Genomic DNA, 72089 nt, shown 5'->3' with positions numbered 1-72089 from the left:
ACACCACCCGGGAAACAACAGTGGCTTCGTAAGAGGAATTTCAAGGTCCTGGAGTGGCCTAGCCAGTCTCCAGATCTCAACCCTATAGAAAATCTTTGGAGGAAGTTGAAAGTCCGTGTTGCCCAGCAACAGCCCCAAAACATCACTGCTCTAGAGGAGATCTGCATGGAGGAATGGGCCAAAATACCAGCAACAGTGTGTGAAAACCTTGTGAAGACTTACAGAAAACGTTTGACCTCTGTCATTGCCAACAAAGGGTATATACAACAAAGTATTGAGATAAACTTTTGTTCTTGACCAAATACTTACAATGTGATTTTCTGGATTTTTTTCCTTCTCATTTTGTCTGTCATAGTTGAAGTGTACCTATGATGACAATTACTGTAATGGTTTTCTTCCGTCGAAGGAGAGGAGGACCAAAATGCAGCGTAGTTCGTGTTCAACATTTTAATAAAAGACGATAATGTGAACACTACACAAATACAAAATAACAAACGTGGCAAAACCCGAAAGAGTCCTATCTGGTGCAGAGAACACAAAGACAGGAAACAACCACCCACAAACCCCAACACAAAACAAGCTACCTAAATATGGTGCCCAATCAGAGACAATGACTAACACCTGCCTCTGATTGAGAACCATATCAGGCCATACATAGAAATGGACAAACTAGACACACAACATAGAATGCCCACCCAGCTCACATGCTGACCAACACTAAAACAAGGAAAACACAAAAGAACTATGGTCAGAACGTGACAGTACCACCCCCCCCCCCCAAGGTGCGGACTCCGACCGCACAACCTAAACCTATAGGGGAGGGTCTGGGTGGGCATCTGTCCGCGGTGGCGTCTCTGACGCTGGACGTGGACCCCACTCCACCATTGTCTTTGTCCACCTCCTTAGCGTCATTTTGAGTGGCGACCCTCGCCACGACCTTGGCCTAGGAACCCTAACAAAGGGCCCCACTGGACTGAGGAGCGCCTCTGGACTGAGGGGTGCTTCCTGACTGAGGAAACTCCTCTGGACTGAGGGACAGCTCCGGACTGAGGGGCAACTCATGACCGAGGGGTAGCTCAGGACTGAGGGGTAGCTCAGGACTGAGAGGTAGCTCAGGACTGAGAGATAGCTCAGGCTGGTTGACGGCTCTGGCAGCTTCTGGCTGACTGACGGCTCTGGCAGCTCCTGGCTGACTGGCGGCTCTGGCAGATCCTGGCTGAAAGGCAGCTCTGGCAGATCCTGGCTGAATGGCGGCTCTGGCAGATCCTGGCTGAATGGCGGCTCTGGCAGATCCTGGCTGAATGGCGGCTCCTTGCAGACGGGAGACTCTAGCAGCTCTGGACAGACGGGAGACTCTAGCAGCTCTGAACAGGCGGGAGACTCTAGCAGCTCTGGACAGACGGGAGAATCTAGCAGCTCTGGACAGACGGGAGACTCTAGCAGCTCGGGACAAACGGGAGACTCTAGCAGCTCTGGACAGACGGGAGACTCTAGCAGCTCTGGACAGACGGGAGACTCTAGCAGCTCTGGACAGACGGGAGACTCTGGCAGGGCTGGAGAGGAGGAAGGCTCTGACAGCGCTGGACAGGTGGGAGCACCTGTAGGGCTGAGACGGAGAGACAGCCTGGTGCAGGGAGCTGCCACCGGAGGGCTGGTGCGTGGAGGTGGCACTGGATAGACCGGACCATGCAGGCGCACTGGAGCTCTTGAGCACCGAGCCTGCCCAAACTTACCTGGTTGAATGCTCCCGGTCACCCTGCCAGTGAGGCGAGGTGGAATAGCCCGCACTGGGCTGTGCAGGCGAACCGGGGACACCATACGTAAGGCTGGTGCCATGTACGCCAGCCCAAGGAGATGCACTGGAGACCAGATGCGTAGAGCCGGCTTCATGGCACCTGGCTCGATGCCCACTCTAGTCCGGCCGATACGAGGAGCTGGTATATACCGCACCGGGCTATGCACCCGCACTGGGGACACCGTCTCTCGCCCTCCGATAAGCACAGAAAGTTGGTGCAGGTCTCCTACCTGGCTTCGCCACACTTCCTGTGTGCCCCCCCCAATACATTTTTGGGGCTGACTCTCGGGCTTCCATCCGCGCCGCCGTGCTGTCTTCTCATACCAGCGCCTCTCTGCCTTCGCTGCGTCCAGCTCTTCTTTGGGGCGACGATATTCTCCTGGCTGTGCCCAGGGTCCTTTCCCGTCTAGGATCTCCTCCCAAGTCCATTTCTCCAAATAGTGCTGCCTCTCCTGCTGCTGCCTCTCCTGCTGCTGCTTGTTACCACGCCGCTTGGTCCTGTTGTGGTGGGTGGTTCTGTAACGTTTTTCTTCCGTCGAAGGAGAGGAGGACCAAAATGCAGCGTAGTTCGTGGTCAACATGTTTTTTTTGGGGGGGGGGTTGAATTCTTCCCCCTTTTTCTCCCCAATTTCGTGGTATCCAATTGTTGTAGTAGCTACTATCTTGTCTCATCGCTACAACTCCCGTACGGGCTCGGGAGAGACGAAGGTTGAAAGTCATGCGTCCTCCGATAAACAACCCAACCAGCCGCACTGCTTCTTAACACAGCGCGCATCCAACCCTGAAGCCAGCCGCACCAATGTGTCGGAGGGTACACCGTGCACCTGGCAACCTTGGTTAGCGAGCACTGCGCCCGGCCCGCCACAGGAGTCGCTGGTGTGCGATGAGACAAGGACATCCCTACCGACCAAGCCCTCCCTAACCCGGACGACGCTAGGCCAATTGTGCGTCGCCCCACGGACCTCCCGGTCGCGGCCGGTTACGACAGAGCCTGGGCGCGAACCCAGGGACTCTGATGGCACAGCTGGTGCTTCAGTACAGCACCCTTAACCACTGCGCCACCCGGGAGGCCCGTGTTCAACATGTTTAATAAAAGATGATAACGTGAACACTACACAAATACAAAATAACAAACGTGGCAAAACCCGACACAGTCCTATCTGGTGCAGCGAACACAAAGACAGGAAACAACCACCCACAAACCCCAACACAAAACAAGCTACCTAAATATGGTTCCCAATCAGAGACAATGACTAACACCTGCCTCTGATTGAGAACCATATCAGGCCATACATAGAAACGGACAAACTAGACACACAACATAAAATGCCCACCCAGCTCACGTCCTGACCAACACTAAAACAAGGAAAACACAAAAGAACTATGGTCAGAACGTGACAATTACAGGCCTCTCTCATCTTTTTAAGTGGGAGAACTTGCACAATCGGTGGCTGACTAAATACTTTTTTGCCCCACTGTATATATGCTGCTAAGTAACACTAAGTGGGACCACCATTCACAGCAGTAAATGATTAGGAATGTAAAAATGTCAACGCAACAGGGGACTCAGATGCAGTACAGGCTACAGAGTTGATTGTACACAGAGAATAAGTGTGTCACTGCCACCACATGTTCACTCCATGTCCCTGGAATGAAGGCATTTTCTGCAACTGTATAATTACAAGACTGTATCCAACACATTCACTTCAGTTCATATGAGATACTACTCAATCAATCATTAAAAAATATTTTAAAAACATGGAGACAGAGTTCAGTTTAAAAATAACGGAGGAACCAGGGTTTATTTGATTAAAGATGCATCACAGAGATCTGAGATGAGCAGTACGTTGTGAGAGACAGAAGACGAACCCATGCCTTGGCAGTAACAGTGCACTTTGCGTACAGACAAAAGTCAAAAGAAAAGTGAAACAAAAATACAACATTTGAGAATTTCATAGATATGGCCCTTGCTACCCCCCCATACTATTCCTGTAGTAAGCGGTTTTGACAGTGTAAACAAATAGGATACAGTAACTTACGTTCAGTAACTTTAGTTCCGTATCCCTTATTCCAATCAAAATCCCAAGACACATTTCAGACAATGACAAAAGGAAAGCCCATCTCATGTCAACAAGACAGGCACATTTTGTCTTTGTTTGATTGTGTGTGACAGTGTGTGAGTGAATGAGTGTTTTTTCTGTTTGCTTTTCATTTTCTCCCTGTCACATTGAACTCTGACGGCTAGAACTGAGCTTGCAGAAAAAGTGTGACAGTTTGGTGTACAGAAAATAATCTATAGAAATACAGCTGTGTTGTTAAAATAGATGAAGGCTTCTTGAGGTTGGTATTGGCAGGTGAGTCCTGAATATTATTAACCATTGCCTGACCAGGTAGCCTTCTCAAACACACATTCATTGAGGTAACAATACTGATTCCAGAGAGTTGTGTGGATTCTATTGACCAGCCATTTCCCTTGGAGAGACAAACAATATGTTTATTGCACCTCAACATCAGAAATGCCTTCCCATTTGTCACGATGCAGACTGAACGTGTCCATTATCCTCTGTGAGTGTGGTGGCTGTCATTGCTGCTTACATTCACACTGTAATATAGAATAACATTACAGTTAACATTACAGTTATTAGACAGGTCAATGGCAATGTTCTTCACTAAAGGTCTTAGAGCCGACTACGCAAATCAGAAAAACATTTCATATACTATTGCCCACAACAACCTTTAGTGAGGAACATTGCTCTACCAATGAGAGAAGATATTGATACCCTAAATGGTCTGTTGTCATACTTTGAAAGTGGAGTCAATAACACTTCACATTATATGGAGTACAGGTTACATTAATTGCATTTTGCTCCTATACCTGTGTAATAACACTGCAATTAGACTAGTAACAACATTGTATTAAGAGCTCCTCACTTGAAACAACAATTTCTGTAAGGTCAGGCCAAAAGAGGTCACAGATAAATTGTAAAAGCCTTGAAATAAAGATGAATAACCTGTGCACATAACATCAGCCTGGTGAAGGGCTGATGAGGACTTTGCGTTGAAACGATGCACAATAACAATGCGGGAGCATTCATCGGTGTGCAGGGATCCATCTTTATTTCTTCATTTGTACCCTGCACCTTGCAGTAACTGGAGATTTGTACTCTAGTTTGAAATAGATTTTAAGACAGACTTACATTCCTCCTCAGTAGAGGCCTCATCTTCTTCCAGTTGTTCCTCCTCTTCCTCCACGGCCTGCTCCTCCTCTTGCTCATCTTCTGCTTCATAATCCTCTTCTTCTGCCTGCTCTTCTACATTCTCTACTGCCTGCACCTCCTCCACCACCTCCTCTGGTGCTGCCTCTGCCAAGTCCTCCTGCTCCTCCTCCACCCCCTCCTCCTCTGCAGAAGCAGTCTGTTCCTCTGTGACAGCCGAATCCTCATGTACAACAGACTTCCCATCTAAGTGAGCCACCTCCTTCTCTCCCACATCCTCAGCAGGAGCAGCCTGCTCCTCTTCCGCAGAAGCAGCCTCTTCCTCCACCTCCTCTGAGGGCTCATCTGCTTGACCCCCTCCTTCAAGCTGAAACAGACATAATTATAGTTAGTACTTAGGGGAAGTACAGGGCCTATGGTTACTTTGTAATCACATTGATGTCATTTATTTGGCCTACATTACAGTATATGAATGGGAATACAACATTTACCCAGAATTCATCAGAGAATCCACAGCAGGCAATTAGCCTCTACACCCTAATGGGTTAGCAGCAATCTCATAAAAGTTCCCCATGGGCACATACTAGGCAAAAATAGTTACGAGAATGTGCATGCTTCTCTGTACAAAATACACCTCTGTACAAATACATGTTAGGAACACTAATGCTTAGATGAGAAACTGTGAAGAAAAGGTTTTAAAAGGCATTATAAACTGGGTGGTTCAAGCTCTAAATGTTGATTGGCTAACAGCTGTGGTATATCAGACCGTATACCACAGGTATGACAAAACATTTATTTTTACTGCTCTAATTATGTTGGTAACCAGTTTATAATAGCAATAAGGCACCTCGGGGAGTTTGTGGTATATGGCCAATATACCACGGCTAAGGGCTGTATCCAGGCACTCCGCGTTGCGTCGTGCAAGGGAACAGCCCTTATTCGTGGTATATTGGCCATATACCATACCCCCCCGGGCCTTACTGCTGAAATAACCTGCGACCAGTCCTAACGTACCACTATATGAGACAATTCATAAACTGAAGTATATTTGAGGGTGACCCAGTCCCCTTCTACCACAATATTCTAAACCCTGGCATGTGTGAGACTTCCTGTAGTCGTTACCCGGGCGACCTGTTTCTGCACGACCTCCAGCTGAGCGTGAAGCTCATAGTGCAAACTGTGAGCCGGTGAGTTCTGCTCCTGCAGGCTTTGTTGTACTGTCACCAGCTGCCCCTCTCTGGCCTGCTGGGCACTCTGAGACTGCACTGTCTCAATCAGTTCTCTGAAACGCAGGTATGCATACACAGTGAAACCAACCAATACATTGGAAGATACAACAACACCAAACATTTCAAACCTCTTTCCAATTCCCAGTACACTACATACTTGACACTTGTGATCTCCGCTGTACTGGCCTCCAGTTGAGCCTTGTTGGCAGACAGCTGTTCCTTCAACCCCAGGAGGTCTGATGCCTGGCCCTCCATGGTGGCACTCAGGGTGCCCAGCAGCCCTGCCCTCTCGGCCAGGCTCCCTGTCAGGCCCTCCACGCTCTGGGCCAGCTCTGTGCTCAACCCCGCCAGGCCCTCCACCTGCAGCCGGACAGCCTCAAACTCCTCGCTCTTCCCCTTCAGCATGGCCTGCAGCTGAGTCAGCTGCTCCGTGGACACAGTGGCCTGCTGTATCTCAGCCAGCTGGGCGTTCATCTCTGTGTGGAGGGAGAGGACCTGGGCGGGCAGGTCTAAGGTCTTTAGCTGCTCAGCCATGGCCAGGGCCATGACTACTTGCTTCTGGGCCAGCGTGTAAGACTCTTCCAGGGTGTTGAGGCGAAGCTCTAAGTTACTGGTACTGTGCTGCTGCAAGGACATGAAACAGAAATAGCTCAGAGTCAGCGCATAGTGCAGCCAATAGCAAGTAAGTGAGCAATCTTTATCAAGTATTTGACCTCTCATGCTATTCATCCTGACAGAAAACGATCTATTGGTTGAGACAGTTACAGTAAGTGAGTGTAAAGAAATGAGAACAAGATATTGACCAGGTTGACCTGTAGAATAATCCTATGATTTAAGTAGGCCAATTTAATTCTGTCAGCAGTTAAGTGAATCCACATCCTGGCCCCATCAGTGACGAAGTCCCACTGTGTGAAGGCTAACCTGTGATCTTATAAGTTAAGGATGGTCTCCCTTCCTGTGCCGGGGAAATACCACTTTAATGACTCTCCCCACAGTATGAGGACAGAACACTGTGGCTGCTTTCTAGCAATACTGACACTATTCATAGGATACTAGCTCAAGCATTTACATTTTACACATTAGTAATTTAGCAGATGCACTTATCCAGAGCAATTTACAGTTAATGCATTCATCTTAAGATAGACAACCACATATCACAGTCATAGTAAATACATTTTTACTCAATAAAGTAGCTATCATAAAAGTCAAAGTTAGTAAGGGGGAAAAGAGTGACGTACGAGTGTTAGTTCACCAAAAGCTTACTTGTTCTGAATTCCTGCCTCTCAACAATAGGGGTTCACCTTACTCTGCATGCAGAAAGTCTCTGACTCTGGCCCCTCAAGTGTTGCACAATCCCTAGCCTGAAATGGAATTTCCTGAACTGGGGGCAAACAAACGTTCACTCATGGGTGTAACAGCTACATAGGTTACTCACTTTCTATATTTGCTGTGACCCACAAGGTGAAATTGTGGCATAGTGTGTGTATGGTGCGGTCAATGTGCAAACATGTTAACATGTTAAGGATTTTTATGTGGAAAATCACATGCCTGTATTTAGCCCTGCAACCAGGTGTTGACAGCCAACTTTTTGCCTTGTAAAAGAACTTCAACAAACTTGTGAATGCTGGTTTCCTATCTCTCAACAGTGTGTATGAAGTACCTGTAATACCTGTATGTGGGGCCATGGTTTAATACTACATAATGACTTCTCATTGACGCAGGGTATTTTGGTATGTATAACACATGTTCCAAAGTAACTTAGAACATGCATTAAGCATGTGCAGATACTAGCGCATATACCTCCTCATCCTAATTGGGAAGTAAATTGAGCCCATAAACCGGGTTCAATTAGTCTACAAATTCCCCTCTGCACTAATTGTTTTGGAAACACTCACCCGGGTGGCCACATCTGAATCGGTATAATCTTTAGAACATGTTTCTATGTATGATAAAAGACCAGCCAGGGAACCAGAAGCTGGAAAACTAATAGGAGTGCATGTTACAGGGACTCACCACAAGTAAGGTCAATATCGAGTGTTGTAGCAGGCTATTTTTATCCCCATATAGACAACTGGCTTCTTTATTTGAGCCACTGCACAGTGCACACTGAAATCAGTACCATGACTATGTGAAGCATGGTTTCAAGCAGGGTCAACTGCTGTAAGACTGGAGTCGAATTGAAAGTAGAATGTGTTTATTTCAAAACGCTTATACAGTTCATCTTTTATTGAAATATGTCTATATTCTAGGGACATTCAGTGGCTTATGTTATGTACCCTAACAAACTATTGGTGCAGTCAGTGTTCCCACATTGTAGGTCAAATTGAATCCCCATTACAAATGGCAACAGCTGCATGATGTGCACCTCAACCTAGTCTCAGAGCATTTCGTCTTATTCTGTACATAAAACTGAGACACTCCATTTAGTATGATGTTACATTTCATATGGTACAGTATGTATTAATTTGTGGATGTCCACCACCATTTTCCTATAATATGTTACGAATTACAATTAGTATCATAAATTATGAATTTGCAAAACGTACATGTTTCGAATTTGCAGAACATATATGTTATGAATTGTAGCAAGGTGGCTAGTTGGCTAACATTAGCTAAGCTAGGGGTTAGGGTTCAAGGTTAGGGTTAAGTTTAGGAGTTAGGGTAAATGGTTACGGTTAGGAAAAGGGTTAGCTAAAAGGGTTAAGGTTAGAGTTGGGGGAAGGGTTAGCTAACATGCCAGGTCGTTGCAAAGTAGCTAAAAAGTAAGAAGTAGTTGAAAAGTTGCTAATTAGCTACAATGCTAAAGTTATTCGAACTCACAAGCTTTGGGTTGCTAGACGTTCGTATTATAAGTGTTATACGTACAACCAACCACCCTCATATATTTTTTTGCCATAAGTAACTATCTGTGTTATGTAAACATTGCAAACTTAACATATCATACTAAATGGTGTGTCTCTGATTTACGTACAGAATAAAACGATATGCTCTGAGACCGGGTTGCGCACCTTGACAGGGGTTAGAAATAGAATAATTTGCGACTCACTTCGGTTCAGTGTCTTGGCAATATTACATCAGAACTATCATATCCTATCCTGAAATGTTGCTGAAAACTGCAGGCAGGCTATAGGAAGGCATATACATACCGACTGCTAGAGATTTCCAACTGAATGCAAAATAAATTAGGACGGTCAGAATAGTATTGCAATGGGTCTAAACACAGAAGGATTTTGATCACAAAAAACGTTGCACAGAATGTTATTTTGACAATTTGCTGACGCATGGAAACTTCAGAGCCTTTGTAATGCGCCTATTATTTTTGCCCATGGTCTTATTACGCATGGTTAACTATTTACCTTTTCATTTGTCTGTCGAATTTCTTCCTGGAAGGACTGAAGCGTCACCATCTTCATCTGCATGCCCATGAAGTTGTCTGCTAAGTAGGTTATACTTTGGTGCTGCTGGAAACAGAACCATGTCCCGGTGGCACCTCCGATCACAATCATAAGGAATGAAATGAACAATATCACATTCTGGTTTCCACCTCGCGCCTCCGGTTCTGAAGATTCATGAATCAAATGGTTAAAGTCTTCGTGGTTGTGTTTGTTCTTCTTCCCTCGGTGCTTTGCTGTCATTTTAACACAGTAGCGTAGTAGTTCCAACTGTATAATGGCCAGAGGTGGTGAAGGAGCGGTGGTGGAAAGATGGATGTTTGCTCCGGTGCTGCGGTGACTTCTCCAGACACGTTTCTTGTATTCATTAATTGATATTACAACGCGTAAATTGGTCCTCATTCAATACCAGTAAACAAAGTAGCAAAAAGAGAGAGTTCTTAGTGAAGGGGTGGTTTGGGCTGCAAATAAGAAAATAAAGAAGCGTGTGGTACCCCGTTCCAGAAAGAGAAGAGTGCGCGAGAGGCGTTTAGTGCCCGAGAGTGGCTCGTCTCCCTGTAACGTGTGCTGCTCAGTCTTACCTATTCAGTCCCTCCAGGATTCCACGATTATTGTGTTCAAATTAGTCGCAAAATGCGAAATGCAGTGACGAGAGAACAAGTTTGTTGACTTCTGGCTTCATTTAACGATATTATGCTGTACATGTGCGTTGATTGGTTGAAATTGCCAGCCCTCTTTTTGTAATGCGGCGTTGGGTCAGTTTTGTGAGAAAATGTTGCTACGAATTGACTGTTTAATGCCGAAATAGTGCAGTGATTGGTCAAATTTGCAAGTCCTTGCTTGCATAATATGCGGGGAATCGTTGATTTTGCAACTAAAACATTTTGATAGCAGAATCCTGAAGGGACTGAATAATACAAAGTCCAAACTTGTGGTAATGATGTACAGTGCACTCGGAAAGTATTCAGACACCTTGACTTTTTCCACATTTTGGTTAAGTCACAGCCTTGTTCTAAAATAAATGCATTTTTCCCTCATCAATCTACACATAATACCCCATACTGACAAAGTGAAAACAAGTTTTTAGAAATGTTATTACAAATAAAATGTATTACAAATAAAAAACTGAAATACCTTATTTACATAAGTATTCAGACCCTTTGCTATGAGACTCGAAATTGAGCTCAGGTGCATCCTGTTTCCATTGATCATGTCACATTCTGACCTTTATTTCCTTTGTTTTGCCATTATTTAGTATGGTCAGGGCGTGAATTGGGTGGGCAGTCTATGTTTGTTTTTCTATGTTTTGGGGTATTTCTATGTTTCGGCCTAGTATGGTTCTCAATCAGAGGCAGGTGTCATTAGTTGTCTCTGATTGAGAATCATACTTAGGTAGCCTGGGTTTCACTGTGTGTTTGTGGGTGATTGCTCCTGTCTCTGTCTTTGCACCAGATAGGACTGTTTAGGTTTTCCATGTTTATTGTTTTGTAGTGTTCATGTGTACATTTACGTATTAAAAGAACCATGGACACTTACCACGCCGCATATTGGTCCTCTGATCCTTTTCGCCTCTCCTCTTCGGAAGAAGAGGAGGAAATCCCTGACAGATCATCTTTGAGATGTTTCTACAACTTGATTGGAGTCCACCTGTGGTAAATTCAATTGATTGGACATTACTTGGAAAGGCACACACCTGTCTATATAAGGTCCCACAGTTGACAGTGGATGTCAGAATAAAAACCAAGCCATGAGGTCGAAGGAATTGTCTGATCTGGGGAAGGGTACAAAAACATTTCTGCAGCATTGAAGGTCTCCAAGAACAGTGGCCTCCGTCATTCTTAAATGGAGGAAGTTTGGAACCACCAAGACTCTTCCTAGAGCTGGACCCCCGGCCAAACTGAGCAATTGGGAGAGAAGGGCTTTGGTCAGGGAGGTGACCAACACCCCGATGGTCTGACCGAGCTTCAGAGTTCCTCTGTGGAGATGGAAGAACCTTACAGAAAGACAATCATCTCTGCAGAACTCCACCAATCAGTCGCGACACTTGGCATTCAGGCCAAAGAGTTCAATCTTGGTTTCATCAGAACAGAGAATCTTGTTTCTCATCAGAGTCCTTTAGGTGCTTTTTTTGCAAACTCCAAGTGGGCTGTCATGTGCCTTTTACTGAGGAGTGGCTTCCGTCTGGTCATGCTACCATAAAGGCCTGATTGGTGGAGTTCTGCAGAGATGATTGTCTTTCTGTAAGGTTCTTCCATCTCCACAGAGGAACTCTGAAGCTCGGTCAGACCATCGGGGTGTTGGTCACCTCCCTGACCAAAGCCCTTCTCTCCCAATTGCTCAGTTTGGCCGCGTCTGGAGAAAACCTGGCACCATCTCTACAGTGAAGCACAGTGGTGGCAGCATCATGCTGTGGGGATGTTTTTCAGCGGCAGGGACTGGGAGACTGGTCAGGATCGAGGGAAAGATGAACGGAGCAAAGTACAGAGAAATCCTTGATGAAAACCTGCTCCTGAGTGCTCAGGACCCCAGACTGAGGCCAAGGTTCACCTTCTAACAGGACAACAACCCTAAGCACACAGCCCAGACAATGCAGGAGTGGATTCGGGACAAGTCTCTGAAGGTCCTTAAGTGGCCCAACCAGTGCCCAGACTTGAACCCGATCAAACATCTCTGGGGATACCTGAAAATAGCTGTGCAGCGACGTTCCCATCCAACCTGGCAGAGCTTGAGAGGATCTGCAGAGAAGAATGAGAGAAACTCCCTAAATACAGGTGTGCCAAGTTTGTAGCGTCATACCCAAGAAGACTCGAGGCTGTAATCGCAGCCAAAGGCGCTTCAACAAAGTACTGAGTAAAGGGTCTGAATACTTATGTAAATTTGATATGACTGTTTTTATGTTTAATATGTTTGCAAAAATGTCTAAAAAACAGTTTTTGCTTTTCAATTATGGGGTATTGTGTGTAGATTGATGAGTATCACGACTCAGGATATGACCCAAATGCAGACACAGAAGGCAGATAGTACAGTTCTCAATATTTTATTATAACATAGGGCAAAGGGCAGGTCGAGGACAGGCAGAGGTTCGTAATCAGGTCAGATTCAGACAGGTACAGGACGGAAGGCAGGCTCGGGGTCAGAGCAGGCAGAAAGGTCAGAACTGGGAAAACTAGGAAACAAACACTTGAGAAACAGGAAAACGGGAAAGAATGCTGGTAAGACCTGACAAGACAAGACGAACTGGCAAACAGACAAACAGAGAACACAGGTATAAATGTTCAGGGGATAATGGGGAAGATGGGTGATACCTGGAGGGGGTGGAGACAAGCACAAAGACAGGTGAAACCGATCAGGCGGAAAAAACAATTTAATCAAGTTTAGAATAAGGCTGTAACCTAACAAAATGTGGAAAAAGTTAAGGGGTATATGAATACTTTCCGAATGCACTGTATATAATTTTCTATGCATGCCTTAGTTCGGCACCACCATGTTGTCGTGTCTTTGGCTATGCCAGATTAAGTGATATGACATGCTATTCTATAAAATAATTTATCCGTAATTAATATTACCTGATTGAGCTAATCATGTAAATGTAACTCACTAGAGAGTCGGGGCACCACAAAATAATATTTATAGAGCTGTTATCTTCCGAATAAACTCTTAAAGACCTAGTAATATTTTACATCAATAGCAGTCAATATTAATCGTCACCTTAATTCAGTCTCATCTGAAAGTTGTAAATTCTTGGTTATCTTCACGAACCCTGGCTAACAAGTTGAATCAGCAATACAAAATTGGGTTTAATTATTTATTTACTAAATACCTAACTAATCACACAGAATTACACAAACACATAATTAATCATAACTTGATTACAAATTACGTCATAAAGGAAAACGTCCCTAGCTGGCGGAACAGATATGACAGCTGGTTACACAAAAGAAAAGGGACTGGGTTTGAGTGAACGAGTGGGAAGACTGAGGGACACCGGGAGAAGCTGTGCTATCGTAAATAGAGTATCTTATGCATTCTAAATTACCGCCCATTTGGAAAAGGAAAATGTAATAAATATTTACTCTGAGTTGCGCTTCAGTAGGTTGGTGGTAGATGGAAGGCCGTGTTGTCCAACCGAGTCCTTTGTCCTTTGAAGAATGTCTCTGCTGGTAAATTGGATACGTTGTAGTTACATTGTTGTGTGGTAGACGGGATACTCTGTCTGTTCCTTCCTAACCTGCGTTTGCAGCTGCTGTTGCTAACTCAATAGCTAGGGGGTATCAATTCTTAAGTGAATAAGTGTTCAAAGTTCATACCATTCGCAACCAAAGCTCATGCTGATGTTGGCTTCGTTCTGTAGTTATTATCTGACCGTCGTCCTCACATCCTCGGAACAGGAGGTTACATTGTCGTCAAGGCTTTACATAGGAAGGGAGAGGAGGGCGTGTTTGAAAAGTTTTATAGCCCATGTCCCTTCACAGGGGTGGGCCACTGATTGAGCATAGCCCTAACCTTATGAAATCCCAAATCTCACATTTTAGAAGCTAAAATCACATTTCATCCCATTACGAATAATTTCATGTTCAAACATTTAAATTGAACAACAGTTCCATGTGAATCCGATAACTCTGATGTGTAGACTTTCCACTGTAGAGTTTATGTAATCTTATCATTGATGAGAATGTCTCAGATGACAACCGAACTGACATCATATTCATTAAGTACCACCGCATATGCTCAATTGGTCGGATTACCAGAATATAGTTCATTTCCCCCCACCTTCTGATGTTCCCAGAATCTCTATGTTAACCAAAGGGGTTTGCAAATGTAACATCAGTAGGGTAGAGAGGAAAAAGGGGGGAAGAGGTATTTATGACCTTCATAAACCTACCCCCAGGCCAACGTCATGACAATGTCATGTAGCTTCTTAGTGACTGAGTACGCAATTATCAGTATGTAGCCTAAATTATGAATAGGCTCTATAGAGGTGGGGGGGGGATGTGTGTTTAAATCTAATTTTTTTTGTCTTTCAAAAAGCCTTAAAAAACATTTCACAATTACAACAACTTTGCCAAACCCTTTATTCGCATTGCATGTTACAAGTGACATAGTTGAGTTCTCAAAAGAATTGACAGCACAGCTCAGTTATTTTCTGTGGTCATATTTAGTATTTCATGGGACCTACAGTAATCTGTCCACTGCATTCATGTCTATTGCCATCCCTTCCATAGTCTTTACACAACACTTTCTGTATGTGTGTGTGTGTGTGTACACTTTCGGTCATTTTCTAGTATGTTTTTATTCGGAATGTCAACATTATTCAGCATGAAATTAGTATGTTTAACATTGCAACAAAATTGGAGAGGGTTTTGGTAATAAAGTGATTTAGGATCAGAATTCATTTAAGTCTAGGAAACCCCAACTCCCAGGATGGGTCAATGCCATCTCGATTCGGGTCCTTTTAGGTCGTGAAATATCCACATCAAACATAATGGTCAAAAACGATCACCCTTGTCATTTTTACTTACTAGCCTTAACAAACACAGTGCATGTCTTACAAGCAGTATAGTCATGCATTTAGGAAAATAACTTAATTCAATCATATAACAAAATTGACATTTTCCACCTTGATACATAATAACGCCTCTACATACTGAAGCACTGTAAAATGTTTCTTCATTCTGTGAGCAAGGGAGAGAGAGAAACAATATTACCCTATTTTATAATTACATTAAATAATATTCTAACTCACACCGAGGTACTAAACATGTTTATCAGAGCAGGTCAGTGGAGTTCTCACCTCTGACTGTGAGTTTGGTGGAGGACTCGGCCCTCCCCAGGGCACTTTCTATTTGGATGTTGTACTCTCCCCAGTCTTTGGGGGTCACACGGAGTATCAGCAAGGAGCAGACACCACAGATATTCGTGATCAAGTAGTTGGTGTTAGTGTTGAGGCTGATGTTGTTGCGGTACCAAGTGACGCGAGGCTTGGGATTTCCCTTTATGGCACAGCTCATATAGCACTCGTAGCCTTTGGGTGCTGTGTGCTGTCTCAGTGGCACAAGGAAGGCTGGAGCGGTCCGCAAATCACACGTTTTGTAGGCTGGCATGTTTACCACAAATGTGTCTAGAGAAAAACATGGCAGAAAGGTAATGTCATGTAATGCTTAAGTTAAAATAGCAGCATTTTATAAAGGGTTCATAGATTGTTCATACATTTGTAATAAACCGTTATAATAGCACATTAGTACTTGTCAAATGTTGAGCTTAATGACTGCTATTGATTATACTGTTATTAGTACCTGTCTATCCATAAAAGCTGATTTATATGACTTATTTATATGGCAAAGTATCTCTCTCTGCCTGGCTTCTAATACCTTTCCTCCTCTCGCTTCCCCAAGTGGGGGACTCAGACGGAGCAGACATGCCCATGTCATTCTTGGCGTAGACCCTGAAGTGGTATTCCCTGCCAGGCATAATGTTACAAGCCGTGAACTTGTTGTTGAAGAGCCGGTCGGCCACCGTGCTCCATGAGCCTTTGGTGGAGTCCCGTTTAGACACAGAGTAGTGAAGGTGGTCGTCACGCTTCTCATCAGGGGATGGCTCCCAAATCACAGTCACAGTGCCTGGGACGTTCTCCTCAAGTTCTACTGGTCCTGGAGGCTTGGGATCATCTACAGCCAGAGTCAGAGATGATAGTCAGTATGATGTTACACTTCGCGAGGACATTCTATCATTAGGTGGTAATTGTTGTTGATTCACTTATGGCCGATGTTCATTGTGACTGCTGATATTTAAAATACTTTCTTTGTGAGTGCGGGCCTTGGCTGTCTTTTTCATCTTGTGCAAGTTCCAATCCCTTCTCAGTCTGAAACACACTAGGAGAGCTTTACTGTATGTTACTGTACCTGTAACCCTGACCTCCACGCTGAAGCTCTCCTGGCCCACTAGATTTTTGACCACTATGGTGTAGATCCCTGAATCAGAGCGCTCAGAGGAAGTGATCAGAAGTTGAGATGACGATTCAGAGTTGGAGATATTGACCCGCTTCAGCAAAGGAACATCATCCTTCAGCCATGTGACTTCTGGCCATGGGGATGCCTGTTAATAACAAGATGATTAAAACATAATCAGGATTTAAAACATCAAGATAGCATGCATTGCACATGCTCTTAAAGCATATGCCAATTACCAGTTTCACCTCTTACCCTCTTACCTCAAAGTTTAAGAGGATCCTGACAGAATTTCCAGCTCTCACCACCATGAAACTCTTCATCTTATTATCGGTGAAGCATGGTCTCACTGAAAAACAGTGACAAAAATAAATGAGGACATTTGAAACTCATCTTATGTAACTCTTACTTACGTAGGCTTCTTGTGTGATTATCCCCAATGTAGGCTAAAACAGACAAACAATACAACATATTCCCAATGAACGCATCATCGTCACCCACCAGGTGGAGGCATGGCCAGGATGTAGTTGTCCAGATCCTGGGGCACTCCTTCTCCTCCGTCATTGATCGCGATCACCCTGATCCAGTACATGGCCATGGCCTTCAGGCTTTTCACAGTGAAGGTAGTCAAGATGATGGGGGTGACGTTACAGCGGGTCCAGTCTATGCACTCAGCCTGCCTGACCTCTATAAAATACCCTTTGGCCTCATCCTGGACCCCCACTTCCTCTGTGGGTTTGTTCCAGGACAGGGAGATGGCGGTGTAGGATGTGTCTGCCACCTTCAGATCTTCCACTTTCCCTGGGGGATCTAAAACAAACACAAAGTCATAAATCTAATGGCCATACATCATTGACTTCAAACAAATTAACATTATAAACAAGCATCTAAATAAACAATTATTTCAGAAAATATGGTGTTTTATTATAGTTGTACATGTTGTTCGCACTTTGAAAGGATGTATGACTTACTCTTTGGGTCTTTTGCGAAAATAAACTCTGAAGGGGAACTGGGCTCGCTGAGTCCAGAGACATTGATAGCATAAACTCTGAACTCGTATTCGTTCCCCGCTACAACATCTGTCACTGCACGTTTCTTTTCTAGTAGTGAGGAGAAACAGAATCAGTCATAGAAAGTCCAATACAATTGAATTCATTAAACCAAAGAAGCTGTGGTATACTAACGCCCCTAATTCACTAAAAGAAGAGACCTTGGATAGGCTCATCTGTAGGGTTAACAGGACTCCAAAGATTACTCCCCTTCTTGCGTTTTTCCAAGTTGTAGCCCAGGATGCGAGACTCGCCAGTGTCGGTCGGGGTAGACCATGTCAGGTTGATGCAGTTGTTAAAAGCACTAGCCACTTTTGGTGGGGCAGGGCTGCTAGGAAAGGCTGAGATATTTCAGAGAAATTACATAACATTTCATGTTTGGGTAACACTTTTCAAAATGTTCTGTTATAATACCCAAATAAGGTTATCGTAAGCACAACTTTTGAAGTAGATTCTAATGACAACATATAACCACTTACGTGACATTGTTGACATCCACTATAAACCTACTAAACCTACAACTAGCTCACCCAAGGTGCCAGCCGTGAGGTCATCAGTCTCCATCATCTCACTGACGCCCTCCTCTGTGACCGCCCTGATACGATAGCAATACTTCCTGCCGTGTTCCACGTCGTTATCCTTGTATTCGGGCACGCCAGGGATGTCCCCCAGCTTCTTCCAAGTGTTGCGGCCAACTTGCTGGCGCTCCAGGTTGTAGTTTATTACTGGGCAGCCACCGTCATCCTTTGGAGCTCTCCATTTGATATGAATACAAGAGGCTGTGCTTTCGAGGACCTCCACAGGGCCCTGGGGCGCAGTGGGTTTGTCTACCAGATCAGACAGAGAGAGAGAGAGGTCACATTACCCTAGCCAAAACAGTCTGCAGTCATGTCTCTGCATTGGAATTTAAGAGAGAGAACTGACTGTCCACAGCACAGATACACCTGAATATCTCTGAACAATGATTGAACTGAGACAGTTCTTACCTTGAATTCTTGAATTGAACTAATTCAAACATTGGTTCCATCTCTCAACTCACCGAGGACAATGAGTCTTGAGATAGCCTCCATGGTACCATGTTCGTTCTTGAGCTTGATCTTGATCTCTCCAGTGTCTTTGCGCTGGCACTTGCTGAGGAGCAGGCGGCTTTGGGTGAAGGACTTCTCTATCTTGGTGGTGTTATCGTCCAGGAGCTCCTCTCCTTTTCTGTACCACTGGATCTTCATGGGCTCGCGGCCCACAAAGGGCAGTTTGAAAGTGGTGCTATTCCCCACTTTGACTATGACCGGCTGAGAGAACGCAGACAGATCATCAGGGTCAAACCTGGGAGGGTCTGAATAGGACACAGATCATGCAATGTAACTGACATTTGACTCAACTGCAATTTTTATTTTTTTTATCTGAATACTAAAAGTGGATAACTTTTTTTTAAGTGCATAATGATTTTATAATTTGAGTATTGTGAAATGGCTACTCAAATTATGTTGAGACAGTGTAGACATTGTATTGTACATATAACCAAAATGAATGCCTTTCGTTTTCTAACCTTCCACATTCAGCATTGCCTCAGTTTTACGCCCATCTGCCTCAAAGCGGTATTTTCCAGAGTCTTCCTCCTGACAACGGTTGATGACCAGCTTGTGGTTTGCACCATCTCTGGACATTATGTGTCCATCATCTGCTGTCAACTGTCAGGAAAGATATATATTATAATTTATCTTAAGATATTATCAAATAAAAATATATTGGGGGGTGAGAATGACAAAGATAATCCAGTCTAACCTTCTTGCTATCTCTGTACCAGGTCCCTTCACAATTATCATTGCTCAGCTTACACATCAGTTCTGCAGGCTGGCCAATGAGGGCATGGACATTTGACAACCCGCTTACGAACTGAACTCCTGGATCTGGCATACACAACAGCAAACAATTAGGGACTTAAGACTGGTTTTATTACATTTGGATCAGACATACTTACCAGATGTGATGTTAACATCTAATGCCATTTTGTAGTGCTCTGAAGAAATTATTATTTGGGCTGTGGAGAGACCTGAAAATAGTTCTGCAGCAATGCTCCACATCCAACCAGAGTTTGGATCTGCAGAGAAGAATGGGGGAAACTCCACAAAAATACAGTTGTGCCAAGTTTGTAGCTTCATACCCAACAACCCTTTAATTGCTCACAAAGCAGCTTCAACTAAGTACTGAGTAAAGGGTCTGAATAGTTATGTAAATGTGACATTTCAGTTTTTATTTTTAATTAAGATCAAGGGGTCTGAATACTTTCTAAATGCACTGTGATTTATATATATATATATATATACAGTATATACACTGAACAAAAATATAAACGCAACATGCAAAAATGTCAACGATTTTAATGAGTTATAGTTCATATAAGTAAATCAGTCAAATTAAATAAATTCATTATGCCAGAATCTATGGATTTCACATGACTGGGCAGTGGTGCAGCCATAGGCCCACCCACTAGGCAGCCAGGGCCATCCACTGGGGAGCCAATCAGAATTAGTTTTTCCCTACAAAAGTGCTTTATTACAGACAGAAATACTCCTCAGTTTCATCAGCTGTCTGGATGGCTGGTCTCAGACGATGCCCCAGGTGAAGAAGCCGGGTGTGGAGGTCCTGGGCTGGTGTGGTTACACGTGATCTGACTGACATAAAACTGTGGCTAGTAGTATTACAGAGAAACAATGACAAAAAAGATTATACGGTGCATTCTGAAAGTATTCAGACCCTTTGACTTCTCCACATTGTGATACTTTTGTTACAGCCTTATCCTAAAATAGATTAAATACATTTTTTCCCTCATTAATCAACACACAATACCCCATAATCACAAAGCAAAAACAGGTGTTTAGATTTTTTTGCAAAAATATAAGATCCTATTGTTGACAGTGCATGTCAGAGCAAAAACCAAGCCATGATGTCGAAGGAATGTCCGTACAGCTCCAAGACATGATTGTGTCGAGGCACAGATGTGGAGAAGGTTACCAAAAAAAATCTGCAGCATTAAAGGGCCCCAAGAACACAGTGGCCTCCATCATTCTTAAATGGAAGAAGTTTGGAACCTTCCTAGAGATGTCCGCCTGTCCAAGCTTAGCAATCGCGTGAGAAGTGCCTTGGTCAGAGACATTACCAAAAACCCATTGGTCACTCTGACAGAGCTCCAGAGTTCCTCTGTAGAGATGAGAGACCCTTCCAGAAGGACAACCATCTCTGCAACACTCCACCAATCAGGCCTTTGTGGTAGAGTGGCAAGACGGAAGCCACTCCTCAGTAAAAGGCACATGACAGCTCGCTTGGAGTTTGTCAAAAGGCACCTAAAGGACTCTGACCATGAGAAAGAAGATTCTCTGACCTGATGAAACCAAGATCAAACTCTTTGGGCTGAATGCCAAGTGTCACGTCTGGAGGAAACCTGGCACCATCCCTACGGTGAAGCATGGTGGTGGTAGCATCATGTTGTGGGGATGTTTTTGAGCGGCAAGGACTGGGAGACTAGTCAGGATTGAGGCAAAGATGAGCAGAGTAAAGTACAGAGAGATCCTTGATGAGAACCTGCTCCAGAGCGCTCAGGACCTCAGACTGGGGAAAAGGTTCACCTTCCAACAGGACAATGACCCTAAGCACACAGCAAAGACAACACAGGAGTGGCTTCGGGACAAGTCTCTGAATGTCCTTGAGTGGCCCAGCCAGAGCCCGGAATTTAACCTGATCAAGTAGGATAATGGTTAGACCAGAAAATGTACAGTTGAAGTCGGAAGTTTACATACACTTAGGTTGGAGTCATTAAAACTCATTTTTCAACCACTCCACACATTTCTTGTTAACAAACTATAGTTTTGGCAGTCGGTTAGGACATCTACTTTGTGCATGACACAAGTCATTTTTCCAACAATTGTTTACAGACAGATTAATTCACTGTATCACAATTCCAGCGGGTCAGAAGTTTACATACACTAAGTTGACTGTGCCTTTTAACAGCTCGGAAAATTACAGAAAATTATGTCATGGCTTTAGAAGCTTCTGATAGGCTAATTGACATCATTTCAGTCAACTGGAGGTGTACCTGTGGGCAGAACTGAAAAAGTGTGCGAAAGGAAGGCCTTTAAATCGTTTAACATGGGTCAAGCATTTCGGGTAGCCTTCCACAAGCTTCCCACATTAAGTTGGGTGAATTTTGGCCCATTCATCCCGACAGAGCTGGTGTAACTGAGTCAGGTTTGTAGGCCTCCTTGCTCGCATACGTTTTTGCAGTTCTGCCCACAAATGTTCTATAGGATTGAAGTCAGGGAATTGTTTTGGCCACTCCAATACCTTGACTTTGTTGTTCTTAAGCTATTTTGCCACAACTTTGGAAGTATGCTTGGGGTCATTGTCCATTTGGAAAACACATTTGCAACCAAGCTTTAACTTCCTGACTGATGTATTGAGATGTTGCTTCAATATAGCCACATAATTTTCCTTCCTCGTGAGCCATCTATTTTGTGAAGTGCACCAGTCCCTCCTGCAGCAACGTACCCCCACAACATGATGTTGCCACCCCCGTGCTTTCCTCAAAACATAATGATGGTCTTCATGGCCATTATTGTTTCAATGGTCTTCATGAACATTTCTCCAAAAAGTACCATCTTTGTCCCCATGTGCAGGTTCAAACCGTAGTCTGGCTTTTTTATGGTGATTTTGGAGCAGTGGCTTCTTCCTTGCTGAGTGGCCTTTCAGGTTATGTCGATATAGGACTCATTTTACTGTGGATATAGATACCTTTGTGCCTGTTTCCTCCAGCATCTTCACAAGGTCCTTTGTTCTGGGATTAATTTGCACGTTTCGAAACCAATGTACATTCATCTCTAGGAGACAGAATGCGTCTCCTTCCTGAGCAGTACTATTGTTTGTACTCATGAATGTGGTACCTTCAGGAGTTTGGAAATTGCTCCCAATGATGAATCAGGTCTACAATTTTTTTCTGAGGTATTGGCAGATTTCTTTGGATTTTCCCATGATGTCAAGCAAAGAGGCACTGAGTTTTAAGGTAGGCCTTGAAATACATCCACAGGTACACCTCCAATTGACTCAAATTATGTTAATTGGCCTTTCAGATGCTTGTAAAGCCATGACATCATTTTCTGGAATTTTCCGAGCTGTTTAAAGGCACAGTCAACTTAGTGTATGTTTACTTCTGACCCGCTGGAATTGTGATACAGTGAATAATAAGTGAAATAATCTGTCTGTAAACAATTGTTGGAAACTTGTGTCATGCACAAAGTAGATGTCCTAACCAACTTGCAAAAACTACAGTTTGTTAACAAGATTTCAGCCTAAGTGTATGTAAACTTCCGACTTCATCTGTAAAGCATTACAATAATGCACACAAACGCACAACACAACAAGCATTTCTATGGCATCAGATCTTATTTTTTTAAGATAACAGTATTATATAGGACTACATAAATCATACTTTTGGTTACTTTGAGATTTGCACATTCAGTATGGTAAGAGATGAGATTCAACATTCCCCTTTAAGGTACATGAATATTCTCAGTATCATCTCTTGTCAGTGTAACAAATGACCCTGTTACAACAGTGTCATATTTCTCCAATTATTTCCCAAAATTGAGTGATACTCATGTGAATGCCATCTCCTCCATGCAGTCAGTACATGACGTCACGTGTGGTCTCTTACCAATCACCGTGTCCTTCAGCAGTGGGCCTTGCCTTGTGCGCTCTGAACGCTTGCCAGACACATCAGTGTCTTGCTCAGTTTCTCCTGTACCACTTTGAGCATTAGGATCTGTGATTTGGCCGTAAAATAATAACCTTGCAAGCAATTTCCAAAATTACTTAGCATTTTGTTAAATTATGAAATGAAACCATCAGCTGTAAGGTTAGGGTTGGAAGAAAGCATTACATTCATTGTGAATAGAACACAAAAAGCATGACAGACATACAGGAACACACAACACAAAAAGCCACTCTATGAGATCAGGGATTTTATATACTGTATAAATATACAGTACCAGTAAAAGGTTTGGACACACCTACTCATTCAAGGGTTTTTCTTGATTTTTTACCAAATAGGGCTATCTCCTGTATACCATCCATACCTTTTCACAACACAACTGATGGCTCAAACGCATTAAGAAGGAAATAAATTCCACAAATTAACTTTTAACAATGCACACCTGTTAATTGGAATGAATTCCAGATGACTGAGAGAATGCCGAGAGTGTGCAAAGCTGTCATCAAAATAAAGGTTGGCTACTTTGAAGAATCTAAAATATATTTAGATTTTTTCAACACTTTATTGGTTACTGAATGATTCCATGTGTGTTATGTCATAGTTGTGATGTTTTCACTATTATTCTACAATGTAGAAAATAGTAAAATAAAGAAAAACCCTTGAATGAGTAGGTGTGTCCAAACTTTTGATTGGTACTGTACATATACCCTTGATAAAGATGAGAAAAAAATACTATTTAAAAGAAATAATACAAATACTGATCAATATTGTATGCTGCAAAAAATGGGGACATTATATTATTTTATACTAATACAATTGCTCAGAGAAACAGATTTGGTCACACTTTATTTATGTTATACTGTCAACAAACTACCTGTTGATAAGCAACTTCTTGCAAAGGTTAGAGTTAGGTTAGGTTTAGAATAAGGGTTAAGCTTAGAGTTAGGTTTAGGGAGGTTAAGGGTTCAAGTTTTGGCTAGGGTTAGGGAGGTTAAGGGTTCAAGTTTTGGCTAGGGTTAGGGTAAGTTGAAATGTTATTGATAGTCTGTAGATAATCTGTAGAGCAGGGATCATCAACTAGATTCAGCCATGGGGCAATTGTGGTCTTGAGCGGATGGTAAGACAGCAGGAATATAATTACAAATCATTTGAAGACTGCAAATTGACCGCAAGAAGCCCAAACAGATATAATATTTGACTAAAACATAATATTTTCAAACCTTGCTTACATTTGTATAAGATCACATATACAGTGCCTTTGGAAAGTATTCAGACCCCATGACATGTTTTACATTTTGTTAGGTTACAGCCTTATTCTAGATAGATTTTTTGTCCTCATAAATCTACACACAACACTCCATTATGACAAAGCAAAAACAGTTTTTTAGAAATGTTTGTTAATATATATTTTAAAAACTCCTGAAATATCACATTTACACAAGTATTCAGACCCTTTACTCAGTACTTCGTTGTAGCACCTTTGGCTGTAATTACAGCCTCGAGTCTTCTAGGGTATAACGCTACAAACTTGGCACAACTGTATTTAGGGAGTTTCTCCCATTCTTCTCTGAAGATCCTCTCAAGCTCTGTCAGGTTGGATGGGGTTGGATGGGAAGTGTTGCTGCAGAGCTATTTTCAGGTCTCTCCAGAGATGTTCGATCGGGTTCAAGTCCGGGCTCTGGCCGGGCCACTCAAGGACATTCAGAAACTTGTCCCAAAGCTACTCCTGCTTTGTCTTGGCTGTGTGCTTAGGATTGTTGTACTGTTGGTAGGTGAACCTTCTCCCTAGTCTGAGATCCTGAGCGCTCTGGAGCAGGTTTTCATCAAGGATTTCTCTGTACTTTGCTCCGTTCATCTTTCACTCGATCCTGACTAGTCTCCCAGTCCCTGCCGCTGAAAAACATCCCACATTTCTATGTGGATTTTGATTAATACTTGGGGGTATTGTCTTGCTGGAAGATCTACTTGCAGCAAAATGTCAGCCTCCTGGCAGAGGCAACAAGGTTTTTGGCTAAAATGTCCTGGTACTTGGCAAAGTTCATGATGCCGTTGCCCCAGGACCAGTGGATGAAAAATAGCCCCATAACATCAAAGTTTGACCACCATATTTTAACGTAAGTATGAGGTACTCTTCTGCATATGCTTTTGTTTTTCAATGCCAAACCCACCACTGGTGTGCATGGCCAAGGAGCTCTAGTTTCATGTCATCTGACCATAGCACCGCCTGGAGTTTGATAAATGGCATTGGCATTTGGATTGGATCCAGTGCTATGGTCAGATGACATGAAAATCGAGCTCTTAGGCCACATACACCAGCTGTGGATTTTGTCGTAGATAAAGACTCAGTATCATTATTCTTGCAAGGGGAGGGTGCTGGAGTATTGAAAACAGGAGATCCTATTATTACTTGTTCAACAAAATCATTCTCTGAGCAATTGTTTTTGTATAAAAATATAAAATGTCCTTTTTTTGCATGCAATATAGCTCAGTATTTGTATTCTTTATAACAGTCTTTTTTTCCTCATCTTTATCAAGGGTGCCAATAATTATGGACCTGACTGTACATATACTGTATAAATAAGCCCCATCATGTACAATTTAGTTAGAAGAGTTCTATGGAACATAGAAGAGTTTCATAGAACATCCACCCAGAAGAACACATTGCATGGAAAATTCTATTGATGTTATTATAGGACTACATAAATCCATTCTCAAAAATGAACATACTTTTGGTTACTTTGAGATGTGCACATACAGTATGGTAAGAGATGAGATTCAACATTCCCCTTTAAGGTACATGAATATTCTCAGTGTAACAGATGATCCTGTTACAACAGTACCATATTTCTCCAATTATTTCCCAAACTTGAGTGATACTCATGTGAATGCCATCTCCTCCATGCAGTCAGTACATGACGTCACGTGTGGTCTCTTACCAATCACTGTGTCCTTCAGCAGTGGGCCTTGCCTTGTGCGCTCTGAATGCTTGCCAGATGCATCAGTGTACTCCTCAGTTTCTCCTGTACCACTTTGCCCATTGGGATCTGTGATTTGGCCATAAAATAATACAAATATTGCAAGAAATTTCCAAAATGTTATTTTGTTAAATCTGAAATTAACCCATCAGCTGTATGCTTGGAGTTCTTAAAATGGTCTTGACATGGAGATACTGTTTCCATGATTTGTTTTACAATGATTTGTTAAATATTTGGAAATCAAGGAAGCTTTCAATGTCTTTTGAATAGACCACAAAAAGCATGGCAGCGATAACCAAACACACAACACAACAAGCCTCTCTATGTGATCAGGGATTATATACACTGAGTGTACAACACATTAGGATCACCTTCCTAAATATTGAGTTGCACTCCCCTCCCTCTTTTGCTTTGCCCATTCACCCTCTGAATGGCACATACACAATCCATGTCTCGATTGTCTCAAAGCTTAAAATTCCTTCTTTAACCTGTCTCCTTCCATTCATCTACACTGATTTAAGAGGATTTAACAAGTGACATCAATAAGGGATCTTAGCTTTCCATCTGGATTCGCCTCGTCAGTCTATGTTATGGAAAGAGCAGGTGTTCCTAATGTTTTGTACACTCAGTGTATATACACTACATGACCAAAAGTATGCGGACACCTGCTCTTCAAACATCTCAATCCAAAATCATGGAGTTCGCCCCCCCTTTGTTGCTATAACATCCTCCACTCTTCTAGAAAGGCTTTCCACTAGATGTTGAAACATTTCTGTGGGGACTTGCTTCCATTCAGCCAACAAGAGCATTAGTGAGGTCGGGCACTGATGTTGGGCAATTAGGCATGGCTCGCAGCCGGCGTTCCAATTCATCCCAAAGGTGTTTGATGGGGTTGAGGTCAGGGCTCTGTGCAGGCCAGTCAAGTTCTTCCAAACCGATCTCGACAAACTATTTCTGTATGGACCTCGCTTTGTGCACGGGGGCATTGTAATGTTGAAACAGGAAAGGGCCTTCCCCAAACTGTTGCCACAAATTTGGAAGCACAGAATCGTCTAGAATGTCATTGTATGCTGTAGTGTTAAGATTTCCCTTCACTGGAAATGAGGGGCCTAGCCTGAACCATGAAAAACAGCCCCAGACCATTATTCCTCCACCACCTTTACAGTTGGTACTATGCATTGGGGCAGGTAGCGTTCTCCTGGCATCTGCCAAACTTAGATTCTTCCGATGGACTGCAAGATGGTGAAGCGTGATTCATCACTCCAGAGAACGTGTTTCCAGGCTTGTGTGTGGCTGCTCGGCCATGGAAACCCATTTCATGAAGCCCTCAATGAACAGTTTTTGTGCTGAAGTTGCTTCCAGAGGCAGTTTGGAACTCAGTAGTGAGTGTTGCAATCAAGGACAGACAATTTTTACTCGCTACACGCTTCAGCAATCGGCAGTCCCATTCCGTGAGCTTGTGTGGCCTACTACTTCGCGGGTGAGCTGTTTCCACTTCACAATAATTGCACTTACAGTTGACCAGGGCAGCTCTAGCAGGGCAAGAATTTGACGAACTGACTTGTTGGAAAGGTGACATCCATGACGGTGCCTGGTTGAAAGTCACTGAGCTGTTCAGTAAGGCCATTCTATTTCCAATGTTTGTCTATGGAGATTGCATGGCTGTGTGCTCGATTTTATACACCTGTAAGCAACGGGTGTGGCTGAAATAGCCAAATCTACTAATTTAAAGGGGTGTCCACATACTTTTGTGTATACTGTATATATACAGTACCAGTCAAAAGTTTGGACACAAACTCATTCCAGGGTTTTTCTTTATATTGACTATTTTCTACATTGTAGAATAATAGGGAAGAAATCAAAACTACGAAATAACACATATGGAATCATGTAGTAACCAAAATAAAATATATTATTACAAATATTACAAATGAAAATATATTTTAAATAGCCACCCTTTGCCTTGATGACAGCTTTGCACATTCTTGGCATTCTCTCAACCAACTTCATGAGGTAGTCACCTGGAATTAATTTCAATTAACAGGTGTGCCTTGTTAAAAGTTCATTGGTGGAATTTCTTTCTTTCTTAATACGTTTGAGCCAATCAGTTGTGTTGGGACAAGGTAGGGGTAGTATACAGAAGATAGCGCAATCTGGTAAAAGACCAAGTCCATATTATGGCAAGAACAGCTCAACTAAGCAAAGAGAGACGACAGTCCATCATTACTTTAAGACATGAAGGTCAGTCAATGCGAAAATGTTCAAGAACTTCGAAAGTTTCTTCAAGTGCAGTCGCAAAAACCATCATATGATGAAACTGGCTCTCATCAGGACCACCACAGGAAAGGAAGACCTAGAGTTACCTCTGCTGCAGAGGATAAGTTCATTAGTGTTAACTGCATCTCAGATTCCAGCCCAAATAAATGTGTCACAGAGTTCAAGTAACAGACACATCTCAACATTAACTGTTCAAAGGAGACGTGAATCAGGCCTTCGTGGTCGAATTGCTGCAAAGCAAACCACTACTACAGAACACCAATAATAAGAAGAGACTTGCTTGGGCCAAGAAACACAATCAACGGACATTAGACCGGTGGAAATCTGTCCTTTGGTCTGATGAGTCCAAATTTGAGATTTTTGGTTCCAACCGCCGTGTCTTTGTGAGAAGCAGAGTAGGTGAACGGATGATCTCCGCATGTGTAATTCCTACCGTGAAGCATGGAGGAGGTGTGATGGTGCTTTGCTGGTGACACTGTCTGTGATTTATTTAGAATTCAAGGCACACTTAACCAGCATGGTTACCACAGCATTCTGCAGAGATATGCCATCCCATCTTGTTTGCGCTTAGTGGGACTCTCACTTGTTTTTCAACAGGACAATGACCCAACACACCTCCAGGCTGTTTAAGGGCTATTTGACCAAGAACGAGAGTGATGGAGTGCTGCATCAGATGACCTGGCCTGCACAATCACCTGACCTCAACCCAATTGAGATGGTTTGGGATGACTTGAACCGTAGAGTGAAGGAAAAGCAGCCAACAAGTGCTCAGCATATGTGGGAACTCAAGACTGTTGGAAAAGCATTCCAGGTGAAGCTGGTTGAGAGAATGCCAAGTGTATGCAAAGCTGTCATCAAGGCAAAGGGTGGCTACTTTGGTTACTACATGATTCCATGTGTTATTTCATAGTTTTGATGTCTTCACTATTGTTCTACAATGTAGAAAATAGTAAAAAATAAAGAAACACTCTTAAATGAGTAGGTGTGTCCAAACTTTTTACTGGTACTGTACATATATATATAACTATATACATATATATTTAAGCCCCATCTAGTAACATTTTGTCAGAAGAGTTCTATGGAACATAGAAATTTCATAGAACATCTCCCCAGAAGAACACATCACAAGGAAGATACTATGGATGTTATCATAGGACTATGGAAATCTATTCCAGAAAAGTATCATACTATTGGCTATTCTTAAATCTTCTCCTAGTCATTTCCCAAACTTGAATGACATTTGTCACTCATGTTAAAGCCATCGCCATCTCCTCCATTCAGTCAGTGCATGACGTCACGTGTATGACATCACGCATGGTCTCTTACCAATCACTGTGTCTTTCAGCAGTGGGCCTTGCCTTGTGCGCACTGAATGCATGCCAGCTGCATCAATGTACTCTTCAGTTTCTCCTGTCCCACTTTTCACATTGGGATCTGTTGTTTGGCCGTAAAATAATAAAAACCTTGATGGCACTTTCCACAATTACTTTTCATTTGATTGAATATGAAAATAAACCATCCGCTTTATGATTGTAATGGAAACAGTGACTTGACATAGCAACAATGAACAATACATGACAAAATAACCATATATATACACAGATTAATAGAACAAAAGCACACTCAGACATATTATTGTGAACAAAACATACATTGGGACATACAAGCAAACCAGTAACACTTTACATTAAGGCATACTTAAAGGGATTTCTGAAGGGGTTTATGAGTAGTTTATAAAGAGTAAATTATATATTTTATGTTTATGTTTTTACAAACCACTTATAAACCCCTTTTAAATATTTGTTAATGTGAAGTGTTACCAACAAACACTGTTCTACACATATGAACAAACTTGAACATGTCACAAAGATATAACGCAGAAAGTTGTGGACAGACAAACATGTTTGACCAATTGTTTTCAAGAGAGGTCATTCTAAGTAATACTTTGTCTTCTAATCTGAACTTGGATAAGATCAGATGTTGTGTTGGTGTCTATTGACGTCTTATCACGATGAACAGATCCTCAACCATGCTGTTGGCATGGAGATTCTGGTATCAGAGTTATTGGAATGGTCTTTCCATGCAGATACTGTTTCCATGGTTTGTTTCACAAATATTTGTTGAATATTTGAAAATCAAGGACGCTTTCAAAGTCTTATGAGTAGAACACAAAAAGCATGACAGAAATACATTAACACACAACACAACAAGCCTCTACATGATTCAGGGATTATATATACTTTTGTATTATTGTAGATATGTAAAGTTTAGTTTTATGGAACATAGAAAAGTTTAATAGATATTCCATTGAAGATACTACTGATGTTAGAGGACTGCATACTGTACATTCATTCTCAAAAATAAACAGACATGGATTATTTTGAGATACTGTATGTATGATTAGATTCAACATTCCCCTTGAATGAACATTTCAGTATCATCTCATCGGTATCATACTTCTCCAAGTTATTTCCCAAACTTGAGTTATATTTGTAGGAACATCATGTCCTTCGTGCAGTCAGTACACAACGTCACATGTGATCTCTTACCAATCACACTGTCTTTCAGCAGAAGGCCTTGTCTTGTGCGCACTGAACACTTAGCAGACTCATCAGTGTACTCAGTTTCTCCTGTCCCCATTTTCGCATTGGGATCTGTGGTTTGGCCTTAAAGTTAGAATAATCCTGCCGACACTTTTCATAATTACTTTTTGTTTGGTTAAATAAAAAAACGAAACAATCCATTCATTCCTTGATTGTAATGGTAACGATGACAAGATAGATCTACAAATAAAAATATATGACAAATAACGAATTCTGTTATACAGTTATAACACAATGGTTATTTTGGTACTGGCCAAATAATGAGCTAATATATGACCGCAATGTTATTGATAATTATTGTGAGTAAAGCCAGTGCTGTCATATAAGCTCAGTATTTGGCTAGCAGATAAATGAGAAGCACAATTTCTACCAATGTATCATTACTGATTTATTAACTATCTACAACAGCTTATAAACAACCTATAAACCTTTTAAAATACCTTAAGATAAGTATTCCTTAATCTGTTCAACTTTGACACCCTCTGGTGGCATTTTCTAAACTACACAATATTGTATACTACATGCTTAGTACTGTTAGAAAGGTAAGAACTGTGGGATTCCAATTGTCAAATGTTGGAGAATAATACATTTGAAAGTCTAGGTTTTTTCATAAAATATGTCACCAATTACTGTTCCAAAAGGATAAATAGGAACACAGCCGTTTCAAAAGTGCAGGGCTTGTGCAATGTCATTTTTCAGCTTATAGGAATAATTAGTTGTCTTACTGGAATGATATACATATGAGGAGAAAGCTAAAGCCTCTACCTATCCATTGATGTAAATATATCCCCTGTCTGATTCCCAGTTCGTCCACTAGATGACAGTAGGTGATCACAAGATGTCTCTTGGCCTCTTGAAACCAGTTGCGTCTGGTTTGGGTAATGTGTCACTGTGCCAAAATGGCCGAACGGATTTTCAAGCCTGACATATTAAAACGACCCTAGAAATCACGGCTTTCAGGAATAAGACATAAACAGGTGAGGAAACTGCAAACGTATTTTCCCATTCACTTTTCCTATTGTAAACGAGTGAGAGAGATCAACAGCGCATGCGGAGGATGCATTTTAGATAATGTGGATGGACAAGGGAAATGCATTTCTTTACAACAGTGGTCACCAACCTTTTCTGAGTCAAGATCACTTTCTGAGTCAAAATGCATGCCAAGAACTACAGCTATGATTGTTTATTAACATGACTTAAAAAATGTAAGCCTATGCAACATTAACCAATTCAAAACAGTACTGTAGCAATGAGGTTTGTGCAGTAAGCTATAGGCCCAATACATTTTCACCGCATACTGGCTTTGCTTGAATTTACCTGCATTTACCTACAATGCATTGTTTTTCGGGAATAAAAAAAAATATATACAGTATTTCAAAATTTGAGGTAGGCTATATGATCACACCGTTAATAGAGCCATTGCTGTATTACTTGTGAGGCACAGCTGAGTGAGCATACATTTAAATAATTTGCTTTTTATTTTACTGGGCTGATGGTGCCTGCATCTGATGGTCAGTCTCAGCAGAGGGAGAGAGCAGCAGACGAATAAAACACGGATCCCACGGAACCCAAACCTCTGCGTGCGTGCGCCATCGTGTGTAACCGATGTGAAATGACTAGCTAGTTAGCGGTGTTGCGCCCTAATAGCATTTCAATCGGTGACATCACTCGCTTTGAGACCTTGAAGTAGTGGTTCCCCTTGCTCTGCAAGGACCGCAGCTTTTGTGGAGCGATGGGTAACGATGTTTCGTGGGTGACTGTTGTTGATGTGTGCAGATGGTCCCTGGTTCGAGCCCGGGGAGGGGATGGACTAAAGTTATACTGTTACACGTGCATAAATGCATTTTGTCCCCCCACACCAAACGCAATCACGACACGCAGGTTAAAATATCAAAACAAACTCTGAACCAATTACATTAATTTAGGGACAAGTCGAAAAGCATTAAACATTTATGTTGCTAGCTAATTTGTCCTGGGATATTAACATTGAGTTGTTATTTTACCTGAAATGCACATCCTCTACTCCGCCACTTAATCCACACATAAAACGGTCAACCGAATCGTTTCTAGTCATCTCTCCTCCTTCCAGGCTTTTTCTTCTCTTTATATTGAGATTGGCAACTTTCCTAAATTAGGTGCATTACCGCCACTGACTTTGGTCGTCTTTCAGTCACCCACGTGGGTATAACCAATGAGGAGATGGCACGTGGGTACCTACTTCTATCAACCAATAAGGAGATGGGAGAGGCAGGACTTGCAGCGCGATCTGCATCAGAAATAGAACTGACTTCTATTTTATCCGTTAGCAATGCAGACGCTCATTGGCGCGTGCGAGCAGTGTGGGTGCAGTAATTGAATAACATAGATTTCTACATTTATTTTGCACTGCTCGCAACGCGAGCTGTGTAGTCAGCCTGTAAAATAGAAGTCAGTTCTATTTGTGACGCAGATCGTGCTGCAAGTCGTGCCTCTCCCATCTCATTGGTTTATACAAGCAGGTACCCACGTGCAATCTCCTCATTGGTTATACCCAAAAAAAGCCTAGAAGGAGGAGAGATGACTAGAAACGATTCGGTTGACCGTTTTATGTGTGGATTAATTGTCGGAGTAGAGGACCTTGTACATTTCAGGTAAAATAACAACTCAATGTTTATATCCCAGAACAAATTAGCTAGCAAGTGCAAGCTAGCTAGCTAAATTGCCATAAATGTTTCATGCTTTTCGACCTTTCCCCAAATTAATATAATTGGTTTAGAGTTTGTTTTGATATTTTAACCTGCATGCCGTGATTGCGTTTGGTGTGGGGGGACAAAATACACTTATGCACGATGGCGCAAGCGTGGGTTCCGTGTAGGGTTCGTCTCTCAACACACTCTGCTCTCCCTTTCCTCCACTGACACTGACCAAAAAGGGACACCTTCTTCCAGCTGATGGCGAAACTGGAGTCGCACCGTATTATTTCTGCCTCGTACACAAATTCATGTTGTTACTCATATGAACAGAGAAAGTGAAATATTCCTTGAAATTAAAAAAGACCCAAGCCGCTAATAATAATGTAACTAAACATCAGGGAGCAGGTCTCGCTTCTAGCCCGAGGTCCTGCACGCTACCGACTGTGCTGCAAAATCATGCTCGTGCAGCAGTCGATTTCCGGGCTTATAAACCTAGGGTAGTTACACTACTCCCTCCTTTCAAAGAGCGCGTCCTCGCGCAAGCTTGCGACTCTACGTATTACAGGAACGCGCTCACCGGCACACGCACTGTCGTGGATGGAAGGTCCGATCACTTCTGACACCAATGTAATGAAACAGCAGGGAGCAGGTCTCGGACCCTCGACCTTCTAGCCCGAGGTCCGGCGCGCTATCGACTGTGCCGCAAAAGCATGCTCGTGCGGCAGAGTCGATTTCCGCGCTTATAAACCCAGGGTCGTTACAATAACAACAACGCAATAACAACAACGCTAGATATACTTTCCTAATCATTCATTACTGCTGCACTGCTTGTTGTGGCGCTGAGTGGAAATAGGAAGAACGCGCATTTTATGGCTTATAAAAGTGTTGAATTACAAAGTGCTGAATACAAAGTGTTTAAACATGAACTCACTCAAAAAAACAGCAGTTCTTTGTTGTATTCGTTGACAGTCTCTCTCTAGCCATGGTTTTAAAAGTTTTGAAATCTCACAGTATCAATTTTGTCGTAGCTTTCTTTTATGCCTGCTACGTTACTGCAGACTCGGATATCTGAACAATCTGATTGGCCAGCGGTAGCATAGTGTACTTGATTTCCTCTCCAGGCCCACCGGGAAAGCAGGGTTTGTACCTTCAGACACATGAAATTGCAACAGTTTGCTTACCCGGCGCGCTGGGCTTCTGAATTGGTTGCACCTACCACCAACAGCTCGAGACTAATAAAAAAAATAGTAACACAAGGCTTTATCGTTGGGTTTTTACAGAAAAGTTTGGCAATTGGCTAGAAAGGCCTTGGAGATCGACAAGTCAATCGCAATCGACCGGTTGTGACCACTGCTTTACAATGACCATTAGGGTGTACCTTTTCCATACACATTAAAAGTTTGAGCTTTTTGTGACTTTACCTACAATGCATCTCTATGAATATGGCCAAAGCAAGGAGTGGGAGGTAACCAAACTGCCTGGACCCGGTACCAGGTCCAAAACAGCCCCTCAGAGTTATTAGACGGGTTGTTAAAAGTCTTACTAATAAGAACAAACTGTTCTATACGAACAGACTTGAATAAGTCACAGAGAGATAACATACAGATGTGAACAGAAGAACTTGTTAGAAAATAATGCATGAGATTCAATATTTTAACTATATACTATTTTTAGTTTTAATTTATTTATAAAATACATGTTGCTTGTTAAAACTATGGTTAAGTAAACTGCATACTGTTTAACCACTTGATGTCAAGTGGAATACAAATGATACTGTAACTGTATTACTGCATGTTACCCTAAGTTAAATTACTGTACGGTTAGTTAAAATGTTGACAAATTAAAATAACGTTTTCCATTTTTTTTCTTCCATTTTTCTCATTTAATGCAATCCTAAGGTGACTTGTTAATTCATTAAGATGCATCTGAGATTTTAGAGACTACCTCCATGCAGTAGCCAAGGTGTCTCAGTGTGTTTCTTACCAATGACTGCGTCTGGTATAAGTGGACCAGTATGGCCCTTACGTCCCTTACTGTCTTCATCACCTTCCCCGTTTGCATTTGGGTCAATGTCATTGTTTGATGCTCCTATCAGTAATTATTATATCAGTTTGAAATATTGTAAAAAATGCATAAACCATTATACAGTAGACCTGAATACATATTGTACATTCTTATTAATGTAGGATGTTGTGCCAATGTGTTATCCTTTTCATTATACATTATTTTTCTATGTCGTCTATATACATTATCTTTTCAAGTACAGTATATAACATGGGTCCAATGTGTTTATAATCGAGATATAATTTGTCTTACCTTTGTCTTTGTCCGAAACATCAGTGGATTTCTTGTCCGTGTCATCTCTTTCCTTCTCAGCATCTTTGATTTTACATACATAAAATTATTTTAAAAAAGGGGTTTACAAGTTGTTTATTAATGGTTAATTATTTGTTTATATAGATGATATAGTATAAACTACTTACACAACCTTTAAAATACTTTTAGGTAAGTAATTCCTTCATGTAAAGTGTTACTAACAAGAACAAATGTTCTACACAGACTTGAATAAGTCAATGAGACATAACATACCGTTGTGGACAGAAGAACCTGTTAAACAAATGTTTATAATTTCATGCATGAGATTCAATATTTCAAGTATTTACTATTTTTGACATTAGTGTACTATTTTAAGGTGGGTTTTATCAAATGTATTTTGCTTGTTAACTGTGGTTAAGTAAACTGCAATTCTGGTTAATCACTTGATGTCAAGTGGAATACAAATGATACTGTAAGTTTATTACTGCATGTTATTCTAAGTTAAATTACTGTAAGTTATGTTAAAATGTAGAAAATGTAAATAAAGTCAAATGTTTTTTTAGTGTTTCTCATTTAATGCAATCCTAAGGTGACTTGTTAATTCATTAAGATGCATCTGAGATTTTAGAGACTACCTCCATGCAGTAGCCAAGGTGTCTCAGTGTGTTTCTTACCAATGACTGCGTCTGGTATAAGTGGACCAGTATGGCCCTTACGTCCCTTACTGTCTTCATCACCTTCCCCGTTTGCATTTGGGTCAATGTCATTGTTTGATGCTCCTATCAGTAATTATTGTATCAGTTGTCAATTTGAAATATCGTCAAAAATGCATAAACCATTATACACCTGAATACATATTGTACATTTCTATTAACATAGGATGTTGTGACAATGTGTTATCCTTTTCATTATACCATATTTTTCAAAGTCGACCCTATTACTTTCCTTTTTCTTTTTCAGTATATAACATATATGTCCAATGTGTTTATAATAGGGATATCATTCGTCTTACTTTTGCCTTTGTCAGAATCATCAGTGGATTTCTTGTTCTTCTTGTCATCTCCTTCCTTTTCAGAGTCTTTCATTTCGCCAACTGATTTGCCAACTGATTTGCCACCATCTTTGGATTTGTTTGATCCACTTTTAGACTTGTTTTTTCCATCTCCGGTGTCTTTGCCTTCCCCACTGTCTCCGCCTTCCCCACTGTCTCTGCCTTCCCCACTGTCTCCACCTTCCCCACTGTCTCCATCCCCAGTATCAGGAGGAGGGGGTGCCAGGAGTGCCTCTCGGGCAAGCCTCTCCTCCTCCGCTCTGGCCTTGTTTGCAGCGTCGATCTGCTCCTGCCTTTCCTTCGCCAGTTTTTCCTGCTGCTCTTGAGCCAGTTTCCCCAGATCCAACCCTGTTCCACCAGCCTGGGTTGTTTTACGCGTCTTCTTTTTACCATGGGAAGCAGGGTCGCTGTCAGCTGAGAGAAAGAGAGCGGGTGAGAGAAAGGGAGAGATAGGGGAATACTGTACAAGGTGCTCAGTGAGCATGGTTATTAAAATGATTATTGATATGGAACATTTCGATAAGTGTTGAGAAGACATAGTACCTCTCAAATCTGTCATGAGACCAGAACTGAGTTAGCGAGGTGAATAGTATATGTTGTTCAACCAAAAATGAATCAATCTGCTGTTTCCTTCATCTGAAAAATTACATATTGTGCAAGATATGAAGATGTAATATTACCTTCCACTATCAGCCAGGCACTGCATGTCTTGATTCCTGCCGCAGCAGAGTAGATACCCTTGTCCAGCTGGCTACAGTCCTTTATTAGCAGTCTGTGGATCAGCTTGTCTTCGGATACAGTTATGGTGTATTTCTCTCCCTCCTCCAGAGTGGCATTCTTGCCCATCCATTTGATTCTGGGCCAGGGTTGTGACAGGACACACTCAAACATAGCATCCTCTCTCTCTTTGGCCTTCACCTCCTGGATCTTGACAATGAAATCCACTGTGGGAACTGGGAGTAAAAGGGCAAATGGAACAAGCTCATGGGAATAAATAAGGACAGTTTATTATCTTCTATCAAAAAGGAATGCTATTCATAATCACTCTGTGCTCATCTTACTCTTGAAGTCTGTAGAGAACAGATTGACCTCCTCAACATCCACCTGATAGAGCCCAGCATCCTCTGCCTTAAGGTCCCGCACACTGAAGATTAACTTCTTCCCAACAGTCTTTAAGCTGTGTTTCATTTCTTCTTCATCACTATAGGGAATCATAACACCATCCTGCAAGATGATACAAAGTTCACACAGTGACAGCTACTATCAGATATGAGTTCAAATTCAGTTCATTTCAACATTTAAAAAAAAGAAAAAACTAAAATCCTCATAGTTGATGGGATGTATGACAATTTACATGTTTTGACATGGATATCATGGCAAAATGATAAGGGGATGAAGTTACTCTTAAACCATAGAAAATATAATTATATGCCTGGAATTTTGGGTGAGAAATTTAAAGGAGATACTACTGCCTTACAAGAAAGAAGGTGCCAAATTCTGTTTTAATTGTGCAATGTCAGTCTTTCCTTTAAGGCAGTTGTCATCCATTAAAATTCTGTACAATGTTGAATGACAAGTTTGTTGTGTAAGTTGAGATAAAAGCTCAATTATGTATAATGATACCTTTGCCTCATGTGGAATCTGAATCAGAGGTCAACTTCTAGATGTCTCACCTTGTAGAGGAAAATCCTACTGGAGAGGTCTTTGAGCTCAAGGTCAAACTCAAACGAAGCAATGCCTACTCCTTTAATATCAATATGTTTCAAGTTATTGATGGTCTCAACATACTGAGGAAGGGATGGCAGATGGTTTGGAAGATCACCATGAGGAAAAGGGTGGAGAGAAAATAATGGATGAGAGGGAGGGGAGTGGAGAGAAATGGAGTTTAAAATCACGAGGATGAAATGATAGGTTAAGGCTATTGCCACAATGACTTAATGTAGTTAACTAGTTACACTTAAATTAATTTCAGACACTATGAATCATGAGGTTCATAGTGGTCATGTAGGTTTTCACACTAGCCATGAGCTACATTATATGACCAAAAACAGTACACACAGAAGACGTTTTGCACATACTGAATGTGCCCAATTCTCAAACCTGGGCCTGTTCCTCCTGTCTCTCCTTTTTCTTCTCACTGAGTTTCTTCAGCATTACACGGAAGTCTTTGACACCAAACTCAGCGCAGATTCGTTCATAGTCCTTCCTGTCTGCACTCATGATGATTTCCCAGAACCTTTCATCGATTTCTCCAGGTTCTTTCACAGCTTCCTCTTTGTCCACTCCCTTCCTGGTTGAAACATGACAGAAGCATGGCTTGAGTATTGGTACAAAACCATATACCATATTCTGTAGGATCTTCGTCAATGGTGGTCGTTGCCATTTAAAATGATTAGGATGATTTTTGATTTATTAGCATGGCCTTTTTTCTATTACAGCGTATTGGATGACTGTCATTCATATTCCATTCACCTAGCTCAATGTAACATTGATAGGTTTAGGTTACTACATGATACTAGAATTGTCCCTGTATCCATCATGAGTTTGCTACAAACTAAACTGTGAATGAAAGTTTAAGAATGAAAACCTTTCCAAGTCAAACCTTCATATCCTGACCGCTAACTATTACACACAGCTTACATCATTGTCAGGTCATAGTCAACATAGCTACAAGAACTAACATGTTAGTAAAGTCGCTCAATCATGCAGTAAAGTGTACTCAGCAGCAATCAGTTTAGCAGTTACACTGGCGGGCTCCGGTGGCAATAAATGAATAAAACCAAAAGCTTATCTTGGTAGCATTCCAGTGTTGGATAGCCATAGCCAGCTAGCTAACATAGCATCCCTCTCTGTTAGCTAGCTACTATGGAAGAAATTAATTTGTTCAAAACTGTTCAAATATTGACTTTCTCTGTCTTTGAGTCAACTACTCACCACATTTCATGCACCGCAGGGCTAGCTAGCTGTAGCATATGCTTTTAGTACTAGATTCATGCTCTGATCCTTTGATTGGGTGGAAAACATGTCAGTTCATGCTGCAAGAACTCTGATAGATTACTGTGGAAGTCTATGGAAGGGGCTGAGAACCATGAGCCTCATAGGTTTTGTATTGAAGTCAATACCCTACAGAATGCTGCTGAGGCTACTATAGACCTTCATTGCAAAACCGTGTGTTTGAATCAATTATTTAGTGACGTGATTAAATTTAGTATAGTTTTATCTACAAAAGGATAACTTCTTTAATGTTTCACTATTTACATTTTTCTGGTTCTCCCCTTACTCATCTGAAGAGCCTCCACTGAGCTTAGTTTTCCCATTTGTAAGCATTGTGGTCAACCCATCGCACTGTTTTGTCAGGCACAGAGGTCCCTGTTTACAAATACATGTAATGTAAATAGAAGGATTTGGTTACTGATATCATGATATCATGATCGTCTCATATCTTACCTTTTTCTGAGCAATTTCCTGAACTCTGCTGGATCTACTGAACCTAAACAAAATAAAGGACGCTCAATGTTACCCAACTTAATGTAAAGTGAGAAGATACCATTGGAGTCTGGTGGGAGGAACTATAGGAGGATGGGCTCATTGTATTGGCTGGAATGGAATAAATGGAACCATATCAAACACCTCAAACATATGGAAACCACTTTCCATTAACTCCATTCCAGCCAATACAATGAGCAAGTCGTGCTAGGTCATACTAGGCTCCACTGCAGAATACTCACTGGGCAAAAACTAGTTGAATCAACGTTGCTCCCACATTATTTCGACAAAATAAACAAATGTGATGATGTTGAATCAACATGGAAAACTGATTGGATTTGCAAAAAGTTATCAATGTAAGCGAATTTCATCTTTTTGGGGGAATTTCATGTTGAATTCACATTAGCTGACAACTCAAACAAATGTAAATCAAACTAAATGTTGAACTGATGTCTGTGCCCAGTGGGTAGTCACATTAAATATCTGGTTCTAGTAACACCTTATTTGGATAGACCCAAATAGATGTTCAACTAACTGTCAACAAACTATTCAACCAACTACTCACTACCCGGAGTTTGATAGTTTGAACATCTACAGTATGGATGATCTATTGGGGAGTATGTATCCAAATGTCTAAAAATGGTGCTATTGGTGGTGGAGGGTTCAGTAAGGAGGAAACTAGATGGTAACAGGGCAGCTAAACCAGATTCATGTTTGCAGAGCAGGATACACCATATTCATTTAAATGAAAACAGGTGTATGCCCATCGGCTTCACAAGATTACGCTTTGGTTCTAGATTTCAACATGCAGCTCACCCCGAGAACAACAGGATAAAATGCGTCACTCTACTCACCTCAGCAAAAAGTATTGATTCCAATGTAGCAGATAAATAACATACTGTTTTCTCACTGCTCCAGTGTAGCTTTAGAGTAGTTGTGCAATGCCCATAGTGAGGCGGTTACTGTTTAATGTGATGTAGGTAAATAAGCAGTAGCAAAAGTATGTCAAATATGTACAAAGTAAATACAGTGCATTCGAAAAGTATTCAGACCCTTTGACTTTTTCTAGATTTTGTTACGTTACTGCCTTATTCTAAAATTAATTAAACCACCCCCCCCTCATCAATCTACACACAATACCCCATAATGGCAAAGCAAAAATTGTTTTTTAGATTTTTTTGCGAATTTATAAAAAATAAACTGAAATATTACAATATTACATTTACATAAGCATTCAGACCCTTTACTCAGAACTTGTTGAAGCACCTTTGGAAGCGATTACAGCCTAGAGTCTTCTTGGATATGACTCTACAAGCGTGGCACACCTGTATTCTCTTCAGAGATGTTCGATTGGATTCAAGTCTGGGCCCTGGCTGGGCCACTCAAGGACATTCAGAGACTTGTCCCGAAGCCACTACTGTGTTGTCTTGGCTGTGTGCTTAGGGTCGTTGTCCTGTTGAAAGGAGAAACGTCGGCCCAGTCTGAGGTCCTGAGCGCTCTGGAGCAGGTTTTCATCAAGGATCTCTCTGTACTTTGCTCCGTTAATCTATCCCTCAATTCTGTGTGATGACCCTCCCACTCTGTCTGCCAAATTCTTTCTCTTTGATCTTGTTTTCCTGAATAGGATGTCGGAGTGCGGAGCTGGGAGTGTCGTCAGTGAAATGGGAAGTGTGTCCCGGGGATAAATTCCCCCATACATTGAGGAGACTCTCTCCACGCAGACACACTGTTGTTTTTGGTTGTGGCATTTTGGGGCTTCTTTGTGTTCCTTTGTTTTGGCATCTCTCAACATCCCTCATTATCACCATCTACTCACTTACACTACTGACTACACACAATTGTTACTTGGATATAGTTTACTTTATTTAATAAACATGTTTGTAATTTCTTTATCTCCTTATTGTCTCCCTCTTTGTTATGGACTATGAGCCGATTCTTAACACCTCCCTGTCCCTGCCGCTGAAAAATATCCACACAGCATGATGCTACCACCACCATGCTTCACCATAGGGATGATGCCAGGTTCCAAAAGATGTGACGCTTTGCATTCAGGTCAAAGAGTTCAATCTTGGTTTCATCAGACCAGAGAATCTTGTCATGTGCCTTTAAGTGAGGAGTGGCTTCCCGTCTGTTCTCTCTACAATGAAGGCCTGATAGGTGGAGTGCTGCAGATATGGTTGTCCTTCTGGATGGTTCTCCCATCTCCACAGAGGAACTCTGGAGCTCAGTCAGAGTGACCATCAGATTCTTGGTCACCGCTCTGACCAAGGCCCTTCTCCCCCGAGTGCTCAGTTTGGCCGGGCGGCCAACTCTAGGAAGAGTGTTGATGGTTCCAAACTTCTTCCATTTAAGAATGATGGAGGCCACTGTAGTTATGGATCTTCAATGCTGCAGAAATGTTTTGGTACCCTTCCCCAGATGTGTGCCTTGACACAATCCTGTGTCAGAGCTCTACGGACAATTCCTTCAATCTCATGGCTTGGTTTTTGGCCTTACATGCACTGTCAAATGTGGGACATTATATAGACGGGTGTGCACCTTTCCAAATGATGTCCAATCAATTTAATTTACCACAAGTGGACTCCAATCAAGTTGCAGAAACATCTCAAGGATGTTCAATGGAAACAGGATGCACCTGAGCTCAATTTCGAGTCTCATAGCAAAGGGTCTGAATACTTATGTAAATAAGGTATTTCTGTTTTTTATTGTTAATACATTTGCAAAAATGTTTGAAACCTGTTCTTACTTTGTCATTATGGGGTATTGCGTGTAGATTGATGAGATTTTGAAAAAATGTAATCAATTTTAGAATAAAGCTGTAACGTAACAGAATGTGTAAAAAGTCAAGGGGTTTGAATACTTTCCGAATGCACTATATACACAAAGAAAAGAGGGTTCCTCAAGGGTTCTTTGGGAAAGGTGTGGAATCATAATGACTCAAATAATATCCCTTTGAGCCCTGAAATGATTCATTGCAGTTCACAAAAGTGTTCTTTGCTCTATGAGTGATGATTCAAATGTTGGGGGCAGCGACTCATTCGAATATTTTTGGGTCCAGTTGGCGCACAGCTCTTTTTGTGTAACCAGGAGTGAGAGTAACATTCCAGTTAATGTAATCTATTGTGTTATGCCATTACACGTTATATATGACTATGGCTAATGTCAGAGTCTTGTAAAAGAATCACACAAAATGGCCTTGTGAGAAGTGATGTCTAAATCAGTGGTACGCAAGCCGTTCCAGAGCTGGTGTATGAAATCTTTGTCTTCTTCTCTGTTTTTTAAATACAAAATCTGAAAATGTCATCCACAACCACAAAAATAATTTTAAAGAGCTAAAGCAAGTCCCACAATTTTACTTAAATTAAAATGACCATTTTAGTTCATATTGAACAATGGTTTGCATTTGTCAATGAGCCGGAAGTTGAAAGACAAATGTGTTTGAATGGCTTTGGGCTACATGACGTTAATACAAAACAATAAACGTGACGATGAACAGACAGGAACATAAACTGGACAGAAATCAAATAATAAGTAAGCCTAAATCTAAACCAAGATTATAAGGACTTAATAATGCCGGATAATAGCCATGTAGCAACCTGTCCCCTGTCTGGCTGCAACAGGAATGACAGAGCTTACATATGTTTCCATCAAGGGCTCACGTTTGAATATAAGCCTACCATTGCAACAAATCAACAAATAATGGAATGAAAAAAATGGATTTTGTGGCCCATGAGAGGGCCACAAAAATACATTCAGGTAATACAAGCACACACAATTGCCATAAATACACACTTCAATTATTAGTGTAGAACCATGCCTAAGTATTGAATAAACAGGGTACACATTGCTCTCCCACTGGGATTTAGCCAACTGGGCATTACCCAACACAAAGGATGGACGAACACATGGACGAACGAAGTTCTGGTTGACACGCCCCCTTCCTGAGCACGACAAGGGAACAAATATTTCACCTCTTAAATTATGAGGAATCAAAGGTAAGTTCTAATCATTACTTTTAACATAGGAATAGCCATCCTAATAATAACATATGTGCACTTTGTAGGAGTAACATTAAAACACAAAAAGCATGATTAACAGAGTGAAACTAGTGGAGCAGCAAACAAATGTTTGGTGCCAAAACCTATTGAATGACTGCATCCTAAAAATGATACTTGTTGGCAAATGATCAACAGTACCACATGACATGGTAAGCAAACACATAAATGCAATTATTAAATGTGCTTTCAAAATTAAAAAATGGTTTCCATAAACAATGCTGTTTTTTTAGAGAACAGGTAAAAATATTAGGCCACGGATTGAAAAATCTCCTTCTCCAAATACTATTTTGTAGTTTAAAAAAACCTTTAATCATGGATGGATGGATGGATGGATGAATGAATGAAAATACCCACCTATGTCTTCTAACTGCTCCATGGCCTTCTTCTTCTTGAATCCAACTAATAACAGACGTTTAGGATTAGCACCAAAATACAAGGACTCAACTGATCATACAAGTAAGTTATATGAAGTGTAAAGAAACAAACATTCTCACCCTCAATCACATTCAATGCTGCAGTGCAAATAGCCTTGCCATATTCATTGATAGCATAGCATTTGTAAGTGTCTGCCTCCTCTCCAGACACTCTGTGAATCTGGTGAAATAAATTAACTGTTTAATCACAACTGAACAGATTCATAGGTTATATGCATACTCTTGTGCATAAGGTTAGACTCACCTCTAAAGTGTATTCACCAGTAGCTTCATCATATTTCTTTTGAAATGTTTCTGTGTCTGACATATCCCCCTTAGCTCTTCCCCAAGTCACCTCTGGTTTGGGATCCCCACACACATTGGCTTTGAAAATGGCTAATTTACCTGTAGGATGTGCAAAAACATTGATTCATTATAAAATACCCCAATCCCAACGTGAAAAAGGATTGAAAGGAATGTGAGTCTTATTTAGTTATTGCTTGCTTTTTTCAAGTCTACCAACAAGTCTACCAGCAGGCCTGCTAGCTAAGATAGTTAGACAAGCTAGCTACTCTAACTTGATTGATAGCATGAAAAGGCTTCTTGGTAGCTAGTTATGAGTTTGGGAGATTGGGAATCTATCTGGACTAGCTAAAGCCAATTTAATAAAAGCTAAGTGTAGTATTACAAAGAAAAAAAACATGTATTTAAAAATGTTTGACAAATCTTAGGGGACACGTGCCCCTGTGCCCCCTATGGGCATGACACCTCTGAGCATATAGACCAACACTGAGAGGGCCTAGGCCTGATACAGAAACCCTAAAACATCCTGGGGGCTCACCCTCTTGAATGGTTAGAGCGATGGGTTTGCGAAGGAAGTCTGGCGTGCTCTTGCCCTCCGGTAGAACCTCTATAAACTGCGTGATCATGACCCCAGGGACCTTGGACCTCTTCTTGATGCCAGCTGGAGAAAAGATGAGAAGTAAGAGGGAAATAAGTCTGATTAATCCCCAACAAATGTTTTACAAAAACACAAATCCAATCAATGAATCAATACATGAACTGCACTCAAAAATGGCATGAATCAATTATCAATTATTCAATCATTATATATAAATACAATACATTCGGGATGTATTGGGACTCCTTGACCTTTTCCACATTTGGTTATGTTATAGCCTTATTCTAAAATGGATTATATTGTTTCCCCCCCTTATTAATCTACACACAATTCCCCATAATGACAAAGCAAAAGAGGGTTTTTAGATTTTCTAGCACATCTATATAAAATAAAATTTACATAAGTATTCAGACCATTTACTCAGTATTTTGTTAAAGCACTTTTGGCAGAGATTACAGCCTGCATTCTTCTGGGGTAAGACGCTACAAGCTTGGCACACCTGTATTTGGGGAGTTTCACCCATTCTTCTGTGCGGATAATATTCTTTAATCACTGCCAAGGGTGCTTGAACAAAGTACTGAGTAAATGGTCTGAATACTTATGTAAATGTCATATTTAAGTTTTTTATGTTTAATACATTTGCAAAAATGTCTAAAAACCTGTTTTTGCTTTGTCAATATGGGGTATTGTGTGTAGATTGATGAGGGGGAAAACAATTTAATCAATTTTAGAATAAGGCTGTAATGTAACAAAATGTGGAAAAAGTCAAGGGGTCTGAGTACTTTCTGAATGCACTGTATATATACAGTACCAGTCAAAAGTTTGGCCACGCCTACATTACTCATTATAAACGCATGCTTTTCAACCGATTGCTGCCCGCACCTGCCCGCCCGGCCAGCATCACTACTCTGGACGGTTCTGACTTAGAATATGTGGACAACTACAAATACCTAGGTGACTGGCTAGACTGTAAACTCTCCTTCCAGACTCAAATTAAACATCTCCAATCCAAAATTAAATCTAGATTCAGCTTCCTATTTCGCAGCAAAGCCTCCTTCACTCACGCTGCCAAACATACCCTCATAAAACTGACTATCCTACCGATCCTCGAACATCGGCGATGTCATTTACAAAATAGCCTCCAACACTCTACTAAGCAAACTGGATGTCTATCACAGTGCCATCTGTTTTGTCACCAAAGCCTCATATACCACCCACCACTGCGACCTGTATGCTCTAGTCGGCTGGCCCTCGCTACATATTCGTCGCCAGACCCACTGGCTCCAGGTCATCTATAAGTCTTTGCTAGGTAAAGCTCCACCTTATCTCAGCTCACTGGTCACCATAACAGCACCCACCGGTTGCGCGCTCCAGCAGGTATATCTCACTGGTCATCTCCAAAGCCAACACCTCCTTTGGCCGCCTTTCCTTACAGTTCTCTGCTGCCAATGACTGGAAGAATTGCAAAGATCACTGAATTTGGAGACTTATATCTCCCTCACTAACTTTAAGCATCAGCTATCTGAGCAGCTTACCGATCGCTGCAGCTGTACACAGCCCATCTGTAACTAGCCCATCCAACTACCTACCTCATCCCCATATTGTTTTTATTAATTTTTTGCTATTTTGCACACCAGTATTTCTACTTGCAAATCATCATCTGCACATCTATCACTCCAGTGTTAATTTGCTAAATTGTAATTACTTTGCTACTATGGCGCATTTATTGCCTTACCTCCTGACGCCATTTGCACACCCTGTATATAGACTTCTTCTATTGTGTTATTGACTGCACGTTTGTTTATTCCATGTGTAACTCTGTGTTGTTGTTTGTGTCGGATTCCTTTGCTTTATCTTGGCCAGGTTGCAGTTGTGAATGCGAACTTGTTCTTAACTGGCCTACCTGGCTAAAAAAAGGTGAAATAAAAATGTTCTATATTTTTTTCTCCAAAATGACAGCTTTGCACACTTGGCACTCTTGGCTTTTCCAACAGTCTTGAAAGAATTCTCACATATTTTGAGCACTTCTTGGCTTTTGCTCCTCTGCGGTTCAACTCATCCCAAAACATTGGGTGATTGTGGAGGCCAGGTCATCTGATACAGCATTCCATCACTCTCTTCTTGGTCAAATAGCCCTTACACAGCCTGGAGGTGTGTTGGGTCTTTGTCCTGTTGAAAAATAAATGATAGTCCCACTAAACGCAAACCAGATGGGATGGAGTATCACTGCTGAATGCTGTGGTAGCCATGCTGGTTAAGTGTGCCTTGAATTCTAAATAAATCACAGACAGTTTCACCAGCAAAGCACCCCCACACCATCATACCACCTCCTCCATGCTTCATTGTGAGAACCACACATGCAGATATCATCCGTTCACCTACTCTGTGTCTCACAAAGACATGACGGGTGGAACCCAAAATCTCAAATTTGGACTCATCGGACCAAAGGACAGATTTCCACGGTCTAATGTCCATTGCTTGTGTTTCTTGGCCCAAGCAAGTCTCTTCCTCTAATTGGTGTCCTTTAGTAGTGATTTCTTTGCAGCAATTTGACCATGAAGGCCTGATTCATGCAGTCTCCTCTGAACAGTTGATGTTGAGATGTGTCTGTTACTTGAACTCTGTGAAGCATTTATTTGGGCTGTAATTTCGAAGGCTGGGAATTTTAGTGAACTCTGGTAAGTCTGGGTTCTCCTTTCCTGTGGCGGGCCTCATGAGAGCCAATTTCATCATAGCGCATTATGGTTTTTGCGACTGCACTTGAAGAAACTTTCAAAGTTGACATTTTCTGTATTGACTGACCTTCATGTCTTAAAGTAATGATGAACTGTCCTTTCTCTTTGCTTAGTTGAGCTGGTCTTGTCACAACATGGACTTGGTATTTTACCAAATAGGGCTATCTTCTGTATACCATCCCTACCTTGTCACAACAGAGCTGATTGCCTCAAATGCAAACAAATGAACTTTTAACAAGGCACACCTGTTAAATAAAATGTATTCCAGGTGACTACCTCATGAAGCTGGTTGAGAAAATGGCAAGAATGTGCAAAGCTGTCATCAAGGCAAAGGGTGGCTACTTTGAATAATCTCAAATATAAAATATATTTTGATTACTGCATGATTCCATATGTGTTATTTCATAGTTGATGTTTTCACTATTATTCTACAATGTAGAAAATATTAAAAATAAAGAAAAACCCTTGAATGTGTAGGTGTGTCCAAACTTTTGACTGGTACTGTATATATGTATGTATATTTACTTCTATTTTGTTTAACATACTATGCACCTGCTGCATCTCTGGTCAGGTTGTTTATTTTGCATGACTGACATTTAGGTTGTGGCTTTATCTGACTTCTTATCCTCACCAGCAGATGTCAGTCATGACGTGCTATTCCACATGTGAGGTACTGGAAATGGTTTGTCTGAATGCCTTTACTGTTCACATGACAGGACAATAAACATCCAAAGTGCACTGGGCAGTACATTTTTTAGAAATTATTCTTGTCCTTGAATGTGAATAGTATTTTACAATTTCACACAGGAAAATGTTTGAGTTTTTGGAAGTGTTTTGTTGCGTGTTTTGTATTTTTATATTTTCGTAACAGAATGTAGACATCAAAGGAAAATCAACCTCTTTATCCTGAAGTTAGTGATTACAGTTTACCTTTATGTTTTACAATATCTTAAGAAAATAAACATTTATATTTCCTGTTATGTGCATTCCAGAAGAATGTGCATGATTACTACATAATCTTCTAAAACATGAATACAACACAGATACTATACCACTGACGTTTGAATCCAAAATAGTTGAAAATGTTGTTTGTTTGTGTTTTTCATCTTCAAATACGCCCAGAGGTCACATCTGACGTGAAGGCAGCATGAGGTTAACTGATTTAATTAATTGCCCAGAATATTTAGAATCTCAGGACAACCAATCAAAATCAATGTACCTCAATATATGGAATTTGGAAACCAAAAAACACCAGTGAGTGAAAAAGCGAAACTTGCTTTTTGATCATCACTGTCCTACCTTTTTTCTCTTCTTCCTGTTCAGCCTCTGAAGGGCCTGGGCGTGCAAAGACAAAAGGATGACATGGAAGCAGATGGGACAAGAAACATTCATCCTGGTAAGGACTTGGAGAGAGGGAGAGGAGAAGTACCTTTCTGGCAAAGACATGGTTTAGGCCTAGTACTTTGGCAGAATGGCAGAGAGACATTAGAATCCTCATACATTACAATATGTATGGTAAAGACAGGATATATTCCAACATAGGGACATACAATACATTTGTAACATTTTACTTAAAGCCATAAATTACCATTATGTAACATATTATGTAAGCTTTATAATACATCTTCATAAAGGCTCATATATGCCTAAAACAGGTAATGAAGGATTTTTGGCTTAAAGTAAAGTGTGACCAATTTAATAAATGGGGTGAAAGACAAATACAGGTACAAAGACATTTTGCTACATTTGGAATGTAGTTTTGTACATTTAAGGACAATAGTTAAAGACATATCCCTAATGGGCTTAACTAATGGTACTACAAGGACCAAGTTAGTACGGCAATACAACTTCATTCATTTCTTGCAGATGTGTCTGAATCTCAGAAAATGTCATATTGTAGAGATTTTTCCTCTCTCCTGTGAGACATGGTACTAGACCCTAGAGCTTGATTTCATGGCCCTCCCTCCCCATCCTCAGGGCAATTCCAATGTTCTTGTGTTTATGTTCTACTCAACTCCGATGGAATGGCTATATTTCAAAGAGCTGCCATTGTATATAAAGGAGACAAACCTCGGGCTCATCTGCAATGTTCAATATTCAATGAGACTGAACATTCATTTTAAAACGAGTTCCATCTTGTCTTGTTCATTGTCTTGGGTCTTAGTCGCCTCTTCTGAAACTGCTGATCACTTAAAATGTTCTTATTTCCTTTGTTGTGGTTTTTCTTGGGGTGGTTCATCTCCCAAATGGTGCAGCGGTCTAAGGTACTGCATCTCAGTGCTAGAGGTATCACTACAGACCCTGGTTTGATTCCAGGCTGTATCACAACCAGTTGTGATTGGGAGTCCTATAGGGCGGTGCACAATTGGCCCAGCGTCGTCAGGGTTAGGGTTTGGCCGGGGTAGGCCATCATTGTAAATAAGAATTTGATATTAATTGACTTGCCTAGTTAAATAAAGGTTACATAAAAAAATAATACAAAACATTTCATAATAGACTGATCAGGGACCTTGGTACATCCATAGTGCCTGAGAGTTAAGAGTTGGCAGGAGCCCTGATATTGCCATTCTGTGGTCCTCAGTAGTGTCTTTTTAGGCATTACCATAAAGCAAATATCTGAAATGTTTGTCTCATCAGTTCCTTTATTGTAATTCCACAAGGTACTATTAATCAATCACACTACGGCCCACTAGCCACAATGCATGAAGACATTACCAAAGTACAATTTCTTCAATCCATTGAGTTCCCTAAGGACAGCCTTTTCGCAATATGAAAAAAGGTCAAACAAATTCTCCTGTTCATAATGGGAAAATAATTGGTCCCAGAGAAAAATAGTTTACATGATGAAAGCATTTTTGTAACCCGGCTATTATCAAAAAGAGTTTTACTTGGCCAGTATAAGTAGCAATGCTAAAGCAGGCTTTCTGCCAACATACACAATACCATGCCTTTCTGATATTCTCTATTTTTGCAAATTTTTGACACTGAATGTTATCAGATCTTCAATCAAAACCTAATATTACATAAAGGGAACCTGAGTTGACAAATTACAATTAAAATTAATTGCCGCCGTACACTAAATAACTGGTTGAGGCACCTTTAACTGAATTGACTGCAACCAAATGCTTCCTGTAGTTGTTGATCAGTCTCATTGCTGTGGAGGGATTTTGGCCCACTCTTCAATGCAGAACTGCTTTAACTCAGTGACATTTGTGTGTTTTCAAGCATGAGCTGCCAATTTCAAGTCTTGCCAGAACATCTCAATTGGGATTAGGTCTGGACTTTGACTAGGCTATTCCAAAAAGTCAAGTGTGTTGCTTTTTAACCAATTTTCATGTAGACTTGATTGTGTGTTTTGGATCATTGTCTTGCTGCATGACCCAGCTGTGCTCCAGCTTCAGCTCACAAACAGATGGCCTGACATTCTCCTGTAAAATTCTATGATACAGAGTAGAATTCATGGTTCATTCTATTAAGGCAAGTCGTCCAGGTCCTGAGGGAGCAAAGCATCCCCAAATCATCACACTACCAACACCATGCTCAACTGGTCAACCTGGTCAAATAAAGGTGAAATAAAATCAAATAAAAAAACGTTGGTATGAGGTTCTTACTCAAGTTTGTCAAAAGGCACCTGGAAGCACCTGGATGATCATCAAAACTCATGGAAGAATGTTCTACGGACAGATGAGTGAAAAGTCAAACTTTTTGGATGACATGGGTCCCATTATCCCATTAATATTCAGTATAAAAAATATGCTAAAGTTAAGACAGTTTTTGAAAGGGGGCAAATACTTTTTCACAGAACTGTATATAAAAAAGTATGTGGACACCCCTTCAAATGAGTGGATTCAGCTATTTTAGCCACAACCAGTGCTGACAGGTGTATAAAATCGAGAACACAGCAATGCAATCTCCATAGACAAACATTGGCCGTAGAATGGCCTTACTGAAGAGCTCAGTGACTTTCAACGTGGCACCATCATAGGATGCCACCTCCCAACAACGTCTAGGAGCAACAACGGCTCAGTTGCCAAGTGATAGGCCACCCAAGCTCACAGAACCGGACTGCAGAGTACTGAAGCGCGTAGCGTGTGGAAATCGTCTGTCTTCAGTTGCAACACTCACTACCAACTTCCAAACTGCCTCTGGAAGCAACTTCAGCACAATAACTGTTCGTCGGGAGCTTCATGAAATGGGTTTCCATGGCCGAGCAGCAGCACACGAGTCTAAGATTCCAGTGAAGGGAAATCTTAACACCATAGCATACAATTACATTCTAGATGATTCTGTGCTTCCAACTTTGTGGCAACAGTTTGGGCAAGGCCCTTTCGTATTTCAGCATGAAAATGCCCCTGTGCACAAAGCAAGGTACATACAGAAATGGTTTGTCGAGATCGGTGTGGAAGAACTTGATTGGCCTGCACAGAGCCCTGACCTCAACCCCATCGAACTCCTTTGGGATGAATTGGAACGCCGGCTGCGAGCCAGGCCTATTTGCCCAACATCAGTGCCCAACCTCACTAATGCTCTTGTAGCTGAATGGAAGCATGTCCATGCATCATTGTTCCAACATCTAGTGGAAAGGCTTCCCAGAAGAGTCGAGGCTGTTATAGCAACAAAGGGGGACCAACTCCATATTAATAGCCATAATTTTGGAATCAGATGTTCGACAAACAGGTGTCCACATACATTTGGTCATGTAGTGTTTGCTGCCAATATAGGCTACTGCAATACTACAGTGCACCACAAGGTATCCCCATCTTTATTTTCTCTGGCAATCATTGGGTGCCTTGTGAAGATAACGCTTGATGTTTGATGTCTTCTCTGTCTTAGTATGTACTGTACTGGAATTAGGAAGGAGAGAAAGGAACACTCATGTATACAGTACCTCCTTGGCCAGTGGCCGTCTGGTCTGTGACCTTTGACTTCTTCCACATCTTGGCAGATATGTGTGTGTGATCCAAAAGCTCAGTCAATCAGGGGGCTCTCTGTAAATGAAAACATCATGTAAACATCAACTGATTGATTACTTAGGAATTTTTATATTTTCAATCATTGTTCTCCATTATACTTTATCTATCACGAGAATGTCTTTCCAAAAGAGGTTGCAGAGTCCAAAGTTCCTGAACACAGCAGCTGTATGTCTGTCTCTAGAAGGCAATGTTAACATGTCATCTGTAAAGTCTTGCACTTGCTGAAGTGTCCTTTAAATGTGGAGTGTGAAGGATGCATGTTGTGTATGAACTTTAGGCTGATGCCCTTTTCCTGTGTGACTGATAGTGACCACAGCTCATAACAGTGACAATGACACATGCTCAGGGTGCACAGTGTGCTGTACCGTAGACTGTATTTAATCTAAGAGATGAAAAGTTCCTTGTTGTTGGCTGACAATATTCATAATTTATGGGACGCATATGATTGTGTATCTTGAGCAAGGCAAAGTGTGTGTGTCTGTGTGTGTGTGTGTCTGTGTTTCTCATAATCTGGTAAAGATACAGCATACAGTACATTGCCTTTCATCTTTTTGTGTGGTGTTGTCATTTTAAACTGTCAGAAGCCAATTTAATTACATGGGATTCAGAAGATGTATTACCTTTCATTAAACAGCCAAGACTAACCCTGTGCATGTGATAGGGCACATACCTCATAAAACTATGATCATGCTATCACCAAGATTGTGCAAATGACTGGAGTGGTTATACTTGAATGGGTACGCAGAATGAAATAGCAAGGTCAACAAAGGTTTTTGATATAAAAATGCAAACAAGTATCTAGTTTGTAACAGTTTTTGGCAAACGATCTGATCTGTTTGAGAGAATTTTTTTTTTTTAAAAAGGCAAAATATCAGAATTAGAGTGACTGTGCCAAAAAGTGGCAGACTTAAGGTGATTGCAGTAGAAAAGCTTAAGGGGCTTGGTTAGGGTTGCAAAGGGAGGATATAATACTGGAAACATTCATTTTCCACTAAACTACCAGAATATTGTTGTCTTTCAAGGATTTTATGTAATCTATTACTTAAGTACCCTTTTGAGTACTTCAGATTATCACAGGTGTCGGTAATAATCGCTGGCCTCCTGTGTGGCCTTGTCAAATAAATTAAATAATTGAATAAGATGATTTTAAAATAAAAAATATGTCAAAGCTGTAAAACATTATCCTAAATATAAACCATCAACCAATTGAATACCATAGGTGTTTAATATGGGGGTTTCAGCATGAAATATCCTTTATATATAGTAAACATCCCCACAGCATGATGATGCCACCACCATGCTTCACAATTGGGATGGTGCCAGGTTTCCTCCACACACATTTAGGCCAAAGAGTTCAATCTTGGTTTAATCAGACCAAAAAAATATTGTTTCTCATAGTCTGAGAGTCTTCAGGTGCCTTTTGGCAAACACCAAGCGGGCTGTCATGTGCCTTTTACTGAGGAGTGGCTTCTGTCTGGCCTCTCTACAGTAAAGGCCTGATTGGTGGAGTGCTGCAGAGATAGTTGTCCTGGAAGGTTCTCCCATCTCCACAGAGGAACTCTGGAGCTCTGTCAGAGTGACCAGGTTCTTGGTCACCTCCCTGACCAAGGCCCTTCTCCCCCGATTGCTCAGTTTGGCTGGGCGGCCAGCTTTAGGAAGAGTCTTGGTGGTTCCAAACTTCTTCCATTTAAGAATGATGGAGGCCACTGTTCTTGGGGACCTTCAAAGCTGCATACTTTTTTTGGTATCTTTTCCCAGATCTGTGCCTCGACACAACCCTGTGTCGGAGCTCTACAGATAATTCCTTCAACCTCATGGCTTGGTTTTTGCTATGACATGCACTGCCAACTGTGGGACAATATATAGACAGGTGTGTGCCATTTCAAATCATGTCCAATCAATTGAATTTACCATCATGTCCAATCAAGTTGTAGAAACATCTCAAGGATGATCAATGGAAACAGCATGCATCTGAGCTCAATAGTCTAGTCTCACAGCAAAGGGTCTGAATACTTATGTAAATAAGGCATTTCTATTTTTTATTGTTAATACATTTGCAAAAATGTCTGAAAACCTGTTTTTACTTTGTCATATTGGGGTATTGCTTGTAGATTGATAAGATTTTGTAAAAATGTAATCAATGTTATAATAAGGCTGTAACGTAACAAAATGTGTAAAAAGTCAAGGGGTTTGAATACTTTCCGAATGCACTATATACACAAAGAAAAGAGGGTTCCTCAAGGGTTCTTTGGGAAAGGTGTGGAATCGTAATGACTCAAATAATATCCCTTTGAGCCCTGAAATTATTCTTTGCAGTTCACAAAAGTGTTCTTTGCTCTATGAGTGATAATTCAAATGATGGGGGGGGGGGGGGGGGGGCGAATCATTAGAATATTTCTAAAAACATTTTTCTTCTCTAGGGTATTGTGTGTAGATTGATGAGAAAAAGGCTGGAACGTAACAAAATGTTGAAAAAGTCAAGGGGTCTAAATACCTTCCGAAGGCACTGTATATATTTTTAATACTTTTATTTGTTTCACTGTCAACATGTATTTGAAATAAATGTTTTGGCATTAAACTGGAAGCAGTTGTGAAAAAAGTCAGTAGTTGGACAGGTTGCGGAAGTAGTTAAAAATAATGCCATTGTTGATTAGATGCTTTTTTCACTATTTAGGCTATTTTCTCTTGAACCATATGATCTATCTACTAGAAACTCATGGACAATTTGAACACCGATATAAAAAAGGAATACTATATAGGAATTCAATATAAATGACCAAAGTTACGATTGCCATAGATTTGATATTAACTACCAAAATGACGGAAGATTCCAATAATTTGGTAAATTACTGGTACTGTAGCTTTTTTTATTTTTTTATTTTACTAGGCAAGTCAGTTAAGAACAAATTCTTATTTTCAATGACAGCCTAGGAACAGTGGGTTAACTGCCTGTTCAGGGGCAGAACGACAGATTTGTACCTTGTCAGCTCGGGGATTTGAACTTGCAACCATTCGGTTACTAGTCCAACGCTCTAACCACTAGGCTACCCTGCCGCATCCCTAGACTTGATATGAGGCAATTCTCAAACGTTTAGAGCTGTGGATACTGTATGTCTTATCATAAAGCACTTTGATACAACTGCAGATGTAAAAAGGGTTAATAAAATAATAGTGATTGATTATCAAGATAGCATTCTTTGTCAATAACGCACATACCGTTCTAATTGAGCGTTCCATGCTCTAAGTCTAAACCATTAGAACTTCACTTGCATGTGTACCTGCCAACTGATACATAGTGAGAGGCTAAGCCTGACGAAATATGGCACAGATAGTCAATCAGAGTGCTGGGATAGTTTACCCTCACATGTCCTCACATTATGATCTGAGAGATCGTTGTTGAGTACAGTATTTTCTTTGAAACATTCCAAATAAAGAAGTATATGCTTAGCTGATGTGAGTACAATAAATCAAACCTGCTGAACAAAATGGCAAACTCTGAACCTTAAGGTTTTAGAAATTCCTAGAGCTACAGTAGTTTGAATTAAGGCATTATTGCTACATGGAAAGAGTCCCAAATGTATTTGAGGGTCATTACATCTTGGCAGTCAGAGCACCATACTAAATAAAAAGTATATGACTTTAATGAACATCAGTGTGCCAAGCATTCCCTTCTTGTCATGTTCTTTCCCGTCCCATGAGTCATAACACTAGCAGGACAAACACTGACAGTACACACTTCGAACTCTATAGTTAGCTGTGACCCTGCTGGTAACCTACTGCTAGACCTGGGTTCAAATGCTATTATAATTCATTGCAAATACTGTATATGTGCTTGATTGAGATTGTCTGTTGCAATGCAACCAATAGAAAAGTCTCAAAAGTGCTAACACTGACCACCTGGCTCTCCAGGCAGCCTAAAGCAAACACTCAAAGTATTTGAAAGATTTTAATTAGTATTTGAACCCAGGCCTGCCTACTGCAATGACTTCTTGTGTCTTTACCAGTGGAGGCTTCGAGGGGAGGACAGCTCATAATAATGTCTGGCACGGAGTAAATGGAATGGCATCAAACACATGGTTTCACTGATTCCGCACCAGCCATTACCATGAGCCCGTCCTCCCCAATTAAGGTGCCACCAACCCCCTGTGGTCTTCACTACGGCTGACCTTACTACATGTGGTCCAACACATCATGGGTTCCATGGCCTGAAATGTAATCCATAGCATGTCTTTTTTTAATCAGAGGATGACATCATCAATCAAGTAAGAAAGAAAAAAATTACATTCTCTTACAAAAATATAATTAGATAAGATAAAAAGTGAAAGGCTGATATTTATTTTCTTAAATAGCGTACTAGAACTTAAACCCACATGTCATTAATGACATCACATTTTAAATTACATTTATTGTGTGCAGCATGAAATATTGCATTATAATACATTTACGACAAGAATCAAGTCATCACAGAGATAGTGTGCTGGGACCGAGCTCATTGGGGAAAAATACAGTATGGTCCAGTGTAGAACAGTTAACCAAATATATTGCCCTTTAAATGGGCAAAAATATGATAATTCCTCATACACGACTGATCTCCCTCTTAGTAGAACCCTCAGGGTGTTTGTTTTTCAAAATCCAGTACAACTTTAGGTACACTGTAGGTACATTTCAGGTACACCTGGGAATTAAATATGTTTTATGGTCCCTGGAAATTACATTTCTCCAGTGACCTTACTCAGTATGATCTTGCAATAGTCAGTTAAAGGTAGCTTACCTGCCTGTTGCCTGTCTAATGCTCACGTACTGTTAGTCCAACTCAGACTGTATTTGAGGGCTTGGGTCTTTCCTTGGGTATTTCTTGGGGTATTTTCTCGCTGCCCTCAAGGTTTTGCTTTGTAGTAAATCCTTTGGGGGAAACAGGTTTGATTTCTCTGCCAGCCTGTTAGTAACCAGACACAGTGATTCCGATCAAGAGGAGGCTCTCCCTGTATTTAGGCAGACGGTTCCTCAAAAGGGGAGGAGGGTGGTCTGGGGGTAGGGGGCTATATGATGAAAAGGATGATGGAGTGAGGGGTATCAACAGATACTGAGTTTCTCTACACCACATAATGACTGGTGACAGTCTAGCCATCTTCACAGAAACATTTGCTGAAAAGAACATGATTGGTGTGGTGGTCTCCATTTAAAGCTATGTAACCTAAGTTATTAGGTTGGTATTCAAATCTTGTCACGCATACAGTGCCTATATCATTCAATCAGAGAGTAGATTTATCTTATTCATTAGCTGCTTTAATTCAAACAGAAAATGGGGATTGTTTCAAATGCAAGATATGTACATGAAGTTATTCACATAATTTGTTTTCATTTCTTATATGCGTCTATTCAATGGTCAACTAGTGTTACTGCTAAAAAGCACTTCAAAGAATATTGTAGTAATTTCATCAAGGTGAAATGACGGAAACACCATATGCTTCCCATATACTGTAGCTTTACAAACACAACGTGGGTTAATATTGATCTTACATAGCTGACCTCTCATAGCGCTAATGGTCATCAGCTGTGATGATACTACAACGTAGACTTCGCAGGATGAGGTTAAGAAGGAGTCACTTGTCCCTTTCATCATGCTGAATGCATTATGTAACATGTTATGCGTAATGAAGAGTACCTTATTTTTATTGTGTCATATCTTTTTCTCATCCTGTTAGTGCTCCGAGACAGTTGTTGTTGGAGGACTCTTATGAGTCTTTTAAAAGAAAAACCTATTGACCTAAACTAAAGTTAAAGGGCTTTGAATGATTTGGAAAACTTCTGTGAGAACTTAACCTTCAATCAACACAAGGATCTCAGTTTAATAATTTCTCTAATATACAGTGATGTGAAAAAGTACTTGCCCCCTTCCTAATTTTCTCTACTTTTGCATATTTTTCAAAAGAAATATTTTCAGATCTTCAACCAAAACCTAATATTAGATTAAGCAAACCAGAGTGAACAAATAATACAACAGTTTCATACTTATTTCATAAACAAAATTATGCAACACCAAATATACTTGTGTGAAAAAGTAATTGCCCCCTTGCACTCAATAACTGGTTGTGCCACCTGCAATGACTTCAACCAAACGCTTCCCGTAGTTGTTGTTTCCTCACCGTTGCATAACTTAATTTATTTTAAATAAATAAATATAAAATGTAAACTCAGGTATCTAATAGTAGGTTTTAATTGAAGATCTGAAAACATTCAGTGTCAAAAATATGCAAAAACAGAGAAAATCATAAATACTTCTGTATATACAGTGATGTGGAAAAGTATTTGCCCCCTTTCTAGTTTTCTTTTCTGTTGCACATTTTTGATAGTAATATGAATGGGATAATGTCTTATTTTTGATGTATCCTTTGAAAGGATACAGATAGCATAAAGAAGTCAGGAAACGAAGCATCAAAACACCACCCTTGATGTTTGCGTCAAAACAGCCCAAGGAAAACCTTATCTCATCTGCCTGATAGTCGTGTCTAACAGTTTGTTTTTGCAGTTGTTCCTGCATTTCCAATGGCAGACACTTGCATGAGGAAGACTGCGTGTAATGCCTGTTTATACTCGGTCCTCTCCATGGGAACGTGTCTGTTTCTGATATCACTGAGATCTTAATCCTTCACACTCAGAGTGGCTTCTATGTAATTACTGCTGCTTTGACAGTCTGGTCATGATCCAAAGGACAATTCTGAATCCCGACTGGGGAATACAATATATTGTGCTTGTGCAATGTTGTTTGCATCATTACTGTTCGCACAGACACTCTACTAGTCTTTCTGTAGTTCTGTTTCTATGTCACCATCCTATATACTGTAGCGGCATAAATAATGAAGAATATGAACTTGTTATGCTGAAGGTTGCATGTCCCCAAAACTTGATATGACAAATGCGGTCACTTGACCATGATTGATGAAAGGACAAGGAGGATATTTTAAACTGGGTAATAAAACATCTAACATTGCGCTCCAAATGAAAACACAGGGAGCAAGAGGTTTGGACGCCTTGGTCCTGTTGTTGTAGTACGTGACAGCGATCTTTCAACTGATACACGACAATGCAGTACATGCTTTCCAAGCTGTTTGCTGCTAGTGAAATGCGTACAGACCACAGTCCCTTTTCCCAAGCATTGATATTTGTTTACATCAAAAAGTGAATACACATGGCATCTAAACATGTTCGCTATCATTCAAATCTGTGTAGACATTTTTGATGTTTCTCATCTAAGCAACATTAATTTATTTGTAAGTTCAATGAGTTCACCTAGCTTCCTCTTCTAAAGTGAGCCATCCTAAAAGAATGAAATACTAATCGTCTGGAGGTACAAATATCATAACAAGCTGCAGCTGACCAGAACGCCGGATGTGTTTATTTCAATAAGACCAGCAAGTTTCATGTGGTGCCAGTCTCCTGCCATGTTCGTCCTTCCACATACAGTTCCCCAAGTGGAACTAAATAGCCTCCAGAGTAGATATAATCCCACATAAACCTACTGGATTAGTCCCTTCTTCGATCCTTTTCCATATTGATAAAATGTCATGGCACATAGTGATCATTCCAGCCATGGACAAGTACTGAGGTGAGCCGCCTGGGTGCTAACAAGACAGCAATGGCCGGCCCCTCATTGGAGCATGGCGGCCTTTGGGTTATGTCACCAGTGCCTGGTCATCCAAAATACAGCAAGAGACATAACCAGATCTCGATGAGGAAAACAGGAAGAAAAACAAGTGAAGTTTACTTTTTTGCCATTTTAAACGTCAATATGTCAGAGATCTCTGATGTAGCTGGTGACGAACTCGGGAAAATAATTTTGATAAATGTATGCAATGATGGGTAATATCTTCTGAGAAAATAAAATAACACATTTCATATATCAAAATGTATATGGTAAGCATGGCCTCTTGCCTAGATGAGCCATACATGTACTATGTGCAAGAGACAGGACTCTAAATGGACATAAAGGGTCTTCAACATGTGCCGAGTGGTCTGCCAAGTGGTCACTCAAATTACCTGCCATTCATCAAACGTCTTTTTCAAAAGTTCTACAAATCATTTTGTGAGGTTGTGGTGTGGTGACCCTTTGTAAGCTTCTAGAAATGCTTGTAAAAGTCCTGAATCAGCCTCTGGAAAGTAAATACATGTTTTAGCTGACATGCCTGAGGTCAGTGGTGTAAAGTACTTAAGTAAAAATACTTTAAAGTACTACTTAAGTCATTTTTTTTTAGGTATCTTTACTTTACTTTACTATTTATATTTTTGACAACTTTTACTTTTACTCCACTGCATTCCTAAATAAAATAATGTACTTTTTACTCCCATACATTTTCCCTGACACCCAAAAGTATTTACATTTTTAATGCTTAGCAGAACAAGAAAATGGTCACAAATGCTTTGTTTGTTAATTATGTCTGAGTGTTGGAGTGTGCTCCAGGCTATCCGTAAATAAAAAAGAAAAAAGAATATCTTGCCATCTGGTTTGGAATTTGAAATGATTTATACTTTTACTTAAGCATATTAAAACCAAATACCTTTAGACTTTACTCAAGTAGTAGTTTACTGGGCGACTTTCACTTTTTACTTGAGTTATTTTCAATTAAGATTAATTAATCTTTAATTTTACTCAAGTATGACAATTGGGTAGTTTTCCGACCACTAACTGAGGTAATACAGTATATTGAGAAGTTGAGTAAACAAGTGATCCCATTCCACTGAAGAGGCATGGAGAGTGACAGGAGCATCTCTGGCGGAGAGACCAGATTTATCTCTCAACGTGGGTATGCTATGCACAGCCAACCTGTTCAGGTCACATATCAAGGCCACATAAATAAATCAAACGCTATTCTAAAAGCATACATCATAAAATAATTGGCTGCAGAAAGGCCACAGTAAGGTGTTGTCTAGTCAGAATTATCATAATCCGATTAAACTAATGATGAGCTTGGCAGGATCTATCAATGTAATGTGAATGGGGTATATCCTTCATCTCTGCTATAACATATACTACTGTACCTTCTGCCGTATGCCTCAACCAGGCAGCGATCGCATTGTTTTATACCTCTTGGGCCCACTTGTTCATTGTTGCCATTCAGTGCACGCTGATTAACTCACTGAGCTATGATATGCCCAGACAAATAGCATTTCCACATGGCTGATGACCTCCGAGACTTCGGAGACAATGATAAATCGCATGATCACATGATGAAACCAAAACTAGCCAGTGACAGTAATAAAGTACAGGATGGGGTTGGCTGTAATTCTAATACAGTGACATTTATTGTAATGCTATTCTCATCTCCCCTCACAAAGATTCACATTGCTGGGTTAAATGTTGCACCCTTGCCATTTTGATTCTCCCATGTTTGGATATATCTGGAGATACCTGAGAGATTATATTCTTGTAACTTAGGGTTATCTTATTGATAAATACTTACACACACACACACACACACACACACACACACACACACACACACACACACACACACACACACACACACACACACACACACACACACACACACACACACATATATATATATACATACACACACATATATATACATACACATACATACTTATTTTCCACCATAATTTGCAAATAAATTCATTACAAATCCTACAATGTGATTTTCTGGATTTTTTTCTCATTTTGTCTGTCATAGTTGAAGTGTAGCTATGATGAACATTACAGGCCTCTCTCATCTTTTTAAGTGGGAGAACTTGCACAATTGGTGGCTGACTAAATACTTTTTTGCCCCACTGTACATACTTTCAAAATCTTAGCTAGCAGTCATCATTATGAATCAAGTCGACAATCTACTGGCAAATCCTTTTTATTCCTTGTCATATGAAGATAAATAATGAAGAGAAATAGATAAAACATATTGGTGCTCATCGGCTATTGGACATAAACATTACACAACAAGTTGGAAATCGCAAAATCAACAATGAGTGGTTTGGAAGGAATCAGTGACAGTGGCTAACTGCAACCATTGCAAAGCAATCACTAGCCTGATATTCAGTGGAGTGGCTGTGTGATCCCAAATCTGGGTTTAAGTGTCTAGTTTCCAAGTTTAAAATAATAAACATTCAACATTGGCCATGCTGTCAATGAAGCATGATTTGTGCCGCGCTCAAAACAACTGTTAACTTGGAACTGCAAAAACTTGACTTCGAGCTCCGACTTCGAGCTACGAGCTCCGACTGGGAAATACGCTTTGAACGGTCATCCAATTCAGAATTGTAAGTCGGGAACTCGGGCCTCTTTTCTAGAGCTACGACATGAAGATCATTGACGTCATCATGATTCAACCTTGTTTTTTTCCAAGTTCCCAGTGAAATCACCATAAATGCCAGACTTTGCCCATGAAGGACCGCCATGCCACCTTCCTGTTCAAGTGAGCACAGCACAAAAAGGTGAGTCCAGAAATGTCTTGTATGCTGCTGCATAAACAATGTAATATGCCAGGGAGATACTGTATGTATACGGTAGCTAAGAAAGTAATACTAAGTGTATGTTGTGTAGTAAGCTGTTAGTAGCCCATGTGCCTCATCCTAATAATTTAGTCAACCTTTCTTAATTCCGCCTACTGTTCTGACTTGGTGGTGCACATGTAGCCTATAACCTGTTTTAGAGAAATGTAATCATCAAATTTTGCAAGAGCTTTCATTGTCTGCTTATATGCTCGCTTTATTTATCCTACAGTTCTGACTTAGTGTACAGGGAGAACACTGTAAGAATGGCCCATGTTCTGATTTCTGTTGGTGTACATTTCAAAAGTGCCAAACAAATAATTATATTGACTATGTCTGTCCTAGCTCGCTCTGTCTTAATTTAAATTACGGATTGCCTTTTATCCACTTGTCGTCCCCTTATGCCATAGTTTGAACATCTCAATTAGAAACCATATTGGTTTAGCAAGTCAGCCATATCAGCTATTTTCTTTGGGCCCCACCAAGATTTACATGCTAAAATTGCCACTGGACTAGTATCAAATCTAATCTCTCAGCCACTTCAGTATTATATTCCAGTTTATACATACATATGAAAAACCTTTGAATGCCAAAATTGCAATTTTAATGGGAAAATCAACGAAGTGAAAGCTAGTTACAAGTCATCCTGATTTTTACAAAAATGTAACCAATTTAGAAATCCACTAGACGTGGCTTTTCAAACTTGGAGGCTGCTATTGCTCTAAAGACGAGACCAATTGTCGAAGAATAGATGTGGTTCAAAAGCCATTAGTTGAGGGATTTACCAATGAAAGTACATCCTTCACAGCTGCTGTACAGCTGAAATATATTGGCAGAGCAACTTGATTCCTCTATAAAGCCTCAGAGACTGAGATGATCACAGGACCATAAATTACCACTTTGGTGTCCAAATATTGTTGTCTTTTCCAAGAACACCATGAAGACTTTATAGTGGGTTTATACATCATAATCCAACTAGATATTATCTGGTCCACTGTCTGGCAACATTGTAACAAATGTCTGGTTTAATAATGCTTGTAACTTAACGGGTACACAACCATGAACAGCCTACCCAGCAAACCGGCAACATTAGCTAAGATTCCCATTAAGTTATAGTTAGGGTTTAACTAACATTTGGATGACAACATCCAAAAACATAGAATGTTTTTGATAACAAAATATTGGTATTCTTCAAAAAATGTTTAAAATGAAATATCCTTGGAATAATCTAACATTCACTAACATGTTGTGCACAACATCAGTAACAAGATTCACAGAACATTCAAAAGTTCTCATCAGGTTTACAGTTAATGTAATAACACAATTAACCAGTAATGTTCATAGCAAACAGTGTCAACAGAAAGTTTTCAATTAAGGTTCCCACTCCATCCGTTTCCCAGATGTATGGTGCATTCAGAAAGTATTTATACCCATTCCACATTTTGTTGTGTTACAGTCTGAATTCAAAACGTATTAAATATAACATATTCTCACCCATCTACACACAATAACCGTAATGACACATTTTTGCATATTTATTTGAAAATGAAATACAGAAATACAGTTGAAGTCAGAAGTTTACATACACCTTAGCCAAATACATTTAAACTCAGTTTTCACCATTCCTGACATTTAATCCTAATAAACAATTCCCTGTCTTAGGCCAGTTAGGATCACCACTTTATTTTAAGAATGTGAAATGTCAAAATAATAGTAGAGAGAATGTTTTATTTGAGCTTTTATTTCTTTCATTAAAAAAAATGTCATCTTGAAAAACTCCCCAGTCCTTAACGAATACAAGCATACCCATAACATGATGCAGCCACCACTATGCCTGAAAATATGGAGAGTGGTACTCAGTAATGTGTTCTATTGGATTTCCCCAAACATTAAACTTTTTATATTCAGGACAAAGTTAATTTCCTTGCCACATTTTTTGCAGTATTACTTTGACCTTGTTTTGGAGGTCCTCAGAACATTTAAAACATGTTATATTTAAGTTTGACCTAATATTACCACAACATTCTCAGCATGCAAAATGAAGGCGTAAGATAACAGACTGGAATACATCTCCTTTGTGTTTCTCTATAGATGTAATAGCAATTCACATTTGAGGACTATATTGTAGGTGGAGCAACATTTTAATTTCACCAGCATTTAATCATACAAACCCATTTGTTCCACTTCATACTGTATGTCAATAGTCTGCACATTACTTTGTTTATTAGCTATTTGAACAGCATTTTAGTCATACAAACCCAATTATTCTTTTTATTTTTTACTTCATATGTTGATAATCTGCACATGTGGGGGTTTGAACCTGCAATGTATGGTTGCCAACCAGGTCTTTTGTCCTCTATGCCACCAGTGAAGCTCTTTTGCAGCTTCTTTTCACTTGGTATGTAGCAATGGCACTAAGGTCAATCAGGAATTCCATGCTTCTATTGTAGCCTTCCTAGACATAACTAACCCAGGGAGATACTGGTAACTTTTCACCATCACTTCACCCATCTTCTTTATATGCAGCATACTTCTGGGCCCATATTCACAAGGTATCCAAAATGAAGAAACATTGTAGAATCATCCACACAACTGGACAGTATTTGTGTTTTGGGAACATATATTTTGTGATGTCCCCACATTGTTCTCACCAGACTGTTCCCACAACCTAATGGAACATTCTGGGAACATTTAAAAACCAAATGAAATGTGTTCTAGGAACGTTCTTGCAACGTCAGGTGAATGTCATACAATCATTCTATAATCATCATCACGACTGGAGAGTTTTTGTGTTATGAGAACATTTGCTACGACTTTACGAATGTTCTGGGAACTTTCACATATTTTTGTTTACTGGGTAGAGTCTAATAAAGAACACAAACAACAATTCATGAAAACAATGATAAATGTAATTTAATTTCGGATTACACACACAGCTTGTTTAAACATGCCAAGCCTTCTCGCACCTGCTCCACATTAAGGTTAATCCCAGAATGGTGTAGATCATATCAACTCTAATATCAAGTCTCCTGACCAGGTCTTGGGATTTATCCCCGGCTGGAAGGATGATTTAGGGAAGGACCAGCTGACACTTGGCCTTTCTGGTATTTTCCTTACATCATATGGTCCCCAGCCCATCTGTTTAGGGTATTCGGGTGGAGAGCGATCATCTGGCTAAGATGTCTCTAGTAATGACCTTAGATGATCTGTTATTTCTCGTACCATGGAGAGCTGAGAACTCATTTTCTCTTTAGAAGGCCACTTTAGGCCCTCGTCACTTCATCCCCTTGCTGCCACCTCCATCCTACTCAACTCAAGTGGTCGCTGGCAGTGGTGTAAAGTACTACTTGAGTCATTTTTTGGGGTATCTGTACTTTACTATTTATATTTGACAACTTTTATTTTTCCTTCACTACATTCCTAAAGAAAAGAAATTACATTTTTACTCCATACATTTTTCCTGACATCCAAAAGTACTCGTTACATTTTGAATGCTTATTAGCAGGGCAGGAAAATGGTCCAATTCGCGCACTTGTCAAGAGAATATCTCTGGTCATCCTTACTTCCTCAGATCTGGCAGACTCACTAAACTGCTTCGTTAGTAAATTTAAAATGCATTGTTTGTAAATTACTGTTTTATAATTTTTCTTTGATAAGTATATTTTTGCAAATACATTTACTTTTGACACTAAAGTATATTTAAAAACAAATACAGTAACTTTAGACTTTTACTCCAGTAGTATTTTACTGGGTGACTATTGAGGTATCTTTACTTTTACTCATGAAGCCCTAATCTATGGATTTCACATGACTGGGCAGGGGCTCAGCCATGGGTGAGCCTGGGAGGGCATAGGCCCATCCACTGGGATTGTAGCCCAGCTAATCAGAGTTTTTCCCAACAAAATGGATTTACTACAGACAGAAATACTACTCAGTTTCATCTGCTGTACTGGTGGCTTGGTCTCAGATGATCCCGCAGGTGAAGAAGATGGATGTGGAGGTCCTAGGATGGCGTGGTTACACGTGGTCTGCGGTTGTGAGGCCGGTTGGGCGTACTGCCAAATTCTCTAAAATTACGTTGAAGGCGGCTTATGGTAGAGACATTATCATTAAATTCTCTGGCAAGGGTTCTGGTGGACATTCCTGCATCAGCATGCCAAATCCACTCTCCCATCAAAACTTAAGACATCTCTGGCATTGTGTTGTGTGACAAAACTGCACATTTTAGAGTGGACTTTTATTGTCCCCAGCACAATGTGCAACTATGTAATGATCATGGTGTTCAATCAGCTTCTTGATATGCCACACCTGTCAGATGGATGGATTATCTTGGCAAAGGAGAAATGCTCTTTAACAGAGATCTTAACAAATTTGTGCACAAAGTTTGAGTGAAATAAGCTTTTTGTGCATATGGAAAATGTCTGGGATATATCATTTCAGCTCATGAAACATGGGATCAACACTTTACATGTTGCATTAATATTTTTGTTCAGTATAGCTAGAGTCTGAAAGGTGAAAGTACACCTAGCGATGGCTTGGCTCCTTGTCAGGCTGGGATCAACACCATGCCACAGTGATGTCAAAGAACCCCAGATTGATATAACCCTGGCACACTGCAGAGTCTGCATCTACCACCATTGGACTAGGCCTACATAGTGCAGGATTTCATAAGTCAAATTAAAATAACATGGATTAAAGTATTTTCCCTGTGCAATAAAAAATTATATGGGAAATAATGGTGTAGCATACACTGTAGTTGGAAGAAACATGGGAAAGTTATGCTGCTTTGAAAGTGGATGACTTGCAAACACACTAACAAGTAGGAGAAAATTAGAGATTTTGCTGAGATGTTCACATTTGCTAGAGAACTCTTCTTTTTTTACACCCACTCAGCATTGTTCACACCCTCTTAAGCCTTAGCCCCACCCATCTCTTTAAGAATTCACATCTAAACACATGTGATTCAGCATGGCATTGGGTAACACTTAATTTGGATAGTTCATCTACAGACTATTTACAGACTATCAGTAACATTTCAACTAACTATCTACTAACCCTAGCCCTAACCTAACCTTAACCCTTATCCTAACCCTTATCCTAACCCTTATCCTAACCCTTATTCTAAACCTTACCCTAATTGTAACCTTAGCAAGGAGTTGCTTATCAACAGATAGTTTGTTAATAGTATGAACATCTGTAGACCATCAAAAGTGTGACCTGGCATTCTCCTCCAGAAAGTAGTCTCTGTACTTAAACTTTCCCACAGTGAGCTTTGTCGATAGCACCAGCTAAATTCAGGCAGCAATGTTTTTGAGAGCCGCAACAACACTTTGGCAGTTGTCCATAGTTAAACATTTCCACCCAATGTTAGTTTTCCAAACGGCCCTATTGTGATATAGGAACTGGTGTCAAATGTCAAGGATCCTGTAACAAGTCACATCACATATACTATATACACTGTATGCTACCATTTAAGCCTATTATCTACTCCCACATAAACCCATTATCTACTCCCATATAAACCCATTATATACTCCCATATAAACCCATGATCTACTCCCATATAAACCCATGATCTACTCCCATATAAACCCATTATATACTCCCATATAAACCCATGATCTACTCCCATACTAGCCCATTAGCTACTCCCATACAAGCCCATAACTACTCCCATACAAGCCCATTTTCTACTCCCATATAAACCCATTATCTACACCCATATAAACCAATTATCTACTCCCATATAAGCTCATTATCTACTCCTATATAAGCCCATTATCTACTCCCATATAAGCCCATTGTCTATTCCCATTCAAACCCATTAACTACTCCCATACAAGCCTATTACCTACTCCCATACTAGCCCATTATCTACTCCCATAAAAGCCCATTGTCTACTCCCGTGTAGGTTATTGACAGACAATAATTTGACCCTAAGATCTTCATTAGGTGTCATACTGTACACTACCCCAATGTTTCCCATCTCCAGTCCTCGAGAAACCCTAACAGTACACATTTTTGTTGTAGCCCCAGACAAGCACACCTGACTAAACTTGTCAACTAATTATCAAGCCTTCAATGAGTTGAATCAGGTGAGCTTGTCTGGGGCTACACCAAAAATGTGTGCTATTGAGGAATGGAGTTGGAAAACACTGCTCTCGACTACTGGAGAGTGTGTATAAATAGAGGAAGTATGGTTCTGGAACCAAGGTTTTGGTCATGTCCATGTGGTCTGTCAGCTGTAAATATGACGCACCCTGGACAGCTGGTGGGTGGCAGCACAATCAATCAAACTGTGTCATAATTACAATCTTCCTGGATATGGTCTTATTAATAGTTATTTTCTCTAAGAACATTAAGTCTTTCTCATAAAACTAGGAAATTAGGTAGATTATTTACTGAAAAAATGCATTGCTAGCTTCCTACCACCATGGCACATGGAAAAGGACATGTACTATGTCTTCTCTCATTCATGACGATGAAGTGACATTTAAATCTCCTGCAATGTAAAATGTAAATCACAGGTCTTGTGATATTTTGATGTTTGACCTATGGCCTCAGATCCTTTTCTTGTATCCGTCTCTTCAATAGGTCAATCACACACAAAGAACTGCTGTAACAGAGGTCTTCCTCAAATGTCATGTCATTATAGTCTGGGCCCCTCACTGAGGTGATTAAACTGCTTGTCAACAGGTTCGCTCTGCGTTTCTTAAGATGGATTGTATCCTGGTGACAGTCTGTTGACCCCATGGTAACTTGATGCTGTTGCCGTGGTAGTGATAGGCTACATTAGGCTATTCCCCGTGAACAAAACTAGGAGAGATGGGTTTCTTTTCCCGTGGCTTCCACGAGGTGGTGGTATAACACTTTGATTCTGTTGCAGTTTGAAAAGAGACCAATTATGATTTTGGTTGGGAAAAATCACAATAAAAAATAAAATCATATCCCCCTCCCAATCTGCAACAATGTCCTTCACAGCAACACACTAATTTCACCAGAATTATGTTTAATAACCGAAAACGCATACTAATCATAAATGTGCATGATTTCAGAACTTCCTGTAGAATAATGAGTTATATATTCGTTATGTAACCTCCTTGTCTGATGCTGTATAGATCACATGAATCCCTAAGGTGTATTTTATTTTTGTTGCCAACAAACATAACCTGTTATTAAGTGTTTTGATACACTGCCAGTGTTTTGACACACTGCCAGTGCAGACTACAGTGTGGTCATCAATGTCTGTAAATGGGAAAATCTAAGACTAAAGGGAAATTCCCAAGTCTCTTTGGTCCCTCAGATGGCCTTACAATGTGCTTTACACTTGACAATACACTTGAACATACAGGGCATGCTATCCTATGTCACAAGAGTCCCTTTACCATATCACATTTTCCAGTTCTGTGGTATCGTTAAATAGCTGCAAAATGGCAAGATTTATTTTCTAAAAATAAATTAAATTGGAGAGCTGTAAACACAAAACACCAAGGTAGGCTTGGTGTTTGTAAAGCTGAAGAAAATAATTCCATGAAGGTTCTGCCTTGTATTGCACTTTTCCCATCCAATATTTCCATTCACTGGTTATTTCATTTGCAGGATATGAGTGGGGGACTTCACAATGAGATGACAAGGCTATCTCGTTGAAAGTAAATGAAAAAGCTTATTTGGAAGGATGTGTGCCTGTCATCCGTTGATTGTCACCAAGCAACCGCAACAAGAAGCAAAAGCTTAAAACCATCTG

The 72089-nt window shown here is 40.6% G+C and overlaps 2 protein-coding genes across 8 annotated transcripts; both read right to left on the bottom strand.

The window, feature by feature from the left end:
* Positions 1 to 3570: 3570 nt before the first annotated feature.
* On the bottom strand, positions 3571 to 10335 carry LOC115132301 (uncharacterized). Of its 3 annotated transcripts, none has more exons than XM_029664795.2 (5): positions 9596 to 10335; positions 6397 to 6860; positions 6133 to 6292; positions 4993 to 5377; positions 3571 to 4397 (listed from the first exon to the last, which is right to left on the bottom strand). In XM_029664795.2, exons 1-5 carry the CDS (start codon positions 10031 to 10033, stop codon positions 4393 to 4395), a joined length of 1452 nt encoding a protein of 483 aa, XP_029520655.2. In that variant the 5' UTR covers positions 10034 to 10335; the 3' UTR covers positions 3571 to 4392. The 3 variants fall into 3 exon arrangements, with proteins under 3 accessions (XP_029520655.2, XP_029520653.2, XP_064876857.1); XM_029664793.2 differs by having other exon boundaries at positions 6397 to 6863; positions 9596 to 10333; XM_065020785.1 differs by lacking the exon at positions 9596 to 10335 and adding an exon at positions 8135 to 8402 and having other exon boundaries at positions 6397 to 6863.
* A 4362-nt stretch (positions 10336 to 14697) lies between these two features.
* Positions 14698 to 58814, bottom strand: LOC115132299 (immunoglobulin-like and fibronectin type III domain-containing protein 1). Of its 5 annotated transcripts, XM_029664788.2 has the most exons (32): positions 58617 to 58814; positions 53761 to 53860; positions 50172 to 50207; positions 46078 to 46200; positions 45502 to 45641; positions 45318 to 45417; positions 45178 to 45222; positions 40727 to 40769; positions 39380 to 39569; positions 38953 to 39066; positions 38341 to 38503; positions 37960 to 38232; positions 37241 to 37693; positions 36903 to 37007; positions 36229 to 36291; positions 35896 to 36000; positions 31187 to 31291; positions 29964 to 30071; positions 26322 to 26429; positions 23329 to 23436; positions 19407 to 19531; positions 19171 to 19312; positions 18664 to 18957; positions 18155 to 18451; positions 17786 to 17965; positions 17547 to 17675; positions 17077 to 17385; positions 16839 to 16924; positions 16531 to 16723; positions 16000 to 16296; positions 15423 to 15749; positions 14698 to 15303 (listed from the first exon to the last, which is right to left on the bottom strand). In XM_029664788.2, exons 2-32 carry the CDS (start codon positions 53807 to 53809, stop codon positions 15299 to 15301), a joined length of 4815 nt encoding a protein of 1604 aa, XP_029520648.1. In that variant the 5' UTR covers positions 53810 to 53860; positions 58617 to 58814; the 3' UTR covers positions 14698 to 15298. The 5 variants fall into 5 exon arrangements, with proteins under 5 accessions (XP_029520648.1, XP_029520652.1, XP_029520650.1 ...); XM_029664792.2 differs by lacking the exon at positions 23329 to 23436; XM_029664790.2 differs by lacking the exon at positions 31187 to 31291.
* Between the last annotated feature and the right edge of the window lie 13275 nt (positions 58815 to 72089).

Source organism: Oncorhynchus nerka, linkage group LG7 (assembly GCF_034236695.1).
Source record: "Oncorhynchus nerka isolate Pitt River linkage group LG7, Oner_Uvic_2.0, whole genome shotgun sequence".
NCBI lineage: Eukaryota > Metazoa > Chordata > Actinopteri > Salmoniformes > Salmonidae > Oncorhynchus > Oncorhynchus nerka.
Note: the sequence above shows the minus strand (reverse complement) of the source record. Positions and strands in the feature narration are given on the sequence as shown.

Coding starts and splice junctions, on each gene's coding strand:
- LOC115132299 (XM_029664788.2), bottom strand. CDS start 53,809: ATGTGGAAGAAGTCAAAGGTCACAGACCAGACGGCCACTGGCCAAGGA. Junction 38,233..38,340: donor GTTCTCTACAGACTTCAAGA/GTAAGATGAGCA, acceptor TTTTACTCCCAG/TTCCCACAGTGGATTTCATT. Junction 30,072..31,186: donor GCTGAAAGACAGTGTGATTG/GTAAGAGATCAC, acceptor GCCAAACAACAG/ATCCCAATGTGAAAAGTGGG.
- LOC115132301 (XM_029664793.2), bottom strand. CDS start 10,033: ATGAGGACCAATTTACGCGTTGTAATATCAATTAATGAATACAAGAAA. Junction 6,864..9,595: donor TTCGACAGACAAATGAAAAG/GTAAATAGTTAA, acceptor ATGTCCTTGCAG/CAGCACAGTACCAGTAACTT. Junction 6,293..6,396: donor GCGGAGATCACAAGTGTCAA/GTATGTAGTGTA, acceptor CCTGCGTTTCAG/AGAACTGATTGAGACAGTGC.